At 39.9% G+C, this 72089-nt stretch overlaps 1 long non-coding RNA gene across 1 annotated transcript; it reads left to right on the top strand.

The window, feature by feature from the left end:
- Positions 1-7802: 7802 nt before the first annotated feature.
- Positions 7803-26109, top strand: LOC106830085 (uncharacterized). The gene is made up of 6 exons (XR_006520995.2): positions 7803-8263; positions 12615-12941; positions 16134-16375; positions 18962-19063; positions 20951-21089; positions 25654-26109. It is a non-coding gene; the product is annotated as an uncharacterized lncRNA (long non-coding RNA).
- Positions 26110-72089: the final 45980 nt, after the last annotated feature.

Raw genomic sequence — 72089 nt, forward strand, 5'->3', positions numbered from 1 at the left:
ACAATCAACCTCCTTGATCTAATTGATGTTTATAGAACACTTCACCCAACATCAGGAGAACACATTTCAAGGGCACACAGAATATTTACCAAGATGAATTGTATTCTAGGAAATTTATAGCACTAAACATCTATATTAGAAAAGGAAGAAGGCCTCAAACCAATGTCCTCAGCTGCCATATTAAGAAATTAAAGAAAGAGGGGCTGGCCCAGTGGTGCAGTGGTTAAGTGGGCATGTTCTGCTTCGGCCGCCTGGGATTTGCCGTTTCGGATCCTGGGTGTGGACATGGCACTGCTTGGCAAGCCATGCTGTGGTAGGCATCTCACATATAAAGTAGAGGAAGATGGGCATGGATGTTAGCTCAGGGCCAGTCTTCCTCAGCAAAAAGAGGAGGATTGGCAGCAGATGTTAGCTCAGGGCTAATCTTCCTCAAAAAAAAAAAAAAAAGAAGAAGAAGAAATTAAAGAAAGAAAAGCAAGTTAAACCCAAAGTAAGTAGGAGAAAGAAAATAACAGAGATCAGAGTGGAAATGAATGAAATAGAAAACAGAACAAAAATAGAGAAAATCAGTAAACCTAAAGAAACAACATTTACAATAGCATCAAAAATATGAAATACTTAGGAATAAATCTGACAAAATAGACCCAACACAACCCCAATAAAAATTTCTGTAGGCTTTTTTGTGGGTAGAAATTGACAGACTGTTTCTAAAATTCACGTGGAAATGCATAGGACATAGCATAGCCAAAACCCCTTTGAAAAAGCAGAACTAAGTTATAGGATTAACAATACCTGATTTCAAGACATTTTAAAGCTACAGTGATCAAGACAATGTGGTATTGGTGTGAAGACAGACACACAGATCAATGGAATAGAATAGCGAGGCCAGAAATAGACCCGCACATATACAGACAATTGATATTTGACAAAGATAAAAAAAGTACTTTAGTAAGTAAAGTATGGTATTTTCAACAAATGGTGATTGAACTACTGGATATATACAAACAAAACAGCAAAACTCTACTCCCTACCTCACAAATACAAAAATTAACTCAAAATGAATCATAGACCTAAATATAAAACCTAAACTGGAAAACTTTTGGAAGAAAACATAGAAGAAAATCTTTATGACCTTGAGTTAGGCAAAGATTTCTTAGATACAACATCAAAAGCATCATCAATAAAAGAATGACTTGATAAACTGGATTTCCTCAAAATTAAAAACTTCTCTTTGAAAGATACTGTTAAGAGAATGAAAAGTTGAGTCACAGACTGGTAGAAAATATTTTCAAATTATACATTTGAGAAAGGACTTGTATCCAGAATATATATATACATATATGTTATATTATATTATATATTATATATGTATATATATTATATTATATATTATATTATATATATATATGTAAAGGTCTCTCAAAACTCAATAAGAAGACACATAACCCAATTAAAATAAAAGAAGGGGGGCAAAAGATTTGAACAAACATATTACCAAAGAAGATATACAGATGTCAAATTAGCACACAAAAATATGCTCATCACTAGTTATTAGAAAGATGTAAATTAAAATCACAGTGAAGAGGAAGATGGGCATGGATGCTAGCTCAGGGCCGGTCTTCCTCAGCAAAAAGAGGAGGATTGGCAGTAGTTAGCTCAGGGATAATCTTCCTCAAAAAAAAAAGAAAAATCACAGTGAAATACCACTACACATCTCTTAGAATGGCTAAAATTAAAAAGACTGACCACACCAAGTGTTGGCAAGGATGTAAAACAACTGGAACCTTCATAGACTGCTTGTGGGGTAGTACAACCACTTTGGGAAAAAGCTTGGCAGTTTTTACAACAAGTTAAACATATACCTACCATAAGATCTAGCCATTCCATCCCTAGGTATTGACCTAAGAGAACTGAAAACATATATTCACACAAAGATTTGTACGTGAATATTCATAGCAACTTTCTTTATAATAGACCAAACTGTAAACAACCCAAATGTCCATCAACAGGCAAGTAGATAAACTGTGGCTTAATCATCCATAAAAAGAAATACTAATCAGCGTAAAAAGGAATGAATTATTTTGGGGGGCAGGTAAGAGTTGTGTTTTTTTTAAATTGTGGTAAAATACACATAACATGAAATTGGCCATCTTAAACATTTTAAGTATACAATCTAGTATGGTTAAATACACTTACATTGTTGTGCAATCAGTCTCCAGAACTCTTTTCATCTTGCAAAACTGAGACCCTGCACCAATAAACAATTCCCCATTGTCCCCTCCCCACTGACCCCTTGGCAACCACCATTCTACTTTCTATCTCTAGCAATCTGACTACTCCAGGTATCTTAGAAAAGTGGAATTATACAGTATTTGAGTTTTTGTGTCTGGCTTATTTCACTTAGCATATTGTCTTCAAGGTTATCCATGTTGCAGCATGTGTTACAATTTCCTTCTTTTTAAAGGCTGAATAGTATTCCGTTGTGTTTACTGTCCACAATTTGTTTGTCCATCCATCTATTGATGGACGTTTGGGTAGCTTTCACCTTTTGGCTGCTGTGAATAATGCTGCTATAAACACGGGTATACAAACCTCTCTCCAAGAGCCAGTTTCAATGCTTTTGGGTATATACCCAGCAGTGGAATTGCTGGATCACATGGTAGTTCTATTTTTAAGTTTTTGAGGAACCACCATACTGTTTTCAGTCGCAGCCACACCATTTTACATTTCCACTATCAGTGCACAAAGATTCCAGTTTCTCCACATCCTCACCAACACTTCTAATTTTCTGGGGTTTTTGATAGTAGCTATCTTAATTGTGGTGATGGTTTTGTGGGGCATGTCACAACTTATCAGATTGCACATTTTAAATGTGCAGTTTATTGTATGCCAATTATGCATCAATAAAACTCAAAGATTAAATCATAAAGCAATTAAGATTAAATTAAACTCAAAAAATCCCAACTGATAAGCTTTCAGTATTAACCAAATAAAATCTTATCAACAGATCACTCCTTTATGTAATAAGCTTCTGTTGAGCCAATATTATATTCTAGGTCAGAGGACATGGAAGTGAACGAGACATACCTAACCCTAGCCCTCATAAAAAGATATATCTTCTATGATTGTTAAGCTATAGAAAAGGTACCTATGCCCTAAACATGCTGGGTAAATTATGTGTTTGTTTTTCATTAAAAATTAATTTTAATTGGAAACAATCTTCCTCATTACAAAATAATTAAACTGAAACCAATGATTCTGTAAAAGACAGTTAAACTGAAAAGAAAGAGTCTACCTTGCATTTTACAGGGCACAATAAAGTTTTAATACACTGAGTCACAATTCGACAGAGAAAAGTGAAATATTTTCGATGATGTATTCATGAAAACACCCTGAAATAATTCAGGACTGCAGCCAAAGTGAAAGACCCCTCTAGGGGTCGATGTGACAGAAGCAGAAAGGACTTTAGAGGACAAGTTTTGAGGGAATTCCCTCCTTACCCACCCTACCCTGGAGCGAATGTAAATGGATGGGGTGGTAACCTATCAAATAATAATAATCATAATAATGACTATAATGTACTAATACTACCAGCTGTTTCTTGAGCTCTTACCGTATACTAGCCACTATGCAACCACAAACACTTTCTCATTTAAACCTCACAATAGCACTATAAAATAGATACTATTATTATCTCTATTTTACAGTTGAGAAAACAGAGGGTTGGAGAGATTAATTAGCTTATTCAAGGTCACAGTTAGTACGCAGCAGAGTCGATCTTCAATCCTGACTTGAACTCCCCCACGCCTAGGGTTAAATATTTGTCAAGTGGATGACCGCGTGTCTAACTGGCAGTTTTTGTTTTTTTTTATTTTATTAAAGATTTTTTTTAATTTTTCTTTCCTTTTTCTCCCCAAAGCCCCCCAGTACATAGTTGTATATTCTTCGTTGTGGGTCCTTCTAGTTGTGGCATGTGGGACGCTGCCTCAGCGTGGCTTGATGAGCAGTGCCATGTCCGCGCCCAGGATTCGAACCAACGAAACACTGGGCCGCCTGCAGCGGAGCGCGAACTTAACCACTTGGCCACGGGGCCAGCCCCCTAACTGGCAGTTTTAACTGAAGCGGGATGAAACAATAGAAGTGAAATTCCAAAGTAAGGTACCCGGTGGAAAAGCCAATATAACAAAGGAAATGGTAGACACTCAGTTTAAAACAACAAGCTTTTTTTTTTTCTTTAAATCATGAGTGATCAGAAAAAACATGGTTCTGGGGCCAGCCCGGTGGCGCAGCAGTTAAGTTCGCATGTTCCGCTTCTTGCCGCCCGGTGTTCGCAGGTTCTGATCCTGGGTGCAGGCATGGCACCGCTTGGCGAAAGCCACGTTGTGGCAGGCGTCCTATATATAAAGCAGAGGAGGATGAACATGGATGTTAGCTAGGGGCCAATCTTCCTCAGCAAAAAGAGGAAGATTGGCAGCAGTTAGCTCAGGGCTAATCTTCCTCAAAAAAAAAAGAAAAGAAAAAACATGGTCCTGTTGGCAAAGGAAACATTTCCCTGCTAAATACTTTTTCAAGAAATGTTACTTAGATTATATCCCATCTGCTCAATATGCCAGGTACATGTTCTTCAGGGTTACGGGAGTAGACGTAGTATTCTAGTTTCCTCAAGTCAAGATCACAAATGAGTATGATATTAAATTGCTAATCTACTCCCCCATTTACTTCCTCAGTTACTCTTGAATGTTAACTGTGTTTTAGGAAATTACTTCTGTTTGTGATCAGTTCAGACATTCCACTAGCTTTTAGTGTTTATAAGACTGTTCTCTAAATGAGTACCTTGTTGAGCCAACATCATGTATTAAACAATCCGGGGGACCGGCCCCACGGCCGAGTGGTTAAGTTCGCGCCTTCTGCTTCCGTGGCCCAGGGTTTCGTGGGTTCGGGTCCTGGGCGCGCACATGGCACTACTCATCAGGCCACATTGAGGTGGCGTCCCACATGCCACAACTAGAAGGACCCACAACTAAAATATGCATCTATGTACTGGGGAGATTTGGGGAGGAAAAACAAAAAAAGCAATAAAAAGATTGGTTTGCTCAGGTGCCAATCTTTAGGAAAAAAAACCCAAATAATCCAGCTTTCCACCATTGTTAAGAAATTCTACTTTTACAGTGTACTAAATTCTAATTTGAATTTGGCTCTCTCTCTAGACCCTCTAGGCTGTACCATTGATCTGTCTGTCTAGTCACACACCAGCTCCACGTAGTTTTAATTACTGTTGCTTCCCAATGTTTTATCTTATAGGACTACACACTTTTATGACTCTTCTTCAGAGGTATCCGTGTGTTCCTGTAGCCTTGCACTATCTGTATCCATGTCTATATCTATATAGATATTAGCATTAACTTATCAAATGTAAAAAAAATTAAATTGAGATTTCACTAAATTGCAAAACGTTTTAGAGAGACTTTGTATTTTTAGAATATTCAGTGTTTTTTCCATGAAGACTGGATGTTCTTGTGACCTCTATTCGTGGGCATTTTGCCTTTTTTTGGTGCTACTTTAAATGAGATTCTTTCTTCGATTATATTTCTCCAAAGAGTGTTGTTTGTATAGAGAGAGACTACTGGCTTTTTTCTATTTGGATTAAATCATCTTAAAAAAAACTCACATTATTGTTGCAACAGTTTCTCAATTGATTCCCTTGAGTTTTCCAGGTCAGAAATAAAATCACCTGTGAATTATGATCATTTAAGTAAAAAGGGTCTTCCCAGTTACTGTGCTCCATGCTTTTTTCTCTTGTTTAGTTGCATTGGCCAGCATCACAAGACTAGTTTCAAATAACAGTGGAGGTAATGGATTACCTGTGTTCTTCTTCACTTTGTGATATTTCTAATGTTTCCTCATTAAGCATGATAGTGGCTTTTAGCCATATATTGTTTTATTCTATGTCTGTAACTTTAAAGATTATCCATTTAACCTATTTTATCAAGCTTTTAAAAAATCAAGAATGGATTTTACACAAAAATAAAAGAAAATCATAAAATTAACCATAAAAAATTGATAAATTGGACTTCATTGAACTTCCATTAATCAATTGCACCATGCTTCAGTTTGCTAGGGTATCACAACAAAATACCCACAGACTGTTGGCTTAAACAACAAATTTATTTTCTCACAATTCTGAGGCTGGAGGTCCAAAATCATGGTGTTCGCAAGTTCAGTTTCTTCTGAGGCCTCTCCCCTTGGCTTGCAGACGTCCACCTTATCACAGTGTCCTCACATGGTCATCCCCTGTGTGTCCATGTTCCAATCTTCTTTTCTTACAGGAATACCTGTCTTAAAGGATTAGTATGCACCCCAACGACCCCATTTTTAACTTATTTACGTCTTTAAAGGTCCTGTCTCCAAATACAATCGCATTCTGATGTACTGGGAGTCACAGCTTCAATACATGAATTCAGGGGACACAAACCATTAAGAGTGAAAAGGCAGGGGCTGGCCCCGTGGCCGAGTGGTTAAGTTCGCGCACTCCGCTGTAGGCGGCCCAGTGTTTCGTTGGTTCGAGTCCTGGGCGCGGATATGGCACTGCTCATCAGACCACGCTGAGGCAGCGTCCCACATGCCACAACTAGAAGAACCCACAACGAAGAATATACAACTATGTACTGGGGGGCTTTGGGGAGAAAAAGGAAAAAATAAAATCTTTAAAAAAAAAAAAAAAGAGTGAAAAGGCAAACTACAGAGAAGGAAAAGACACCCAACCCCATCTAAAAACACTTGAAGGCTTGGCCAGAAACATAGACTTCACGAAAGAGATTATATGATGGTTAATAAGCATATGAAAATGTGTTCAACATCCTCACTCACCACAGAAATGCAAATTAGGTTGAATCATATGAAAATGCCATTTCTGTAAGCCAATTATCAGCAGCTTCATATGATTCAACTTAAAAAAAAACCCACAGTGACATACCACTACCCACCCTAGAATGCTAAAATTAAAACAGACAGAATGCCAAGAGTTGGCAAGAATGTGGAACAACTGGAACCCTCACACACTGCTGATGGGCATGTAAAATGGCACAGCCACTTTGCAAACCTGTTTGATAGTACCCTCCAGCACTAAACACGTGTCTGCTGCCCCACCCGCTAACGCTGCTAAGATGCAAAACTGCTCATTAAACTTGTGTCATTCAACAACGTCCTAGGGAAATGCCCACAGAATGGTCTGGGAAAGAGAACATCTGTTTAGCTTTTCTAACCTTCTCGAAGAAGCTGTGTATGTAGAGAGGTACCCAGTCAGTCCTCGCTATTTGTTTTGAGAAAGCAGAGACAGCTGGGGTGCATAATTCTCCCAACCTTGGCTATTTCTCTGAATTATCCTTAGGGGAGCTGGATGGTTTGCTGAATATAGAAAGAACGGAGCTATCTTCAGATTAACTCTTTTCTTGCAGTTACCTTCCCCCTGCTAGACCCATTTCCGGGGTTCAGAGAACCCCCGACATGCCTGCTTTGGGAGAAGCCGGAGGCGCTATCCCCGACCCGGGCCACCGATCCCGCTGCAAGGGGCGCAGCAGCTCCCTGCGCCAGGAGGGCCAGGCCGGCGCCCGCACCCCGCTCCTCGGTGCTTCCCGGGGAAACTCGGGCCCTGGGGGCGGCAGACACCCCGGGGTGCGGTGGAAGTCAGTCTCCTCCGCGCATCCATCTCTGGGCCTCTCTAGGGCTCCTCCCACGGCTTCGGGAGAAGCGCGGCGGGGAGCGGCTGGTGGGTGCTGTCCCGTTGCCATGGTAACCTCCACCCCGCGGCGAGCGGAGCCGGGGTCGCGGACCCAGTGGCCCACCGCTGCCCGGGAACAGTAAAGGGGACGCCCGGGGGACAGCAGCCGAGGGCGGGGGCGCGGGGGAAGCTGGAAGGAAGCTGGTTCCGATCCGAGCCCTCGACCCTCTCGGCGCCGCCTTCTCAACCCACCGCATCCCAGCCTGGCGGCACGGAAATCCCACAGAGGGGGCGCTCGGGGGAGACCCGATCGGCCTGCAGCGCGGGGCCCCGAGGGAGCGCGCTCCCTTCCGCCCGCCGAGCCCGCAGGTCCGCGCGTCCCGCCCGCGGGGACAGCAGCCCCAAGCGGCTCTCAGGGCGCGGCGCGTCCCGGTGTGGCCTGCTCCACGGCCCTGACCCGGCGCCGCCGCCGGCCTGGAGAGACGATGCCCCGGGAGAGTCCCGTAGTGGCCCCGGCCCCGCGGACCCCCGAGGAGCCCGCCCGCGGTGAGTGGGCGCGCGAGGGGACGGGGTTGCGCCCGCGGTGCGGCCTCGTGGGGTTCAGCCCTGCCACGGGGGCTTGTCCTGCTTCCGTGCGACACCGAAAAACTGGCATCGCGAGCTCGCTAGATCCGGCTGCCTACCTGCCCTTCCTTCCATGCCCGGAGGTGCCTTCATTCCCTTTGTGAGACCACCACCCTGGAGGACACCGATCTCCCCAAACCGGACTCATTGATTACTGTGTGCTGTGCTCTGTACTAAGTCCCTTGCAGCCAATATCACCTTTAGCAAAACTAAAGTAGGTGGGATTATGTCTTTTTCTTTTTTTTTTTTGAGGAAGATTAGCCCTGAGCTAACATCCACCGCCAATCCTCCACTTTTTTGCTGAGGAAGACTGGCCTTGAGCTAACATCCGTGCCCATCTTCCTCTATTTTATATGTGGGATGCTGCCACAGCATGGCTTGATAAGTGGTGTTAGGTGGAAGATCAGGATCAACAGGCAAACCCTCCCCTACCAAGGCAAACATAGGAATTTAACTGCTGCGCCATTGGGCTGGCACTAGATTATGTCTATTTTGAGCCCAAATTGCTCAAGGTTACTAAGAGAGCCTTGCCCTGTCACCTTTCCTTGCTGAGCAGACTGAGACCCTCCAGGTGTGGCTTGGTCTCTGCCTTGCAAAAGTGCTGCTTAAAAGCCCAGCATTCATACCTCAGTTCAGCAATTTCCTTCCTTCCTTCTCTCTTTCTTTCCTTTTTTTTTTTTGTGAGGAAGATTTGCCCTAAGCTAACATCCCTTGCCAATCCTCCTCTTTTTTTTTCTTTTTTCCTGAGGAAGATTAGCCCTGAGCTAATATCTGTGCCCATCTTCCTCTACTTTATATGAGGGACGCCTCCACAGCATGGCTGATGAGTAGAGTAGATCCACATCCAGGATCTGAACTCGCAAAATGCGGATGCCCCAGCAGAGCGTGGAACTTTAACCACTTGGCCACGGGGGTGATCCCCCTCTTTTTCTTTTTTGATCACCAGATGTTGTGCCTGACACCAAGGAAACAAAAATGACTAAGACCCTGAGTCTGCCCTCAAGGAACTCAGAGTTAGGGTCAGTTTGGTTCCTTTGAGGAATATCTGCGTTTCAAGCCTTCTGTATTACTGGGAAGTGAAAGGCTCCTTCATGTCCCCACCGACCCTTAGGTTGGGGAATTGACCTTCACAGTCATTTGTGTTACTTTGAGGTGTTCCTTTCCTGCTTGAAGGCCTGTAGGATGTCTGCATCCTGTTTTCCATAGTGGCTGCACCAGTTTGCGTTCCCACCAGCAGTGTATGAGGGGTCCCTTTTCTCCACTTCCTCTCCAACAGTTGCTATTATTTGTCTTGGTGATTATAGCCATTCTAACGGGTATGAGGTGATATCTCATTGTAGTTTTGATTTGTATTTCTCTAATGATTAGTGATGCTATAATAACACTTTATAATTATGAAAGTCTCTCACTGAAGTTATGGCATTTCATTTTATACTCACGAATTACTCCCTGAGGCAAGTTATTATTTTTGTTTTATATAGATGTAAACTCAAGTCCAGAGACAGTCACTGGCTTTGCCCAAGGCCACTGTTATAATTAAGCTGTTATTTTTCCCTTGCGTAGTTTGCAATATGTCAAAATATTTCACAGCTGCACTTTAAAAGTGATGAACATAATTTAGAGGCAATATTGCATCAAAACCCTAACTACGAAGTGTCGCCTTTGAAATCAGTTCCCAGAAACAGCTCATTCTGGATTTATGGAACGATGTCATATGTATTGGCTAAACCGTATGAAAATGGTGATGTTTGACTGATTTTGGCCTACAAAACCGAAATTTCATACAGTTTAACCTAACAGAAATATTAGTTATTTTAGTCGACAGTCGCAGCCAGTCTTTTGCCTGCATCTTTGTTCCTTTTTTGGGAGCGCAGCGGGGTTCCCTCACTCTGGCTGGTGCTAAGATCACTTTTGTGAAAGGCACCCTGGGTAACATAAGAAGCCTTTTCCTTCTGTGCCTCTCCTTTCTGAGAGCTGCACAGGACTGTCCTCAGCGGGAGGTTCATGTTGGTTACCCATGACTACAGGCACATGCTGCCTGCACGGAGAGGATCCTCAGGACTCACCATGTTAATAAAACTGGCTTCCAGATGGCGTCTGGTGATATAGTTTATAATCTGAAACCAAGTGAAACTTTGGCCTTGTGAAATCTCTCCCACTCTCCCCACCCCCTCGCCACACGCAGATCGTAGTTTACCTGATTGCTAATGATATGTGATCAATGCAGTCTCCTTTCAAGTGATCCTTAGACCAGAACTAATAAATAAATTTCCCAGATGAATTTGCCTTGTTGTGCTTTTCTCTCAAAGCAGCAAAGTGCAAGTTAACAAAACTATTTAATTGTTCAGTCCCACAATAGTGTTGATAATGGCTGAGGCGACAAAGCGTAAAAATGTCCTTCTGCTTCCAGGATACAGTTTAGTATTTGAATTGGGTCTTTACCTTCTGGTAGCTTAGGACTTTGAGGAAGTTACCTCACTTTGCTGAATTTCAGTTTCCTTATCTGTAAGATCTGAATCCCTGTGAAACATGTCTCATGACAGTGTGTGTGTGTCATTAATCTGTGTAAATTGCAGGCTCTGGATAAACGTTAGTGTCTTCTTTCCTCTTCCCTTCCATGTCTCTCTGACATGTGTGGCTAATCCCACCTATGTCTTGCTCAGTGTGTTTGTCGTCAGTCTGGAGTAAAAACCTCAATAGTTAGCAAGAAGTACTTTCATTACTCTAATAAGCTAGGACAAGTATTATCTATATTTTTCTGATGAGGAAACTGAGAACAGAGATGGAAATAATTTGCATAAGGATAAAACAGAAAAATAGATAAAATACCAAGCCTATTCAGAAATGCAGTAGCAGTAACAAGTGCACCAAATATTTATTACTAATTCAGTTACATAGTATCTAGTGGGTTCTGTAAATTGAATACGAACAATGTGCCTGTGCTTGCACAGTTAACTATTTCAGATGGCTTGTGGTTAAGAAGTTTCAACCAGGAGCTAAATGACTGACTAAGAAGATATAGAACAACCCTGAAGTTTACTTTATTTTCACTCAAGAGTGGGAAAAGGAGTAGGAGAGAGGGAGAAGGAACCAATATTTAGGTTTGCCACTTCCTGTGTAGCAGAACTTGTGCCAAGTTACACGTTACATCTTGTAAATTTCATAATTCTGTGAGGTCGGCATCTCTGTTTTACAGATGACGAAGCTGAGGCTCTGAGAAGTGAAATAACTTGCCCCTAGTCATTCAATCAATAAGAAGTAGAATTAGATTCAAACTCATATCTTGGCACTCTTATGCATTGTTGGAGAGAGTACCAATTCGTAGACTTTTGGAAGGTAATTTTATCAAGAGGCTTAAATGTTCATTTTCACTGACCCAGCTATTCTACTAATACAAAGTTATCTTAAGAAAATAGTTCTAGGGGCCGACTCCATGGCCGAGTGGTTGAGTTCACGTGCTCTGCTGTGGTGGCCTGGGGTTCGCCGGTTCAGATCCTGGGCACCCACCTACCACCACTCATCGAGCCAGGCTGTGGCAGCATCACAGATAGAAGAACTAAAATGACCTACAACTGGGATATACAACTACGCACTGGGGCTTTGGGGAGAAAAAAAAAAAAGAGGAAGATTGGCAACACATGTTAGCTCAAGGCCAATCTTCCTCACCAAAGAAGCATTAAAAAAAAGAAAAAACTAGTTCTAAATGGGGAAAAACTTATTGCATAATATTCTTCATTAGAGAGTTATTCATAATAGATAGAACTTAGAAAAAGCCTAATAACCAATACTGGAGAAATGGCTAAACAAACAGTAAACTGTGGAACTCTCCTGTGATGGAATATTACACAGCCAGGAAAATACTCCTTCCTCAAAAGTTTGTAATAACATGAGAAAATGCTCATATAATAAGGTTAAATGTAAAGAGCAAGATATTAGGATCTGTTTATCTATGTGGATAAAATTATGTATAATAATAGTCTCAACTATTTTAACAATATGCTCAGAAAAAGAACATAAATGCTAAACACTAAAATGTTAGCAGTGGTTATCTTGGGCAGTGAAATTATGTTTATTACTTTTCTTTTAATTTTTTATTAAAATGAATTTTATTAAAAATGCTAGCATTTTCTGTAAGCAGATACATTTTTAAAAAGAAGCAATTATCTGGTCAATATCAAAACCTGTGTTTCCCCATCGGCTAATCCATGCTGTGTTCACTAATAAGGTCTTGGCTGTTAACTTTATCTTCATTGTCTTCCTCTTGACTGTCCAGGTCCCTGTAATGGTCACAGAGAATCTGAGCTGGTGAATTGAGTGTGAACATAGCCCGCCACAGCAATATTGCTGCCTAATAAGTTGATTGATCGGTATGAAGCAAGAGCATACTGACCTTTGTTGCTTTCTTTTGCTGTAATACTGATAAAATGTCCACCATGATGAATACGAGAGTATATATTTTCTAGTGGTTTTGTCTTTGTGGATGACCTCAGGCCAGCAGACTGGCAGCAGGAGCCATGCAGAGAGCAGAGGAACCATGCTGGGTAGCACGGCCAGCTCATCCTCTAAGCCCAGAGCCCAGCTTGCAGCAGAAGTAGATGAGGTATGAAAATTGTGTTTTCTCTCTCTTTTGCTCAGTTACCTCCATTTCTTATCCTAATTTCCCTCCAGTCAGCACCACTGAGCAGCCAAGAGGCTTTCTCAATATTAACTTTGTTGCCCAGAGACCACTCAAGTGCTCTGAGGTGGAAGGATTGCATGTGCATGGAACACCTGTTGAACGGATATTGTATTTATTGTGATGTGAATGGAAGTATTGTCTCTCAGTCTGTAAACTGGAGCTAAGTGGGGAGACCCTAGGTGGGTGGCAGCATTATAACTGGTTTCTTGGCTACAAGGCCTCTAACAGGTTGGTCCTGTGTGAAGATTTAGCATACTGTTGTCCTTTACATTGCGTGAATGCTAGTGGTTGGATAACTAGGCACCCAGGGACAAGGGAACCACCTATTTTGTTAAAATAAAATTGGAAACTATAAGGTTTGACACTTGGAAGGAGACCTGGAGGGAATGACAGCCAGACCAGATTCCCAACTCTGAGTCCCAAGCTTTCACTTTCCCCGTAGGACGGTCTCCCTCCATTACCATCAACACACAGGCCCCAAGGGTCTGCTGCTTCCTCCTCTCTTGGTGTTCTGGCCCCAAAGAAGACAAAACTCATTTCCTTGGTTCCTGTCTCACCAGTGAAAGCTGTCTAGAAGATCCACAAATACTTTATGAAAAGACTAAAGATGAAGGGGGAAATCAAGTGAATACCAGAAGCCCAAAGATAGTCTTGCTGCCAGAACTCTACCTGTCACGGTGGGTCCCACAAGGTCGGGGACACTGCCTTAGTCATCTTTCATTTCCACCTCCCAGCGCAGTGCTGGAACTTGGTCAACGCGTGCTGAATCAAACTGAACTGATCCTTAGTCCCCAGGAAGAGAAGGCCATGTTCGTGTGCCTTGCCCAGGGTTGCCTGTGTGCGCTTTCCTTCCCGGCTCTCAGACTATTTCCGTATGGCAGGAGCGTCTCATCAACCAGCACACAGGAGCTTCCTCTTACACAACTTTGACGCTGTTATGGTCAAGACTAAGGGAGCTAGACTCTCTCTGCAGCCCCGTACCTGTCCCTCCCCAGGTGTTTGACAGCAGACATGGGCTCACTCTTAAAGGAGGTGCCCTCCTTCCCTCACTCTTTCACATAGACGGAAATGTGTGACCACACTGTGCCACCAAGCAGATTTCCACCACATCGTTGTGACACAAGCACTTTGCCTCCAAGGGAGGGAGTTATACTACGCTGGCCAAAGTATTTGCGCACATGTACTGGTGGAGTGGAGACACCAGCTCGGGCAGGATGGGTTTCCATAGAGACTCTTGCCCTTGGAGCACTCGACACCCACTCAGCAGATTACAACACCAAGAGCTGTGACTCTGACAGATGACAGTTTTGGTGGTGCAGCCTAACTGTGATTAACTGATTGGCATGTGGAGCCCATCAGAAACATTGTTTTAGAGTTGAATAGAGCAAAATTAGCAATTGCTTTCTAACTGCTAAGCATTTTCCAAAAATTTTTGCCCCATTGAAATAAAAATTCATTTCTGATTTCTTATTTTGTTGCTGTGAAAAATGGAAGATTATTCTACATTTTAAAAAAGATACGCACTTTAAAATTAAACCTCTCTTTAAATTGTGATGCCAACATTTTCCTCCAGCTAGAGAACTTTATCCATGAAAAGATGAGATCTGGGGGTTATTTTGCTGTGAAGCAGCTGTTTAAAAACAATGATCCTGAAGGCAAAGGAAGCATTTACACGTCGGTGATTAAAGTAGGGATTTGATTTCCGTCTTATTAAAGAAAATTCTGGCCACCATTTTAATCACACATTAGGATTAAATATTTCTATTGTGCTTGAGAAATTTTCAGTATTCAGTATTGTTTCAAATTCACGTTATGAATATCCTAAGCCTTGATTAAGAAAGGAGGAGGTTTAGTGGAAAGGGGAGTAGCTAAGAACATTAGATGTTAAGTACATGATGAGGAGGAAAGTTCCATATTGTGTCTGGGCCTGACTAGGAGAAATAGCTTCCGACATCGCTCACGGCGCAAAGGGCCCGGACCTAGCTTTCTCATTTCCTGCTAACATTCTGAGGAGGTCCTCAGAGCACTGAAAATTCAGACTAGGTCTTCCTGGCTCTTATGCCAAGAAATATAACGAACTTCCTGGAGTAGGTGGGAGTGGGGAGAGTTGGAAACGAGGTAAGGATTTGTTAACCAAATGATCATTAAAAAACAAACCAACCAACAAAAACAGGAGCCAAAGTCACACTCAAGGAGTCAGTGTAGGTTGCCTTGGTCTCTTTGCAGAATATATTTCTCAGACTCTCAAAGGGCCAGAGCTGCTTGCGGTGGCTGGACATGGCCCGGCTCAGTGAAGGAGGGCGAAGAGAAATCCTTATGCATTTTTCACTCAACCCTGCTTATGTCTGTCCCCTCCTTTCTGTCTACACTACTACTCATCAGTTGTCACCTAGATTATGTCAGTAACTCTCAGCTATTTTCCTGGCCTCTGGCCTGGCCCTTTGCTTGGCCAGTGACTTCGAGGCAGCCCATGCAATCTCTCTGCAATGTCGGCCTGATTTTGCTCCTCCTCTGCTTCCTGTGATTCCGGGGTGCTCCATAGCTTTCAGAGTAAACAGCAGTTCCTAACCTGCTTCCCTTTCTGAAGCTGCTACTCAAGGGCCATTTCAACCTGACCCCGCCCACCTCTCCGGGCCCATTGCTCTCCACACTCCCGTGCATCTTCCACCACTGTGGATTCACCTGCAATTCCCTGCACACATCCTGCTACCTCTCACCTTCGTCTTAGCTGTCTCCTCTACCATATGTGGCTCCTGTGCAACGCCCCACTCCCTGCTCACTCTCAGTCCCTCCAACACTCACACGTTCATCACCCAGTCAACTGCTGTTCACCCTTCAGAATTTGCTCCAAGCATTGCCTTCCCTGGGTTGCTTTCCCTGACACCCCTTCTCCACTCCCTCATCCTTCATCCTGATCTAAGAGGCTGTGTTCAGTGCCCTCTAGCCTTCTGTACTCTGCTCTCACAGCGCTGATCGTGATGCACTTAGCTGTCCCCAACTAGCCCAAACTCCTTGGTAGCAGAGACTGTGTCTCAGTCAACTTTGGGTCCCCAGTATTTGGTAAGTGTTCAGTTTTTAATAAATGTTTATAGAATTTATGAATTAATTAAACAGCATCCAGAAGGAGAAGAAGAAGGGAAGATGAGAAAGGATGAAGATAATACCGTTTATCTGTTGGAAACCAATCCCAGTACCACCGACCGTTGACATTGCCAACCTTTCTTCTTTTCTTATCATTCTGTCTCATTTTTGGTCCTGTGGAGTGTTTAATTCTTATAGAGATGTGCTTCTCATGGTGTTGTCTCGGTTTCTGAGAAGATGTATCAGTCGCGTCAGCATTGACAACTCCTGCACAGGTACGTCACCTGGCACAGGGCCTGATGGCTGGGACGAGTCATTCAGTCCACACAGAGTCAGCGCACTGGAGGGGTGGCCTGAGGGCTGCGTGTTGGGAGAACTCTGCTGGATGGTTCAGCGGGCAGAGCAAGCATCCAAGGAATTGGGAAAGCTTTCTTGCTGTCATTCTTTCTTTCCATCTCCTACAATCTGATTTCTTCCACAATACAACACAAAACCCAAGCCTGCCATAGAGGCAAGCAGGATCACAATCTACTCTTTCTCTCTCTCTGCCCGCTCCTTTCCTCCCTCAGATGCGCGTGTGCGTCCATGCACATGCAGAGTATATATTTATGAAGAAAGTGCTTTTTGACTGATAACCCTGGTTTCAAAGTCTACTGTCTTGATTTTTACCTTTTAATTTAAACTACTAATTCTCTTCCATAGCCACTTGAATTAAATTGTGAAATTCAAAACTCCATCTTAAAAACTAAAACAATCTGAGCTAAAAAGGGTAAGAGTTTTGGGAAGGGCTCTGATCATCATCCTTGCTGGAATTTAACTATGTTCTTATATTTTTATAGCAAATACATCTCAATCTCCCCCTTTTCCTTTGCCTATATTCTTAATATCTTATAGCCTGAGACTCTAAGATAAGATCACGGTAAGCTTTGAAGGGTTCTACACAGCAGTTCAGGACCCATTCCCTCAGGAATTCCTACATCATTTGACCCTTTTAACAGAAGGCGGAGGTTGCTGATGACAGCCCCACAGGTCCGTACAAACCTCAGACGAAACGCCCAAAAAAGCTAGGCACATTCCCTCTGCTTTTGACCTAATGAATGCATGCCTTTACAAAGGGAATTTCAAGCTGACTCATGACACTCAAGAGCCTATGTTGGGATTTATAGGGTTAAAAGTCTACAGGAGCTTTTATCTTGGACGCACATGATTTTATGGGTTATTCCCTCTCTGCTTTCACATTGATAACCCAAATAATAAAATTCAAAGGACCAAGTCAATGGGAGTCTATGTAGAAATATCTGTAGGGGAATATATTTCACATTTTAGCCAATCCATTGTTCCTTTTATTGAAAACAGCTTCCTGGATCTCACACCACAGAAAAATTCAGAAGACGAAAGAACAACTTTCAGGCTGGAATTTAGGGAAATTCTTAACAAACTAGTTTTTTATATAAAAGATGTGGAGTTTGAAAAAGTTTGGCAATAGTACCTCTCATCTTAATGCTTTTTAATTACCCCAGAACAAATACTAATCTGACCATAAACCTCTTGAAACTGCCAAGAAAAATTTTGATGTCGTTGTTCATGAAAACACATCTCAGTACCTTGAATTTGCGGGGCTTTGAATGTGCTGGGCTGGGGAGCAATCTAGATGGCAATAATAGGGAGGGCCCGGGGAAGGGAGCTCTCTGCTTTCACTGCTCTCATAGTTTCTGACTCCAGGGCCCAGCGTGGCACCTGGCATATGGTGGGCACTCAGTAAATGCTTGTTGAACAGATAAGCCCTGGCCCTACTTCCTAATTTTCCCTCAGCTTTTGCCTTTCTCAGCCATGCCCTGGCCCCTGTGTTAGATTTGGCCTTGAGTTCTTCTCAGCTCTGGTCTCGTTCCAACATAGTCATCATGAAGGCCGTTTGTTGAGGGCCTATTAATTGCCACACACTCTAGTAGGCTCTTTATGCAATATATCGTCTACTCCTTAACAACCCTATGAGGTAGGAGTTACACAGACTCAGAGCCTACTTAGTGTCCAATTCCAGAGCCCGTGCTGTTGAACCATCACGTTTGTACGGCTCGTTGGTCCTTCATTTCTTTTTTTTTTTTTTGAGGAAGATTAGCCCTGAGCTAACATCTGCCACCAGTCCTATTCTTTTTGCTGAGGAAGATTGGCCCTGAGCTAACATCCATGCCCATCTTCCTCTACTATTTTTAAAATGTGGGACGCCTGCCACAGCATGGCTTGACAAGCAGTGTGTAGGTCCACACCTGGGATTCGAACTCGTGAACCCGGGGCCACCGAAGTGGAATGTGCAAACTTAACCACTGTGCCACTGGGCCGGCCCTCTTCATTTCTAATGTTGATCTTAAGCCCAAAATGATTCATATATATTGGATAACAGGAAGGATAGAATGAACCAACTAATTAGTCAGAGGTTAGTTGATGTTTGTCTCCATAATTACGTATGTAAGGATATCTATGGTGTGCATACGGTGGTAGTATTTTTTTCAACCTCCAAATCATGATGCATGGTCTGCCAAACAGTTTTTAAAGAATTGTTCATTTTTAAAATAAAAAGAATAGACAAATCTGTTATGTATGTATATATGTGTATATATCTGTATATACACATAAATATATTTCATGCTCTATACCATTGCCAAATGTCTGGTAGAAGTTGAGAAAATTTCAGAGGCCAAATTTGGGTTCAACAGAAAGAATGTCATGATTGATCATGTTGTCTGGTATGGGCCAAGGGTGGGGAATTGGTGGCCACTTGTCACACATTTGCCATCTCAAGATAATGTACTTGTCAGTTTCATAAAACATATATTAAATCATATGCATCATTTCTCCTAATGCAGGTATGATGAGAACAGAACAGGTGTTCTCAAAAAAAGATGTAACTTTTAAAAACTTGGAGATTGAAGATCACAATGGATCATCAAAAAATGCAAAAGAATCAGGTAAAAACTAAGCAGATGAGAGAGCTTTGTATGTTTATTCTTTGTCATTGTAAAGTATGTGCTTATAGTAAAAGTCACCTTTCTTCATAGAACAAACCAGAACTTCCAAGGTGAGCAGTGAAAAGAGAATTCTCGGGGCTGGCTCCGTGGCTGAGTGGTTAAGTTCGCGTGCTCCACTGCGGCGGCCCAGGGTTTGGATCCTGGGCACAGACATGGCACCGCTTGTCAGGCCATGTTAGGCAGCGTCCCACATCCCACAACTAGAAAGACCTGCAACTAAGATATACAACTATGTACGGGGGTTTTGGGAAGATAAAGCAGAAAAAAAAAAAAAAGAAGAAGATTGGCAACAGTTGTTAGCTCAGGTGTCAATCTTTAAAAAAAAAATTAAAAAAAAGAATTCTCTGCTGGAGTCAGAGACAGCTGCACTAGAAGTTTCCCTTCTATTCCCCTGAGATGCATTTTTGCATGGTCGCCACATTAATTCCTGCGGCCACCGCTACACCCACCATAAGCACTGCTCTCCCCAATGGTGGCATAAAGGTCCTGCTATGATTCTCTGAGGCACAGCTGAGACGAAGTGGGACTGTTCAAAAAGGCTTTACCAAAGGCCAATGGATTACAAAAGAGAAGTAGAAAGATCTACCAGAATTTGAATATGCCTTATCATGCAGAGCTTCTCTCAGGGGTGCACAGGCCCCGTCCTTCCCCACACGGAGGGCTGGGGATATGTGAGGCCTCTCCTGGGTCCTTTCTCCTAATTTCTAGCCTGCCTCCACCAAAGGCAGAAATTAGCTTGCTGTACACCACTTGAGAGTGCCCTCTGACACGTGGGACAATTGAGAGCACCTGAGTTCTCCATCCTGTCACAGATCTGGAGTCTCTTTTTTTTTTTTTTTTTTTTTTTTAAAGATTTTATGTTTTTCCTTTTTCTCCCCAAAGCCCCCCGGTACATAGTTGTATATTTTAGTTGTGCATCCTTCTAGTTGTGGTATGTGGGACGCCGCCTCAGCGTGGTTTGATGAGCAGTGCCATGTCCGAGCCCAGGATTCGAACTGACGAAACACCGGGCTGCCTGCAGCGGAGCACACGAACTTAACCACTCGGCCCCGGGGCCAGCCCCAACAGATGTGGATTCTTGAGTGGTAACATACTTTTACCCTTTTGGACTGATCTTGCCAGGGTAATAATATCTCAACATGGTAATGCAAGAGCCACCAATTACACATGACAAAAGGTAAGGGTTCATGGTAACAAGGGAGTCCTTTACAAATTGCTATTAGCCTAGAAACTAAGGAAGAAAGATACTGGTAGCTTTGGTTATATACAAAATAATTCTCAGGACATGGGTTAAATAAGAAGAAATGGCAGTATTCTATGGCTTAAGAAGTAATCTAATTTTTCCTTATACATTCAATTGAGTTTAAATTAAGTCTTTGAATTATTTTTCGTCACCCTCTTTTGGACTGCAGAGGGAGTGACCACCACCCTGGTTTGCCTAGGGCTGAAGGGTTCCTAAGACTCAGAACTCTCCGTGCTAAAAGCAACAATTCTGGCGAACCAGGGTGGTGGTCACCCTAATTCAGACCCAACTGAGAACCTCCTTACACTGTCAACTGTCTTCCCTGGAGGACACACTTACCCTTGTATTTGGCATGCAATTCATGGACTACTTGAAACGCACTTGTGAGCCCCCAGATGTGTATGGACCCCGGGTTAAGAAATCCTGACTTATATAAATGCATTTTGGATTTTTATGTAAGCTTATTTAAGTCTTTACTTCCTGAAGTAAAATGATACTTTACTCAAAGGGTCAAACCTAATTGCCTTTTTGAGATTTTATATAATTTTTAAATCAAGAGTTACTTTGGTGTTTTTCCTTTTCAGTCATATCTGGAACCCATGTTGGAAAATATCAAGAATAGAGGAAGGACAAGGAGATTTATTTGATGTAGCAAGTTCAGAGAGGGATTCAGGAACATTAGAGAAGAATTTGAAAAGTGTGATCCGGAAAAAAGTAGTCAAGGTAAATATATTTTATTTTATTTTATTTTTTTTAAAGATTTTATTTTTTTTCCTTTTTCTCCCCAAAGCCCCCCAGTACATAGTTGTGTATTCTTCGTTGTCGGTTCTTCTAGTTGTGGCATGTGGGACGCTGCCTCAGTGTGGTTTGATGAGCAGTGCCATGTCCGCGCCCAGGATTCGAACCAACGAAACACTGGGCCGCCTACAGCGGAGCGCGGGAACTTAACCACTCGGCCACAGGGCCAGCCCCCAAGGTAAATGTATTTTAAGAATCATACTAGGCCTGCTTTTAGTTTTCACACTTAAGGATAGTTCAGATGAAAAATAATACATATTTGTTGTAGAAGAATTAGAATCTACAGAAAAATATAACCAAGAAAAAGTAAATCATTTAATAACTCCATCATTCAGAGATCATCACTATCATTGTGTTGGTGTATTTCTAATGTAGTCTTTTAAAAATTAAACAACACAAAAATTTGTCATCCTCAATTATTTTTATTCTGTGAACATAGTTGTTATTATATTGTGAACATTTCAACAAACCATTAATGAGAATTTTAATAGGAATTTTAATGTCTTCTTAAGATTTTTTCAGGTAATATAATTTATTTGTTCCTGAAAGGAAAAACTCCATTTTTCCTACTTTACTCTCAACTTTCAGCTCAATACTTCACTTCTTGTCACTAAATGTGTGTGAGTTTTTCCCACCCCAAGCAATTTTCCAGTTCTCTGTGGATATCACCAGCTAGGTGTCCTACAATTTAATTCAATTCTGCTACCTGGAGTTTGTATCACACCCCACAAATGAAGGGCTCGGTCCCACAAGAATGACTTTCCTCCCTCTAGACACCAATCCCAAGTTCAGGTTGTTAGCTGTGCTTCTGACCAACCGGCTGTAAATCAGAGGTTCCCATGATCCCCCCTCCTTGGGCTTAATAATTTGCTAGAATGGCTCACAGACCTCGGGAAAACAGTTTGCTTAGTAGATAACTGGTTTATTACAAAAGGATACAACTCGGGAATAGGCAGATAGAAAAAATGCATATGACAAGGTATGGGGGAGGGGGTTCAAAGCTTCCATGCCCTTGCTGGGCGTGCCACCCTCCCAGCACCTCCACACGTTCACCAGCTCAGAAGCTCTCCAAACCCCATGCTTTAGGGATTTTTATGGAGGCTTCATCACATGAGCATGATGGATTATTAACTCGGTCTTCAGCCCCTGGTACCTCCCCCCTCCCTGGAGGATGGGGGTTGGGGCTGATTACTCCACGTTCTCATTATGGCAGGTCTTTTTGGTGACCAGCCTTCATCCTCATCCTGAAGCTATCCAGGAGCCCACCAAGATTTTCCTCATTAGAACAAAAGACACTTGTATCACCGAGAATATTTCAAGGGATTTAGGAACTCTGTGTCAGGAAGTGGGGTCAAAGACCAAATATTTGAACAAAAGATTCTCCTAGCACCCAGACTGTAGGAGTTCTGCCCAGGAGCCAGGAATGAAGACTAAAATGTATATTTCTTATTATATCAATATATGGTATATGATAACAATATCTCAATTCCCCAATCAGTGTTGGGCAGGTAAGTTGTTACTGGTTGTTCACTATTATATTTAATACTACAATGAATATTCACCATTTTTGTCTATTTCCTTAGGATGAAAAAAAATTTGTGAATATTTTTAGGAATACTGCCAAAATTGCTCTCCAGAAATTTATGCCAATTTATATGCTTACTGACGCTATATATGTATGACCAGCATGTTTCCACCCTGGCCTATGCTGGGCATATTAGTTATCTATGGCTGTATAACAAATTAGCCCCCAAACTTTGTCAGCTGAAAACAATCAGCATTTATTATGTCAGAGTTTCTGTTGGGCAGGAAGCTGGGCTGGTGTCTCTGGCTCAAAGGCTCTCAGGAGACTGCAGTTCAGCTGTCGGCCAGAGTTGCCTAACCGAGGCTCAGCTGGAGGAGGGTCCACCTCCAAGTTCACTCCCTGGCTGTTGGCCAGACACATTCATTCCTTGTCATGTGGCCCAGTCCACAGGGCAGCTCACAACACAGCAGCTGACTCCCTCAGAGCAAGTGAGTGAGAGAGAGAGTGCCCAGGAGGAAGCCTCAGGCTTTTCATGACCTCATTTTGGAAGTAATGTCCCATCATGTTGCCACATTCTGTTTGTCAGAGTGAGTCACTGGGTCCCGCCCCCACTCACAGGGAGGGCATCATCCAAGGGCACGTATACCAAGACCTGCCTGTCCCAGCATTTTCATTTCAAGATAAAATGTTGCCAAAAGTAACAACTCAATTTTATTTTACTTTGCTCGCATTTGATTACCTGTATAGTAGAACACATTGTTTTTTTACTAAGTTAATGTTTTATCTGGTAAACTAATATTTATTGAGCGTTTAGTATGAGCCACGCACTGAGCTAAGCAATTTAAGTACATTTTCTCATGCAGTCTTCCCAACAATCCAGTAATGTACGTACTCTTCTTAACCCCATGTTACAGATGAGGAAACTGAGGCACAGAGAGATTTTTTTTTTAAGCTCTCAGAGGTTATGTAACTGGTAAGCAAGAGAGCGCCACAGCCCACGCTCCCCACTCCTGTCTTATGTTCCATGCCGCTCGTGCCCATGTGTGTATTCATCCTTTATATAAACAATATCTACAACTTGGTTTTTAAATTACACATAAGTGATATCATACTGTAAAAATATTTTCACAGTTTTCTTTTTTCACTTAACATCATTTTTGAGATTTATCCATGTTGATATATGCAGATACATTAGTTGAGTCATTTTAACTGCTGTGATGTATTCTATGGTGTGAACAAACCACAATTTCTTTACCTACTTTCCTACTGAGAGAAGTTAGTTTCAACTTCTTCACAGTTAAGAGGTAATGCGACATGGAACAGCTTTTTATTCTTGGGTGCATTTGCAGGACTTTTTCTAGGGTAGATACTCAAATGGAATCGTTGGCTGCTGAGGCTTGTGACTCTCCAAAATGGTTGTGCCAGTTTATTTACTAGCAATGCATAAAAATTTCTCCTTTGCCCATATCCTTGCTGTATTAGTTTCTAGGTCTGCCATAACAAAATATCACAGGCTGAGTGACTTAAACCACATAAGTTTATTGTCTCACAATTCTAGAGGCTAGAAGTCCAAGATCAAGGTGTTGGCAGGTTTGGTTTCTTCTGAGGCCTCTCTCCTTGGTTTGTAGACGGGTCTGCTCCTTGTGTCTTCACTTGGTCTTCTCTTTGTGTGTCTGTGTCCTAATCTCCTCTTCTCATAAAGCCACCACTCATACTGGATTAGGGCCCACCTTAGTAGTTTCATTTTACCTCAATTACCTCTTTAAAGATCCTATCTCCAAATATAGTGACATTCTGAGGTATTGGGGCTTAGAGCATTGACTATGAATTTGGGGGGGACACAATTCAATCATTATACTTGCCAACAACTGGGCATATCGATATTAATAGTTTTTAAAATCAATTTAATGGTTGTAAATGGTATCGTGTCATTTAACCTGTATTTATGTGTCCATTTTCCCTACTAGACAGTAGTTCTTGAAGCTAAGGCATTTGTCTTACTGATCTTTGTAACCCCACTGGGCAACGTGTAGTTGGTGTTTAGTAACTACTTACCATTTGAATTACATTTTTAAATCAGCTTGAAAACAAAGAGGTCAGTAAGTTCTCTAGGCTTAGCCTGGTTAGAATTCTTATTACCAAAATATTTTCTTTTAAATTGTTTTTATTAACTTCAAGATTCATAAGATACAGAGTCATCATTCCTGTAACTAATTCTCTATCTTGATTATCCAGTTTGCCTTTCATCAAGACTCTCTGCTCTCTTCTTCTTTTACTGTGAGTCTCTGAAAAGCATTTCCCTGATTTTCAGATATCTCAGTATATCTAGGCAAGGTGGGGACACAATAAGCAAAATACAAAATCAGACTAATTTGCTTTGGTTTTTTGTTCTGCCAAAGGTATGAGCCGGTTGAGTTAAATAAAGATTGAGATTAGATTATCTAATTGGAAAGGTTCTTGATCTAAGTGTTAAGCATTTATTTTTATACATTTTTTCATCATTTTGTGAATGATATAACTTTCTAAAAATATAAATGAAGTTAGTCTTAAATATACAGGTTCTAATTAGAAAGAAATAACCTTTCAGTTAAAAATTTCCCTGCTACCTTTCTCTTCCTGGATGTTCTAGCAGGGATGGGCTCTCTCTCTTCTGGACTGTTGTAGCACCTTGTGTGTAATTGTTACCTTGTGCAAATAGCGATAACAGCTATTAACATGGAGTTTTAATTCTCCAATTATAATGTAAGCCCCAAGAAGATGGTCACTATGACTTTATAGCCCTGTTGTATCTTATACATACATGGTAGATACTCTAAAAAAATATGCTGAATAAATTCCCCCCATTCTTCTCCACCATCCTCCCCATGACTCTTAACAAGACGAATAAATGGAAATCCCCAAACCTATGATTTAGGTGGAAACTTTGTAAGGTAGCCGTCTGATCTCTCTTTCTCTCTCTTGGAGGTTGGAAAGGAAGATGTCATTTCAGTCCTGAAAAAGTTTGACTTGCATCTGAAGGACGAATATTTTGACGATTTCCTGAAGAGATGCGACCTTCTAAACAGTCTGACTGGCCGTAGGAATTTGGATACCTGAGAAACATCCAGGATGGCAGCGATGAAGGGACCACGCGCAGTCCTCTCCAAGCCCGTGCGCAGGTTGCACGGACCCTCTATATTGTTACTGCTAGTCTTCTAATCAGCTATCTCCTACCAGACCCGTTGATAAACACAAAGGACGGTCCTCACCTTTGTGGTGCCCTGTCCTCCTGGAGACCTTGCATTAATGGACAAGGGCAGCCTGGTCCAGAGACGGTCCATGAGAAGTTGGCCTTGGGAAACAAAAGTGCTACAGGAATGAACCTACTCTGTATTGTTACTAAAACCGTTAGTGTTATTGTTATTAAAATTACTTTCATTTAAGAACCAGTGTGCTTTCTCTGGCTGAGGAGGTTACCAAAGTGCACAGGAGGAGACAGAAGTGCCAATGTGATATGACTCACTTCCCCCTGAACAACTCCTTAATTTTCCCAGTGCCACTCTTTATTTTTAGCTTTGGCCTTCTGCAACACTTGACCTTTTGCCTGGATGGAGCAATGTACGGTGGAGCTCAAACCCACAGCCATCCCTGTCCTGTGCTATGTAGGGGATGTACGCGTTAGATTATGTCTTCTTTGGAAGATTATGCAATCCAGAATGGTCTTTTAGGACAAAGTAAACTGTTTATAGTTCACACACACACACACATGTCCCTTTGGTAACATTGCCTTGCACGTCTGGATGGTAATCATGTCTTTAACATCTCCTCTGTCATCTGCTGCAAGAGATAAGTATAATTTTTAACATTTGTGAATGTATTTTAAAAATGTGGATGAGGATTTTGTATCAAAATATTCATCCCACTTGGTTTAGAATAACAAAAACTTGGAAACAACCTTCAAAATAACCAAGTAGTTAAATAAATCATGAGTTATCCATACAATGAAATACCATGAAACCATGAAAAATGGTTACAATGATTATTCTTTTAAAACATTTTTTTATTGAGGCCTTAATAGTTTATAACATTGTAAAATTTCAGTTGTACATTATTATTTGTCAGTCACCATATAAATGTGCCCTTTCACCCCTTGTGCCCACCTCTCAACCCCCTTCCCCTCTGGTAACCACTAATCTGTTCTCTTTGTCCATGTGTTTGTTTATATTCCACATATGAGTGAAATCATACGGTTTTTGTCTTTCTCCATCTGGCTTATTTTGCTTAACATAATACCCTCAGGGTCCACCCATGTTGTTGTGAATGGGACAATTTTGCCTTTTCAATGGCTGAGTGGTATTCCATAGTATACATATACCACATCTTCTTTATCCATTCATCCGTCGATGGGCACTTGGGTTGCTTCCACATCTTGGCTATTGTGAATAATGCTGCAATGAACGTAGGGGTGCGTAAGTCTCTTTGACTTGTTGATTTCAAAATCTTTGGATAAATACCCAGTAGTGGGATAGCTGGGTCATATGATATTTCTCTTTTTAATTTTTTGAGAAATCTCCATGCTGTTTTCCATAGTGGCTGCACTAGTTTGCATTCTCACCCGCAGTATATGAGGGTTCCCTTTTCTCCACATCCTCGGCAACATTTGTTATTTTTTGTCTTGGTGATTATAGCCATTCTAATGAGTGTAAAGTGATATTTTAGTGTAGTTTTGATTTGCATTTCCCTGATGATTAGTGATGTTGAATATCTTTTCGTGTGCCTATTGGCCATCTGTATATCTTCTTTGGAAAAATGTCTATTCATATCCTCAGCCCATTTTTTGACAGGGGTTTTTGTTGTTGTTGTTGTTGTTAAGTTGTGTGAGTTCTTTATATATTTTGGAGATTAACACCTTGTCGGATATATGATTTGCAGATATTTTCTCCCAGTTGGTGGGTTGTCTTTTCATTTTGTTCCTGGTTTCCTTTGCCTTGCAGAAGTTCTTTAGTCTGATAAAGTCCCACTTGTTTATCTTTTCTTTTGTTTCCCTTGCCCGAACAGACATGGTATTTGAAAAGATCCTTCTAAGACCATTGTCAAAGAGTGTACTGCCCATATTTTCTTCTAGGAGTTTTATGGTTTCACATCTTACCTTCAAGTCTTTGATCTATTTTGAGTTTATTTTTGTGTATGGCAAAAGATAATGGTCTGCTTTCATTCTTTTGCACATGGCTGTTCGGTTTTCCCAACACCATTTACTGAAGAGGCTTTCTTTTCTCCATTGTATGTTCTTAGCTCCTTTGTTGAAGATTAGCTGTCCATAGATGTGTGGTTTTATTTCCGGGCTTTCAATTCTGTTCCATAGATCCGTGTGTCTATTTTTGTGCCAATACCGTGCTATTTTGATTACTGTAGCTTTGTAGTATATTTTGAAGTCAGGGATTGTGATGACTCCAGCTTTGTTCTTTTTTCTCAGAATTACTTTAGCTATTTGGGGTCTTTTATTGCTCCATATGAATTTTAGGATTCTTTGTTCTGTTTCTGTGAAGAATGTCATTGGGATTCTGATTGGGATTGCACTGAATCTGTAGATTGCTTTAGGTAGTATGGACATTTTAACTATGTTTATTCTTCCACTCCAAGTGCATGGAATATCTTTCCATTTTTTAATGTCATCATCGATTTCTTTCAATAATGTCTTATAGTTTTCATTGTGTAGGTCTTTCACCTCCTTGGTTAAATTTATTCCTAGATATTTTATTCTTTTTGTCATGATTGTACGTGGGATTGTATTCTTGAGTTCTCTTTCTGTTAGTTCATTATTAGAGTATAGAAATGCAACTGATTTTTGTAAGTTGATTTTGTACCCTGCAACTTTGCTGTGGTTGTTGATTATTTCTAATAGTTTTCCGATGGATTCTTTAAGGTTTTCTATATATAAAATCATGTCATCTGCAAAGAGGGAGAGTTTCACTTCTTCATTGCCTATTTGGACTCCTTTTACTTCTTTTTCTTGCCTAATTGCTCTGGCCAAAACCTCCAGTACTATGTTGAATAAGAGTGGTGAGACTGGGCACTCTTGTCTTGTTCCTGTTCTCAGAGGGATGGCTTTCACTTTTTCCCCATTGACTATGATATTGGCGGTGGGTTTGTCATATATGGCCTTTATTATGTTGAGGGACTTTCCTTCTATACACATTTTATTGAGGGTTTTTATCATAGATGGATGTTGGATCTTGTCAAATGCTTTCTCTGCATCTATTGAGATGATCATGTGGTTTTTATTCCTCATTTTGCTAATATGGTGTATCACATTGATTGATTTGTGGATGTTGAACCATCCCTGCATTCCTGGTATAAATCCCACTTGATCATGGTGTATGATCTTTTCATGTATTGCTGTATTCGGTTTGCCAATATTTCATTGAGGATTTTTGCATCTATGTTCATCAGTGATATTGGCCTGTAATTTTCCTTCTGTGTGTTGTTCTTGTCAGGCTTTGGGGTCAGGGTGATGTTGGCATTGTAGAATGTGTTAGGAAGTGTTCCATCTTCCTCAGTTTTTTGGAATATTTTGAAAAGGATAGGTATTAAATCTTCTTTGAATGTCTGGTAGAATTCTCCAGAGAAGCCATCTGGTCCTGGACTTTTATTTTGGGGAGGTTTTTGGTTACTGTTTCAATCTCTTTACTTGTGATTGTTCTGTTCAGATTCTCTATTTCTTTTTGGTTCAGTTTTGGGAGGTTGTAAGAGTCTAAGAATTTATTCATTCTTCTAGATCATCCAATGATTATTCATTCTTTTTTTTTTTTTTTTTGAGGAAGATTAGCCCTGAGCTAACTGCTGCCAATCCTCCTCTTTTTGCTGAGGAAGACTAGCCCTGAGCTAACATCCGTGCCCATCTTCCTCTACTTTATATGTGGGATGCCTACCACAGCATGGCTTTTGCCAAGCAGTGCCATGTCCGCACCTGGGATCCGAACCGGCGAACCCTGGGGTGCCGAGAAGCGGAACATGCAAACTTAACCGCTGTGCCACTGGGTCGGCTCTGTTTATTCATTTTTTAGTGAAATGGGAAAATACTAAATATGGAGTATTAGGTGAAAAAACTTCAGTCCCAAACTATAAATACCACGTGAGCTTGGCTATGCCTCAGCTTGTCTGACCTAGCTCACTGCCCAGCCACCTAAGTGGGCTCCCTCAGCCAGCCGGGACCCCTCCATCCATTCTCTACGCAGAAGCCAGAAGTGTCTTCCTAATTTTGAATCGAATCTTGTCCATTCCACATTGAACACTCTCCAATCACTCCCTATTGCCTTCAGGAAAATGTTTGGGCTCCTTAACACAGGGTCCAGAGGCTTTGTATTCCTGCCCCTGGTGATTGCCAGGGACGTCCTCTCACCCACCTTAAGCACAGCACTCTGCATTGCCTAGACTTCTGCATGTGTTCTTTCTGACTAGAATGAAGGCTGCTGCCTTCTTTTTGCCTTGATATCTTCTCCTCAGCCTTCACATCTCAGATTAGCCACCATTTCCTCTTGAAAGCCTTCCCCCATCCCTACCCTGGTTTGGTTGCTTCTTCTCTGTGCTTCCGTTGCTCTCTGTGTGCCCCCTTGTTGTAGAACTTGTTGCCCTTTAATGTAATTGCTGATTTCGTTACCCACTGAGAGCTGGTTCTTTGTCATGTCCATGATTTTGTTCCCAGTAGATAAGTACCATCGTGCAGGCACTCTAACAGTTGAAAAACAAACAGCGAACATAATGTTGTACTTAGGTTATGTTGTGGTAGACAAGCATTGGTTGGTTAATAGAAATTTTCTCTGGGTAACTGAATTTTGGATGGTTTTAAATTTCCTTTCTTCTCATGATAAAACAAAATTATTTTTTATTGCAGTAAAAACCACATGACATAAAATTTACCATCTTAACCAGTTTTAAGTGTACAGTTCAGTAGTGTTAAGTATATTCACATTGTTGTGCAATGGATCTTTAGAACTTTTTCTTTTTTGGTGAGGAAGATTGGCCCTGAGCTAACATCTGTGCCCATCTTCCTCTATTTTCTATGTGGGACGCTCCCACAGCATAGCTTGATGAGTGGTGTATAGGTCCATGCCTGGGATCCAAACCTGTGAACCCTGGGCCGCCTAAGCAGAGCACACAAAATTAACCACTATGTCACCAAGCTGGCTCCCTTTTTAGAACTTTTTCATCTTGCAAAAATGAAACTTTATACCCTCTAAACACTAATTCCTCCTCCTCTGTCCCACTAGCCCTTGGTAAGCACTTTTCTACATTCTGTTTCTATGATTTTGACTACTTTAGATATTTAATATGAGAGAAATCATACAGTATTTGTCCTTCTGTGACTGGCTTATTTTGCTTAGCATCATGTCCTCAACATTCATCCATGTTAAATCAGATTTTTGATATGAACATTATTATCACTGTAACCAGAAAAGAAGTTTTGTATAGATTCAGAGGAGCTAGAACTGAGTCTAGAATTTATCTGGACCGATTTTCCCCACTCTGAACTTTACTTTTTTCTAGATGAGAAACGTAGAGATAGAAAAGTTACTTGTCCAAGGTTAATGGTTAAATACTGACAAATTTGAGCTCAACAAATATAAAAATAAGTAAGAGAAGTAAATGTTTAACCCTTTCACACAGTTTATAGCACTTTCTTTGCTTTTATTTTTGGCTCAATATTAATTGTTTAAAAATAATTTTGTCTTGTGGTATTCCATTTGGTATTTGAAGTAAACCTCATCTGCCCAGGTTAGTTCTTTGTTCAGAAGGTACACAGCACTTCTTTGTTAGTAATTACCCTTCTTCAATTCTGTTTGTAAAACGCATATCATAGTTGGTCAAGATTTTTCATTCTGGCAGGACAAAAGAACAAAAAGATTCTTTTTTTTTTTTGTAAGGTATGCTTTTTTGGTGAGGAAGATTGGCCCTGCACTAACATCTGCTGCCAATCTTCCTCTTTTTTCTTTTTATCCATAAAGCCCCAGTATGTAGTTGTATATCCTAGTTGTAAGTCATTCTAGTTCTTCTACGTGGATGCTGCCACAGCGTGGCTTGATGAGCGGTGCGTAGGTCCGTGTCCAGGATCTGAACCAAAGAACCCCAGGCTGCCAAAGTAGAGTGCGTAAACTTAACCACTCAGCCACGGGGCCGGCCTCTCAAAAGGATTCTTTAGGCTTATGGGAGAACTTGATTCTTGAGCCACACAGATCCAACAGGGCTGGAGTCACCAGCAGGGTACCAGAGATGTTTTAGTTGATCTGCTTGCTATTACGCAGCCTTCTCTCCTCCTAGTCAGAAAGAGAAAGAGCTCATAAGTTACAGTTTCTCAAATAATTGCAAAGAAGATCCTCTTGTTCATAGTGCCCAAACTAATTAATTAGTTCAACAAATATTTATTATCAGTCTACCATGTGCCCGTTGTCATTTAAAAGAGACATATTTAAGACATATTTTCTGAGTTCGTGAAAGAGAAAAAGAATCAGTGATGTTTTAGAGCTAAGGGGAAGGGCTCTTAACAATCACATAGTCAAATCCCCTTATTTTATAATAAACGAACACCCAGCGAGGGGCCCAGCATCACACAGCCAGTTAGTAACGTGCTAGGACTTGAGATGCCTGCTCTGACTTCCAGCCGGGGCTCTGGGCCGTGCTCCAAACTACAGCACATCCATCAAGGAGGATGTCACAAACTCCCGGATCGTGTGGGCTTGTAGACAGACACAGACAATTTCACTCAGCTTGCTTTGTATTATAATTTTGTTCTTTTCTCTTAATTTACTTGTCAACGTGATTTTCAGTCTTGTCTTAATGTCTGCACAGGTTTTGAATCACGGGGAGAAAACTCTGGAGATTTCCAGCCCAAAGTCATGTAGGAGAGCTTGACAGCGCATTCCCACGCTGAGGGATTACTTTCCTTCTCTCCAATAGGTAAAATCACGAAAGGAGATTCCAAGCCTCAACTGAGATGGGCCTCTTAAGTGATATATAACGTACATCCCTTGGTTTATGTGGAAGAATGACTACAATCTGCTTTGGGAGGGATCTTTTGAGTGATACTTTCCGTTTTGTTTATGACTGGAAGACAGGAGTTGTTTTCTGTCTAAGTGTGAGGTGACAGTACATTCTGGCAGCCTTTCTAACATAAACACGCTTTGTATGTTAGGATCTGAGAGAGAAGAGACTCCCAAATGTTCTTCTGTGACTCACTCACAAGCTGCTCTAAAACACCGTGAAAATAACTTCAGGAATTTTTGTTAAATGGTAGACTGCTTCGCACTCTGCACTACTTTGTGACTTTATAAGTTCATATTACTGATATGAAATTTAGTGGATGCCTGTACAAATAAATGATTGCAATTCTCTGAAGCACAGGAAAAATTATATCCTTGTGATACTTTGTTCTGGAGAGTTCCAAGAGACCAAATAATATTCCATGGACAAAAATTACTCCAAACTATAATGCAGAATATCCATATTAATAAGGAATATGTTTACATTTAGGGAAATTAATTTAAGGAAACGTACACTGTATTCTCTGTTAAATATTGTCCTGTAACTGGTAGTATAGATTTAGATATTTGACAAAGTCATACAAGCCGTTGACAGGCTTAGTTGGGTTGAGTCCTGGTCACCTTCTGCAGTCCCTCAACAGATGCTGTCATTTCAGATTCACCCAAAATGTCCTTCTCCATTGGGTGGAAGTTATTTTCTATGTGTTGCTTTCTGTGACATAGATGGTCAGAGGTTCTGTGTTTCTCAAGTGTTGTGGTCATCGGGTTGATTTCATTCTGTATCAGGTCCACACCAGGTGCCTCTTTTCTGAACTTCCCTCTCTCCAGAGATAAAAGCTGATGTGAATTTTCTCACTTACAACATGTAGAGTGGGAGACCCACCCAGGCCCACTCAGGGAAATATCACCCAACCAAGCTAATGTGGATGAGCAAGAGGTCCAGAGGTGGATGATGGAGGGTCTTTTACAAATGTCCCTGAAAGACAAATGAGTTATCAAATATTTCTGATCGATCACCCTAAAGGTGCCAGGAGACTTTACCAGCGTTTACTTTCTATCTCTCATGTTTAAACTGAAAGTCAATTTACTTCAACATAATTTACTTCTGCAATTACACCAAGCTTCATTTTCTTACGCGCTACAGTTCTAGCTAGACAAAATAATGGTTTAATTGAAGTGACAGCATTCTAGCTTCAAAGAGTTTAAAATAAAGCACCAGTATTTATACCTCTCAGAATAGAGTAAATGCAGAATCACAAAATATTCTGGCTGAATGACGTTTGACGGAGGCCAGCTCTCTCATTTGATAGAAGAGAAAATGGAGGCACAGAAAGGTCAGGTGACTTTCCCCCAAATCTCACAATTAGTTATTGGCAGAACCTGGACCAGAACTCAAGTTTCTTGATTCTCAGTTCATTTCTCTTATTCTCTTCAACCTGTGTTTTCCTCAAACATGGCTTTTTATTTCATCATATAAGGTCCTACATCTCAAATAACTCTCCTGCGAACTTACATTCTCTTCTGGCATCTGTCTACCTTCTACTTTCCTGGCAAACTCTTTTTGAACAGTAGGAGGAGCCCTTCCTACTCCCTCATGCACTACGCCATCCACTGGCTTTGGGGCTCCTACCCCTTGAAGTTCCTCTCACTGAGGTCTCCAGTGACCCCCATGGTGCCGAATCAAATGCACATTCTCCTGTCCTTGCTTTAGTTTACTTCTCTGGAACACTTACCTCTACTGCCCACCCACTCCTTCCTAAACCTCTGCCTATTCTTGGCTTTCTTCTATGGCATCACATTCTTCTGGTTTTCTTCTCCTCTCTCTGGCTCTTCCTTTACAGCTTCCTTGGTGGGTTCTATTTTCCCACTCCTTACGTGCCAATATTTTCCAGGTGCTGTTCTCACTTACGTGTTCCTAGAAGCACTTTCATGCACACCCATGGCTTCAACATCACCTCTGTGGTGTTGACTCTCGTATCTATGTGTCCAGCTCAGACCTCTTTTTCTTGAGCTTCAGATCCACATGTGTACCAGGAGATTCATTTCAAACTTACCGCGTTCAAAATCTGCTTCACCTCCTAGATCTCCTGAATCTTGGTGTCTGTCCAAATCAGATAACTAAAGAGCATTCTAGACAGCCCCTTCTTCCTCGTCTCACATTTAGTGAGTCACCAAACATAGAGTCTACTTCTTGATCGTCTCTCTGATCCTCTACCCCCTCTCTGCCTTTAGTGGGGCACTGTTTCCTCTCGCCTAGTTTGCAGCAGTAGCCTCCTGGTTGGCCTCCCCACCTCCAGTCTGCCCACCTCCACCCTGGACTCCACACACTGCTGGATGGATGGCCCTTCTGAACTTCAAATGTGATCATGTCACTCTCCTGTTTAAACTCTGTCACTCCTCCACTGCCTTAAGAATAAAGGTAATACCTTTTGGTTCAGCATGCCAGGTCTTGCATTATCTAGGGTTGGGCTTCCTCTCTAGCTTGACGTCCTATCACTTCCCACATCCACCCTCCATCTCGGCCACCCCAAAGCACACATAAATTCTAAGATGCATTGTGCGATTTCTCACCTCCACTTCTCTTCATGTGCTTTTCTTGAAACGCTCCCCCACTACCGTTTTTTCTAGTTAGCTCATACTCATGCTTTAAATTCAGTTTAAGTGTCATCTCCTCTAGGAAGCCTTCTTGGATCCTCACATCTGATTTAGATGCCCTCCTCTGTGTCCCCATAACTTTCTCGAAAAAGCCATTGCACACTCTATCATAATTGCATCTGAATTGTAAACTCCTTAAAGGCTGAGTGCATTTTTGGCTTGGTATGTTTATATTGGATGTACAAATTTTACTTGAATTTTTCCAATTAATTTAGCATATTCATCTATGGCACAGGTGATTACACCCCCAATTTCATCTACTTTCACAGCTCCCGGGTATGGGGCCTGGAGGCATGAGCAGGATCCACCTTCCACTTCTCAGAGCCAGGAGTTGCACATCCTGCCCCCTTTCCCCACTGTCCGACCATGTCATCTCCTCCCTTCTCCATTGCCAAGCAGCTGTCTAACCAGGAAATGAGATGTCAGGATTCTAACCAGGAGATGAGGCATCAGGATCCCCTGCTTTTGGTCCTCCACAGCTTTACATACCATTTTCTTGGCCACCCACTCACATAACTACCCCCTCCCTGTGTGGCAGATGAGATGAAGAGCTGGGAAAAGCCTCTCTTCATGAACACTGCACTTTGTCTTTAATCCAAGTCCTCCGTCATATTGACTGGGGCCAGGGTTGGGGGCAGAGGACATTGTTGATACCCATTCTGTTGACTGGCCCCTTTGGGGTGGTGGCTGGCCCCCAGAGGTGGTGGTTCTCTGAGCTTAGAAGGTAGAAGTCTTAGCATCTTTTTCCCCATAAGCCAATTCCAGAAATTACAATAATAGCTGAGTGCTCACTGTGTGCCAAGAACAATTTTGAATGCTTTACGTTTAATCCTTACAGCAACCTGTGATGACTCAGGAGGGTTTGTGGTACTCTCCTTTAACATTTGTTTAGTTCTTCCTACTAGATATGGTTTTCAAGTAATGGCCCACCCTGGCTTTTAAAAAATGCGTTTATTAGAAAGAATTACTAGTTATTGATCAACAACTCTTCTATTTATTTATAGTTTTCATACTATTTACTTTCATTGGTTTTTACTAACCACTCATTTTTTTTTAATAATTATTTTGAGATCATAATGTTTTACAACATTGTGAAATTTCAGGTGTACATTATTATTTGTCAGTTTCTGTATAGACTGCATTGTGCTCACCACCAATTGTCTAATTTTTATCAATCACCATATATGTGTGCCCCTTTAACCTTATGCCCACACACAACCCCCTTCCCCTCTGGTAACCACTAATCTGTTCTTTTTAGCCATTTGTTTGTTTATCTTCTGCATATGAGTGAAATCATGCAATGTTTTTCTCTGTCTGGCTTATTTTGCTTAACATAATACCCTCAAGGTTCAGCCATGTTGTGGCAAATGGGACAATTTTGTCCTTTTTTATTGCTCAGTAGTATTCCATTGTGTATATATACCACATCTTATTTACCCATTCATCAGTCAGTGGGCACTTGGGTTGCTTCCATGTCTTGGCTATTGTGAATAGTGCTGCAATGAACGTAGGAGTGCATAGGTCTCTTTGGATTGTTGATTTCAAGATCTTTGGATAAATACTCAGCAGTGGGATAGCTGGATCATATGGTATTTCTACTTTTAATTTTTTGAGAAATCTCCATACTGTTTTCCATAGTGGCTGCACCAGTTTGCATTGCCATCAGCAGTGGATGAGGGCTCCCTTTTCTCCACACCCTGTCCAACATTTGTTATGTTTTGTCTTGTTAATTAGAGCCATTCCAATGGGTGTGAGGTCATATCTCACTGTAGCTTTGATTTGCGTTTCCCAAATAAATAGTGATGTTGAACATCTTTTCATGTGTTTCTTGGCCATTTGCGTATCTTCTTTGGAAAAATGTTTGTTCATAATCTTTGCCCATTTTTCGATTGAGTTGTTTGTTTTGTTGTTCACACTAACCACTCATATTTTTTAATTGAAAAAGTAGTATATACACACGGTAAGATATTCAGAATGCAAAAGGTTTTCAAAGGAAAGTAAGCCTCCCACCCACTCCCAGTCCCCCAGTTCCCCTCCCCCAAGGCCAGCTGCTGTCACTTTCCTAGGTTTTTTTTATGAAATACTGTGTTTAGCAAGGTCATAAATTTAGCTCACATTACAACTTAAATGTGCTGATAAAATATATGCTCTTTATTTTTGTCTGTAATAAAGCCAGTCTTCCCACTACTCCCATCCTCTCCCCCCCTCTCCACCACCCCTACTCACAGGCTAATGGCAAAAAATCCACCCAGTGTCCAATCTCGTTTAAACCTTAGTCTACCTGGCAGTTTAAGCTGTCCCTTTAGGGGAGGCATTCAGCCTGACTTGGATGAAAAACAGTCTCCCAGAGGGATTGTCCTTTGCTCTGCTCTTTTCAGTGAGAGGAGAGGGAAGGGAAGAGGTGCGGTTTATGTGACCTGGAGCCAATGTTCTCAGGTCCACTTGCTGTTCATCTGCTGTCCTCTGACTCCCCCGGCCTCTGGACAATGCACTTTACCATCTGGTGAGGGATACCCTGCAGACCTCTTAGGCTGAAGTTGAGTGTGGAGAGCCAGGGATCTTCTGTTGGGGCAACGCTGCTGGAGGTTCTCTCCGGCCAAGCTGACCTTAGCCCAGCTTCTGGTGGCCCTGTCGCCCTTCTGGGTTTGGCTGACATGCCCACTCAACACTATCAGATCGTCTTTCTGCAGCCTTCCCCATAGCGCCAGCTGCCTTTGCCATGACAACAGCTCGAGTTAGCTTCCCAGCCATGTTCTCAGTTGCTTCTGGGGCCTGTTCTGCAAGATACTTACTTGGGGCATGTGAGCCCCAAGGGCAGCCCAGGAAAGCTAAACCTTGGGTGAAACCTTCCACTTGACCACAATGCACAACTACGGTTATCCTGACGTGGCTGTGCCAGACTGGAATGGGACACTCCACGGAGTGGCACCCTCCCAGAGTCCAGATGAGCAGTTGTGGAGAAGGTACCACTTTGCCCGCTGCCCTCACTGTTACCTGCGCTTATCTAACTTTCTCCCCCACCAGATGTCTTATATTAAAAGACAAACACAGCATGGTCTGATTGTCACTGACAGATGTGCCATCTTCTTTACTGCGTGAGGGAACCCAACGAGCATGGGGCCCCTGGGCTTGACGCTAATACACTCAAGGGACAGATAAAGGAGTTTGAATGATTCTTTTCTCAGTAAAATTCTATTTTTATGTATCAGTAATTGAATATGACTTCAGTCCTTCTTTAGGCATTCCTTCTGTAATGTAGACGTTAACATGATTTTGGCTACAAGTAACAATATCCAACTAAATGTGCCTTAAACAATGAAGACATTTAAAATAATCTTAAGAGTCAAAAATCCTGGGGGTTCAGGGCTCCAGAGTTGGTTGGCAACTCCACAATACCATCCAGGACCCAGAACCTTGAGCTCCACCATCCTCAGCATTTTGACTTCTCATCTTTGGGCTCGTCGCCTCAAGGTTGCAGGATAGCTGCAGCTGCTCTGGACATCATGTCATCAGCCAGCCTCACTCAAAGGCAAGAGAAAGGGGCATTCAGGGTGGAGAGACATCTCCTTATGTCTCTCTCCTTTTTATCAGGGTGAAAAAGCTTTCTGGGAGCCGGCCCAGCAGATTTCTCTATATTTCATGTTACCCATAACCGTGTCACATGGGCACTCACAGCAGAAAGGAAGATTGGGAAACAGAGTGTCAGGCATTTTCACAGCATCTGTTGTGGAGTGTCTGCCACCACGGAAGAAGGAGGAAGTAAAAGGTTATTGATCAATTAAGCAATAGAGTCCACCACACGGAACAAATCTCAGGCTTTCTCCAAGGCCGACAGATGCCTTAAGTGTTCTAGGTTTCTTCTCAGAAAGACAACAAAGAATGGTCCAGGGGCTGGTCCCGTGGCTCAGTCGTTAAATTCATGCTGTTTCCGTGCCCTGGGGTTCGCCAGTTCAGAGCCTGGGTGCAGACCTACACATTGCTTATCAAGCCATGCTGTGGTGGCATCCCACAGAGAAGAACTAGAAAGACCTACAACTAAGATATGCAATTATGTACTAGGGCTCTGGGGAGGAAAAAAAGAGGAAATTGGCAACAGATGTTGGCTTGGGGCCAATCTTCCTCACCAAAACAAAGCATACTTAAAAAAAAAAAAGAGTCTATTCATAAGTCCATTCCTCTTAGATGGCAACATAAACTGCAACTTCATGTTTTACTGTCTCATAGGGCTAGTCATCCTCACGGCTCTTCTTCCAAACGTGCTCAGTTATTTTTGCAGGTATATGTTAGCTCCACCTAAAGCTGAGCTTTGCCTTCAAAGCCTGTTATATTCATATTTACACACACATATACACACACTTGTTTATCCAGAATTATGTGCTTGACATGCCAACCAAGCTCCTCTTCTTGGTTGTCCCAGGGAGTCACAAATTCAGATGCCTTCATGGGCCAGCCAAGTAATGTAAACAAAGAGGCTATAGTCCAAAGACTAAACATACAGGAAGATTCTTAATTTCCACAAAGAAATAGTCTTTCACCCATTTTTTTGAACTATGTAGCCTTTTTAATCTGATAGAAAAATGGTAACAAAGAAATATTTCTCTACTACTGAGTGGATGGTAAGCGCCATCTGATGGTTGGCCTCAGTTTTAGGGAAAGAATAAAGAGTAGTGGGGATTTTGGCAAACCCGCTTCTAAAGAGAGTGGTGACCATTCGTCCCTGGCCAATTGTTGTCACTGAAGATATAGATATTGATAAGTCTTCTGGTGTTTTTTTTTCTTTGAGGAAGATTAGCCCTGAGCTAACATCCGCTGCCAATCCTCCTCTTTTTGCTGAGGAAGACTGGCCCTGAGCTAACATCTGTGCCCATCTTCTTCTATTTTATATGTGGGATGCTGCCACAGCATGGCTTGATAAGCAATGTGTAGGTCCATGCCTGGGATCCAAACTGGTGAACCCCAGGCCTCTGAAGCAGAACATGTGAACTTAATCGCTTTGCAACCGGGCCAGCCTTACATCTTCTGGTTTTTATAGATGAACCAGAAACCCAAATTTTATATGAAAATTTCTCATTTAAAATGTTAATATTAAGCACGTCTGCAGACCAGATGCCACCCAGAGGCTACCAGTTTGTGGGCTCTGAGTTAGCCTAATATATCAGATTTATTTTTGCAAAACTGTAAACTCTCATTTTCAGTTGACTAAACCAAATACTAAGCAAAATGATAGCTAAAAAACAAGACTACTCAGAAAAAGATATACTGAAAATTTTGTTGGATAATGTGAACATTAACCAAGAGCAACCAAATTGAAATCTAATAACTCCCTCAGCTTGTTTGGGCATAATCTTGTTTATTCATTTTATTTAAGTGATTTACTTATTGAGTGCCTACTAAATTCAGGGTGTGATGACAGGCTTAGTGAGGATAAAAAGAAAAAAAATACATGATACCTTCATTGGGTAGGCTTGCTGTGTTACAGCTGATATTAATATAAAGTGGTTAATATCAACATAAGCCATGCTTTGGATTCAAGTTGTTATGCACACACCCACATGCACCCATATACGCATACATAAATACTTCATTTTATTAATATAAATAAATTGGGCTTTTTCTTTTAAAGATCATCCATAATGCAAGCCCAAAACAAAAACAAACAAACAAAAGAACCCCTCCAACTTCCCAAAGAGAGTTTTTGTTTTCATTAAGAAAACCAAACAATAAGAAAATTAATCAAGGTAAAGCAAGGGACCAAAAGAAAGCAAAGTTTTAAATTAATGGAACAGAGGAAAAAGCTGATGCTGGATTCCTGACTCCACATCCTCTTTTCATCCTGAGACATGAAATCACAATTTTTTTTTTTTTTTTTGAGGAAGATTAGCCCTGAGCTAACATCTGCCGCCAATCCTCCTCTTTTGGCTGAGGAAGACTGGCCCTGAGCTAACATCTGTGCCCATCTTCCTCTACTTTATATGTGGGACGCCTGCCACAGCATGGCTTTTGCCAAGCGGTGCCATGTCGGCACCTGGGATCCAAACTGGCAAACTCAGGGCCGCCGAGGTGGAACGTGTGCACCTAACCGCTGGGCAACCGGGCCAGCCCCAAATCACAATTTTTATGTTGCATTTTTTATAGATTTCGTAACGAGAAGAATCAGTCCCTCCTCCACTTTAACTGGAGTTGAAGTCAAATTGGCAAATTTGTTTCAATCTGATCTTCTCTCACTCTTGACCACTTTCAAGTCAGTATTTAATCGAGGTGGATGGTTCACTTTTGTTTTTATCTTTATTTCTTTATTGGTTACCGTCTCCTCTTAAGGGAATTACAAAACCAGGCATTATTTACAGTATCTATTAAATTTGAGATTTTTTTGGACAAAGACACAATAGAAACTTACTTCAATTGGCACTTCTATTAAAGGGATGGAGAGTTCTGAAATCATCTGTAGTTTGGTTTGTATGTCATCAATAACTCCGAAGATTGTGAAACTGCATCTTAAAAATGTATTTTTTTCTTCTGTCTGTTTCAAGTTCTTTCAAGAATACAGTTGAAGAATGCACATATAAGTTCAAATCACATACCCTAGAAATGAGACCATTTAAAAAATTCTATTACCTTATAATTTTGAGGAGTTGTTGAATGATTTTCCGGAGGTTAGAAATATAGCTACTGGATTTACTATGACAGGGTCCATATTTTTTTAACGGAAATATTGACAAATTAAAAGAAAACATCGTTAGTCAACAGGAATTTCAGACAGCCATTGAAAGCAGGTAATAAGAATTTACACATATGCTCTTTCAATAAAGTGTTATAATTAATGGAATCTTTCGTGTGGTTTCATTTTTCCAAAGTGCTCATAAATGGAGAAAATTTTTTTCTGTTTCTCCACAATAAAATGACAGATAAAAGTTGCTTTTACTTAAGTTCACAAAAGAAAGCTGTATGAATTCTTATTCTGAGAATTTCTGAAATTAGTCTTAGGTGAGAGATTTTAGATATTTTCCTACTCAGTAAAAAATTACCAGTGATAATTTCCCATATTCGCAATGATAATATTCAGAATTAACCATTTTATTTCCTTCTCTCTATCCATCCGTCTTGTAATCAAATAATGCACCTCCCCAATTCTATACATTATGAATCAGTTCATTATCACGCCTGGTTGGAGGCGAGGTTTTTATTCCTGCCTAGTGACCGTGAGAATTTCTAAGCCACCAGGTGGCAGAGTATCCTTGGCTTAGATCGAACATTGCATTTTTCTTTTTTTCCCCCACTGATTGCCACATGTAGTTTATAGCTAATGACAGGCCTTCAAACCTTTTACTTATGCATCCCTAAAATAATTTTGAAAACATATGCACTCTCCACAAACTTTTAAGTTTATGTATAAAATTATTCAACAAAAGTTTAAATGACTCGAGAGCTGTAACTCTGGCATACTGTAAATACTGAAATTTTAAAGTAAAATTGTTATATCACTCTTTTAAATCAATCTAATTGAATACAAAAATACCACAGTGATTTGATAGCCGCCATTATCTATTTTTTAAAAAATTCCAAAACAAGCTTATCTTTTACAGTTGGATACTTCATGTCACTCTTTCTGCTCCTTGGCATCTTATTTTCCATATGATTGCCTTTGCAGAATTCTATACTAATATAACTAATATAGAATGTTTTATGCTTAAAAGCTTTGATCACTCTATTACTCTTCTCTGCCACAAGAGTATGTGTATAAATGAAATGAAATGCTTTGTATTTCCTGTGACCATAAAGTTCTGTGTCACATTTTTATATTTCTAAATTTCTAATATATATTAGTATATATTTCTAGATTTGCCAAGAATACATTTCTTCTTTTGTTAATTTGAAAAATTCTGGAAAACATGAAAAGGCAAAAATGATCCTTAATCATATCATTTAAATAATACGGACTGAGAATAATAAATGGCAACCCCTGTTTTGCTTATCTCTTCCCACTTTGCCTGGATAAGTTCTGTTAATTAGTTGATGCCCATTCTTTCATATTTTTTCTGAGTTTATAAAGATCTATTTATACCTTTGAAACTTGAAGCACAAAATACTAAAGTGCTTCCAAAATTGCCTTTTTAAGAGTCTTTCTTTCCCAGCATTAAAAGCAGTGTCCCTTGGGCCAGCCCAGTGGCATAGTGGTTAAGTTTGCGCACTCTGCTTTGGAGGTCCAGGGTTCACGGGTTCAGGTCCTGGGCAGGGACCTACAGCGCTCATCAACCCATGCTGTGGTGGTGTCCCACATGCAAAATAGAGGAAGATTGGCACAGAGGTTAGCTCAGGGCTGATCTTCCTCACCAAAAAAAAGAAAAAGAAAAAGAAAAAAGCACAGTGTCTCTTTGGGGGACAAACACATATGAACATGTACATACATAGTAGATGAGGGAAAAAAAGCCCCATCTTTAAAAAGTCATTTTTATTGAGATATGATATTGCTAAAGTCTAGAAGTTTAGTGCCAACTCCTGGGGAGTTTAGGAAACTGGAAAGTTAGCAGGAACACAGTTCCCCACCAGACTACCCTCACTTCTGACACCAATTGCACGTTTGGGGGTTCCTAAAACTACCCTTAGTTTTGATAATTTGCTAGCAGGATTCCCAGAGCACAGTGAAAGTTGTTATACTCATGGTCATGGTTTATTACGGGGAAAGGGTACAGGTTAATATCAGCCAAGAGAAGGAGTGCATAGGGCAGAATCCAGGAAAAGTACTAAACACAGAGCTTCCGTTGTTCTCTCCCCATGGAGACTTGGCCATGTTATTTTCCTGGTACCTGTGTGTAACGTAGAATATTGCCAGGTAGGGAAGCTCACCTGAGCCTTGTGGTTCAGAGTTCTTATTGAAGTTCCATTACGCAGGCATGATGGGTTGCCTGTGTGGCTAATCTCAGTCTCCAGTCCCCAGCCCCTCTGGTCAGGCTGATACTGTGTGACCCAAAGCACCCACCTTATGTAACATAGTTGGTCTTTCTGGTGTGGTCAGCCACCAGCCTAAATACTATCTGGTGTGGCCAGCTCCAACTCTATATCAATTGTTAGTCTACCAGCATAATCCAAGGCCCCCAAGTAGACAAAGATACTCCTATTACACTTGACAGTCCAAGGGCTTAGAGGTTACCTCTGGAAGCTAAGGGGAAAGGCCAGACCCCTTTCTGGGCAAAGTTAAATTCTTTACTACACAGATGTGCATACATACAATAAAATGCACCTATTTGAAGTATATCGTTCAAGGAGTTTTGACAAATGTGTACATCTGTGTAACCATCACCACAGTCAAGATAAAGGGCATTTCCATCACTCCAGAAAGTTCCCTCATGCTCCTTTCCAGTCAGTTGCCCTCTGGCTGATTTCTTGTTTTTAGAATTTCATATATATATGAATGTTTTTGAGATTCATCCATAGTATGTCAGTAGCTTGTTGGAGCTGGGCAGTATTCCACTCTATATATACGCCACAATTTGTCTATCCATATACCTGTTGATGAAGATTTGAGTTGTCTCCGGTTTGAGGCTATTATGGACAAGGCTGCTGGGTTTTGTGTATACAGGTCTTTGCATAGATATGTTTTCCTTTCCTTTGGGTAAATACCTGGGCATAGAATTGTTGGATTGGATAAGCATTTGTTTACTTTGTAAGAAACTGCCAAACTGTTTTCCAAAATTGTTGTAATATTTTACATCCCCATCAGTAACATATGAAAATCCAGTTGCTCCATAGCCTCTCCAACACTTGGCATTGTCAGTCTTTCTAGTTTTAGCCATTTTAATAGGTATGTAGAGTAGTTACTCTTTGTAGTTTTAACTTGCATTTTCCCAATGACTTAGGATGGTGAACTTCTTTTCATGAGTTTATTGGCCTTTCTACAGCTCCCTTTTTGAATCCAATCAAATCATTTGCCCAGTTTTAATTGGATTGTTTGTCTTATTATTGAGTTGTAAGAGTTCTTTATATATGTTTAATATAAGTCCTTTTTCAGACATGTATATTTGTGGCTTGCTTTTTCATTTCTTAATGATATCTTTTGAAGAGTAGCAGTCTTAATTTTTTATTTTGAGGAAGATTAGCCCTGAGCTAACATCTGCCACCAATCCTCCTCTTTTTGCTGAGGAAGACTGGCCCTGAGCTAACATCCATGGCCATCTTCTTCTATTTTATGTGAGATACCTGCCACAACATGGCTTGACAAGCCGTGCATGGGTCCTCACCTGGGATCCGAATGGTGAACGCTGGACAGCTGAAGCGGAACATGTGAACTTAACCACTGCGCCAACAGGCCGGCCCCTAGAAGTTTTAATTTTGATGAAACTGAAAATAATACATTTTTAAATAGTGCTATGAACTCCAAATATTTTTATGGCTATTTTTCTGCCATCCAAAAATTCTACAAATGTTATTCAACTCACATCGAATGAATTTTGGGGATATATTCACTCACAAAGCCTTTCTCTAAAATGAAGTAACGTGGCATTAATAGTAATAGTACCCAGTATCCCATATGTCACCATCAACAAAGGCCTTTGGTGGAAAGGGTGGGTGCTTTCTGAGGATTAGGTATTAATTTTACCTTCTATATTTTCTTGACGTAGCAGCCATATAAAGACCATTCAGGAAACTTAACAGTAACAGTACTGGTACATTCTTTTGCTCCTGCATTCCAGCACTGGGCTAAAATAATTAATCGTCATGGCAACTCTGTGAAGTAAATATTTTTGTCCTTATTATTCAGATATTCAGACGAGGAAAGATAGGTTCCGAGATATTAAATATCTTGACCAAGATCATATAGCAAGTAAGTGGCTGAGCTGGGGTTTCAAGGTAGTTTTATCTGACTCCAAAACTCACACTCTTCATTAATGCTCTTACATGTTCTGGACTCATTTGATTTTAGATCTATTGAATATAGATTTTGGCAGGTCTTGGAGAGAGCAGGGGCTGGGGGGAGGGGATGGGAGAAAGAGATTAGGTCTGGGACTTAATTTATGCCTTCATTTCCTAATACCACATATAGACTTGATAACTTTATAGAGGGTCCAGGGTAAGCAAGCCAAATTGGACCAACGTAAATACAAATCCAGAAGCATAACTTCCTCAGATAATCTAACCAGTTAGCAGGCCATTGGACTTACCACATGCCTCTGCCAACATTTTGTAAAATCCTCCTTTCGTTAAAGCATGTGAGAGATTGACTTCTCAAACCTTAATTATGCAAAGGCTTGATCTATAATTTTACAAGCAATCAATACTTTTGTCGGTAATACTTACGTCAGACGTCCTCTTTAAAGCCGTATAGTTATTTGGAACCTCATCCTAGTGATTAACACTACTTAGGCTCAACTTCCTTCTGAAATCTTTAATACACTGTTATTTTCCAACTTGGCAGATGTGAAATTCCTTTAGTTTACTTAAGCTGTACATTTGAGATGGTGGTGGTCTCACATTACTAGTCACACATTCTCTTAAGGCCTTTCCTTCTAGTTGATGGCCTGAGTCTCTGTCAGGTACAGCAAAGATGAAACGCTCAGTGGGATCATTAAATTATAATTGCTTTAATCAGCAATATGATGTCCACTGTTGTATAATTCTACTGAATTCTGAGTCTTTGGGATTTCTTTTATTACAGTTAAGTGTTGCATTTGAAAATCCAAATGATCTTGATTATTCAGACTGAGAAGACTTACAAGATTGTGTATAATCTATTAGAAGCTATGCACTTATTAATTAAAAGACAAATTTTCATTTCCTCCTTTATTTAAGAATCACAGGCCGAAACACTAATTTAGTTTTAGAATGCATTGGTATGGTATTAAAATGCACTGGGGAAGGAAGAGGAAGTGATGGTAATGTGTGCTTAGAAATGAGCTGTTTTCAACTAAGGAAGAAAAGAACCCTTATACGTAGGTCATCTAAGCTCCTAAAATATTTCTTATTTTTAAATCTTAAAACATCTTTCTCCTGAGGAGTTTGGTGTCATGTTCACATTTGTTCTAACCATCCCACTATCTGCTACCTGATTATTAGAAGGCAATTGGCATTTGGCCTCAAAGTTCCACCAATATAAAAGTGGGAAGGTTCAAATACAGAGAGATGAAGACATTGGCCTAGAGTTCATCAAACATTGAGTTGGTTTAGGGATTTGGTTTTCCTGAGCAACTTATCTATGGCTTGGAAGAATTACTCTAATTTTCTCAGTACCTAAACTACTATCAGACAGGAATTTAGTCTCCTTATAAACTTTTTTTGCTTATTTGACATTGCCACTTAGAATTAAGACCTTAATAATTATAAAAACATTCCAGAGAATGTTTTAGAAATTAAAGAAATTTGAGCAACATAAAAAAATTAGGATTTTTATAAATGACAACAGCCATGCCCTTCTCCCTCTTTGAGTCCACCCCACCTCCCTCAGAAAAAAAAAAAAAGTCTGCTGAAAGAAAGTCTCATTAGAGATAAATATGAATATATTGTCTGTGTTCCATAATTAAGAACTAATTCATGGGAAAAATAGGTACAAATGACAGAAAAAAACAGAAATGATTACAGATATAAACAAAGGAAGTCAGTCAAAACATATGTACTAAAAAAGGAGAAGAGATGTGTAGAATAATCAACTCTGTTTCTTTGGAATCTTATTTTCAAAGCATCTTATAAATTTCCATTCTTACAGTGTTCTGTGAGTTAAGAGGGCAGTTAATATTCTCCTTGTATTTGATAACTAAGATCACAAAGAGGTAAAATATACTAACTTTCCCCACAGCATCTGAACCTGCTGCTGAAGCAGTAAGAGAACGTATGTCTTAAGACTCAGCCTTCGACCTTGTCCATGCTCTACTTCTCTGCCGGTGGCCTGGGGATGGAGAGAGCCATCCCACCCTATAGGGTTTAGCTGGGCCAACTGAGAAGGGGCCACAACAAAGGGGAGCTTAGGCATCACTCCTCGTCAGGCACAGAGAAAGAACAACTAATGAGCAATAACAGGCAAGTGATATTGATCTCCGGCTACCCAGCGTTGAATTCAGAACATGTTCTGCTGTCTCCTGGGTGCCAAGATTTGACAGAAAGGGCAAAGGACAACTTGAACAATGTGGGCTGGGTGGGTGGACTCTCCATTCACTGTTGTTCACGTGGGAATGGAGTGCTCAGAATGAGGGAGATCTTGACAAGGCTCCCTGCGAGTAGCAGCCTCTTGTTTCTTATCAGAAGCCTAACACTCAGTGCCTCTTTCTCTTCACTGTGGGGTTGGGAACAGTGTGAGGCGAGCACATGGGTACCAGAGAGGAGAGATTTTGCATAAGAGGAACTTTGTCCTTAATGGGAAAAAAAAGGAGGATGAAAAGAGAAGATTTGAAAGAAAAGGACGTGACTTAAAAGTCAGAAAAACATTTCAGAAAACAGGCTAAACGAAAAAGGAATAAAGCGGCCCTGGGTCACCAGAAAATACCAAATTGAGCGGAGATGCAATGAAAAGGAAAAAAGACACAGCACAGGAAGCTAAATGGTAAGGAGAAATTAGACAGAACCAATATTAGTAAGGTGTTGGTTTTATAAATTACAGTACATCCATATAATGGAACACCATATAGGCTTTTTAAAAGAATTAACTATACAAGTATTAGCACAGACATCTAATATTAATTTAGTGAAAAAAATAAGATGACAGAGTTTTTCAAATACAACTTTATTTTAAAATAATAATATATGTTAGTATATGTATGGAAAAAAATCTGGAGGATGAAGCATCACGTGGTCAAAGGTCATTTCTGGGCGAGGAAGGGAGCAATTATTGTGAAGGGGGTTATGTTTTATACTACATATTTTTGTGTTATTCAAAACATTTTTTATAAAACTCATAATTTCCATTGTGCATTAGGAAAAAAATCAATAGTAAAGTATAGAAATACATTGCAAAGAAGAAACATAATACATATAAAGTAGAAAAAGGAAAATTATCTTATTTGCAGTAAAATGTAACATTGAAGTTATTTATACAGAGGTGTGTTATATCTATACCTATACTTGTAACTATATGTTTATCTATGAAATGGTGATCCCACAGTAAAAGTTTTAATTTCATTTAAAAATGTTTGTTAGTTTAAAGTGACACAAGTGACTTGTTAACAGGTGATGATTATAATTATAAATGTGCTCTAAAATAGAATATTTGCTCTAAAATAGAATATTAAACATAATCCATAACATAACCTATTTATGTAACTACTTTTTTCCAATGATTGAATATTTTCTTCTGATTAACTTGAATTATTCCCTTCAGCTCTTCTGCTATATTTTGTAAATCTCATAAAGCAATTTCAATTCCTTTTTTTTTTTAAAGGTATGCTTGTTGGTGAGGAAGATTGGCCCTGAGCTAACATCTGTTGCCAATCTTCCTCTTTTTTCCTCCCCAAAGCCCCAGTAAGTAATTGTATATCCTAGTTGTAGGTCATTCGAGTTCTTCTATGTGGGGTGCCCCCAAAGCAGGACTTGATGAGCACTGCGTGTGTCCATACCCGGGATCGGAACCTGTGAACCCCAGGTGGCTGAAGCAGAGCACAGAACCTAACCAACTCTGCCACCGGCTGGCCCCCTCTAATTGCTTTTAACTTAAAGACAGTCCTTCCCACAAGAGAATCACAAAGCGAGAAAAAGCGAGGAAGCGAGAGCAAGGAAATTTTACAAGTATATTAGAATACACTTAGTAATATTTTAAATCATATTTTTAGAAAACAGCAGCATTTGGAAGCTAACTGGACTGCAACAGTCAATCCGCACAGATGGATCTAAGTGCCCTAAATTTTGAACTAACTAGATTAGGTTACATGTGAAAAATAGAGTAATGATTATTTCACCTGAGAGTTAGGATATTCTTCTATTTATCATTTAGGAAAACCTCCAATGTGAAATCAGACCGAGAATCTATTTAATGCATTGTCAAATCTCAGCCACAGTCATAACAAAAAGAGACAGCAAGAGCGAGAGAGCCAGAGAGAAGAAAAAGTGTAAATCCTATGCTGTGTTCAAAATGATGCAGAAGCTGTGTTCCAATTTGTTTGCATGTTGCAGTCAGGTCAGATAGAGTTCTATTTAACAGGTTTTCATCAATAATCCATTCACATAGGGCTGGGGCTCTGCCCAAAACTAATGCAAGCATAAAATGAATTTGTCCAAGATGAGAAAACTTACACTGCGATTTAAAGTGTGATTTGGGAGACTTTTGAGGGCCTGTATTAATTCATTTCAGGTTGAAAAATAAAACTTCAGAGACATTTCTCCCTGCAGGATTGTAAAAAAATTAGAGCGCAGGCAGAGAAGACTTCAAGAGCCAGGATGAGAAAGTCAGTACAGGTGGGGATCGGTAACACTCGGGACAGTGGGAAGAGGCCACAAGAAACAGTCCCCTTCGGGCCATCTGGACCAAGCTGAGTACTAGAGGAGCTGGTTGTAAACAATCCAAGTGGTCTTGTCTTGTAAGAACAGCTCTGAAACGGACACCACTAGAGCAATTTCACTTCGGAGGTAACACACGCACTGCTCTTAGGCCCTCACTCTCCTCGAAGGGTGCCAGAGCATCACTTCCCTTCTCTCAGCGTCAGCATGGCGACTTCTGCACCTTCCCGGCATGCCCCGCACCTTCCCGGCATGCCCCGCACCTTCCCGGCATGCCCCACTGCGGCTCCCACAGCAAGATCTCTTTGGTTCGGGAAGTGGGCTTGTGTGCGGTAACAAGACTTTTTCAAGGTAGGGTTTCCACTCGGGCCCTAAATGCTTGGAAAATTTCCCTGACCTCCTCCCACAGGATCTCACGTGACTTTCAAAATCGCGAAAAAACAGTGGTCCCAAGGCTTACCCACGTGGGAACAAGCCGTGTTTCCCAAAGTCCATCAACCTCAGGTTAGGCAATCTAGGGAGAACACCTGCTCAGGATCAAACGTTCTCTCTTTGGTCGTTCGCATAAATCTTTAGCTGTATCCTGCCTGGGCTATTACTCATCGTCTAATTGCTCTGTTTCCAAGTAACTCAAATTAAATCATATTCTGCAGAAACCGAGTTTAACTATGTCCAGAGGAATAGGGAATGGGACGGGAGTTGGAGAAAACTAGCCACCCACATTTTCAGTTATTGTGTTGAATGCAAACTTGACCCAATTGTGTTGTTAATATTATGAATGTCTGACATCAAGAGACTGCTTCAGAATTTATAGAGGAGTTTTCTATGTTTATTAACCAACTTGACCCTAGAAATAACTCGGTAGGTTGGTAGGTTAAGTGTGATTGTCTTGCGCATTTTACAAATGAAGAAACAATCTGTGAGAGATTAATACACTAGCAAAAGTCTCATGTCTCGTAAGTGGCAGAACTGAGGACTCAAATCCATGACTTCCCACTTTATTCCCCGTACTGAGAGATTTCTTTTAAAAAAAGGCATTATTCGAAGGCCTTCACTTGTGTTCATTTTGGTTAACGAAAGTAAAGGACTACCCCATAGTATCAAATATCCTTCTCAATAAAACCCCAGATATACATATATAGAGAGATCTATCTATCTATCTACCTATCTATCTATTTAGGAGAGAGAGAGAGAGAGAAAGAGAGAGAGAGAGATCGATCCCAAGGTGATGTGGCCCCAAAGGCAGCTGGGAAGTCCTCTAGGGGTTTGGAGCGACCCGAGATGGCTTGTGGTTCTTAACACCAGAATCACACTAGTAATTCTCACATCTCAGGCCCATCTCCACCTGGCCCCTCTGGGACCCTTCCAGCCCAAACCCATGGATCTCCTCGGGTACTTTAAGCCTGACTTTGGGGTACAGGATGGAGAAAAGACAAGACGTATTACTCAGAACAGGTTGCAGGTTTGTCGTATGCTAAGAGATCTGGCATACATGATCTGGTTAATGGGTTTTCCATTGCCTGGGTTTGATCAGTGTTTTTTGATATTGTGCTTTTGTTTTAACATCTAATAATGTTAGAAAAGTATATTCCGGGAACATTAATTTAAATAATTCCTCTATTTTGGAAAAAAAAAAAGCTGAAGATACTTTTTCCAGAGCCTGAGAAATTATTTTTTAATAGTACCCAGATGTTTTCTAAGAGAACAAGGTATTAAAGATTTTGACAATAATGAAGGGAAAAGAGGTGATGAAAAACACTGTTTTTCCTGCACTATGTATCCTTGTCTGTCTCTTTTTTTCCCCAAGGAAGATTCCCCCTGAGCTAACATCTGCTGCCAGTCCTCCTCTTTTTCCTGAGGAAGATTGTCCCTGAGCTAACATCTGTGCCCATCTTCCTCTATTTTATATGTGGGAATCCTGCCACAGCATGAGTTGATAAGCGGTGTGTAGGTCAGTGCCTGGGATCTGAACTGGTGAAGCCTGGGCTGCCGAAGCGGAACACGCGAATTCAACCGCTGCACCACTATCCTTGTCTAAGGATAGGTGGACCCCTATTCTTGTCTATATTTTAAAGATAATGTGGTCTAGTTGGGAAAAAGCTTCATGTAAGAAATTAAAGAAAGTTTTAAAAACAAGCTCCAAGTACTTCTTTAAAGAAAAGGGTATCATCCTTAAAGACTTTTTCAGTATTATATATGATTTAATTCCAGAAATAATTTAAATATCCAGTTAAACATAGATTGGTCAGGAAAATATATGGTCCTGTTTTCAGAGATTTGGCTCAAGAATTAATGCTAAAATACAATGAAACAAACCCAAATTTATGATAGCAGACATAGTATTATCTCTATTCCGAAATATATTTAGCTAATATAGATTGTATTTTTTTGTTTCTAAAGACTGTCATTTAGTAAAAATTACAAAATCCTTAGTGAAGAGCTGTAAAATCATTAACATGCTAACACTTCAATTTTAAGCCTTCCCATTGCCGTTACCTGTTGGAGTAAATAAAAGATGTTCATTAAATGTGAGGCCTCATACCACATCTTTTCTGTTCAAGTCTTTTAGGTTTCTTGGAAATTCCATCCACTAAAAGCAAAGTCTGATTGCGAAATCAGTATTAAGATAGTTAGAATCCAACTGTGGTTTGTCTCTTTGCTCAATTTTTATTTTTTATTACTTCTTGCATTCTATACATAGATACTATGCTTTGATATTTTAAAATTGTTAAATAACAGAGAAGGGAATTTCTATAATGAGATTTCTGCTTATTTTATATGTATGAAAGCTACTTTGCTTGTTTTTTTGTTAAATACAGAAAAATGTATGGAGCTAAAAACAAAACAAGATATTGTCTGTCATGGAATTTAATAAGCCTGACAGTAACTTATTTTTTGTCCTTAGGGAGAAATATCAGAGGCTAGTTTCTACGCTGAGGACAGAATAAAGTTATTGTGTGACAGACAATTTTTTTAACAAACTGGATTTGTGCTAAAATGCTATCTTGGGGCTATATGCCTTAAGACTACCTTCTAAGTAAAGGAAGTCTTTTGGGTACTTAAGAATGGAAGCTTTTTTTGGATAAAGTCCAAGCTGAACTGTTCTTATTTCAAAATCCACTTCTAGAGTATAGTGTTAAAGGTTAGCTTTGGACGTACTGACATTGTCATCATCTTATCATACATTAACATTTAAGTTTCTATGGAAGGATTGTGGAAGGACCTTTTTCTGCTACAGAAAGTGTACAATATAGGAAAGACAATTGTAGGGAGAGAAATGACAGCCTTGCTCAAGCAGTGAAAATATCAAAATGGTAAACTTTAGGAGCCAGTGAGTCAGTGAGCAGGGCTCAAGTTCACGCCCTACCAGATATTAGCTATGTAAGGTTTCACTGTCAGTGGAGATCTTAACAGCACATTCCTCAAGGTGGTGTTATGAGGATTATATAAATTAATACATGTAATATGTCTGACACGTAGTAAGCAGTCAGTAGATATTGGCTATTGTTACAGTCTGAGAATTTAAGCTACTTGCCCATTGCCTGTAGAGACAGAATGAGTGATGAGCCAAAAATAGAGGCTAGATAGTTGTGTTTGAAGGTTTCTTCTAGAGTCTAAATCCATGTGGCCTCACCCTTATTTTCCTTGTCATACTACCCATGTTGTAAACCCCTCAACTGTTGAACCTATATATCCTCTCACTGATCTCTTATCATAGTGTTCATCTGGGCTTCTCGTTCCCTCTTCCAAACTCTCACTGCTCTCCTTCTGAAATCGTTCCACTGTGCTTGTCAGAACTCCCGTTCCGTGAGGAAGAAACTGTGCCGCATTCTCAGCGTCTTCTAAGTATTACAGTCTAGTTTGAACCAAAATCTGGCTCTCCACCAAGGACATTGAGTCCCTGGAAGCTCTTTCGCTCTTTCGAGAGGAAGCTGTTCACTCCTCAGTGCCGTTTCCAGACCATTTCTCTTCTGCCCTCTTTAGGCACCTCAGAGATCTCACTGACACTATCAGGACAGTGTTGGGATGATAATAATATTAATTGATAGTTGTAGGGATTATATGGGGACGATGCGTGGAAAACCGTTAACACAGTGCTAAGAACATATAAATTCTCAGTAAATATTAGTTTTTACTCTTATGTCTACCTGCCTCTCCCAACAGAGTGTGTCATCATCCAGAATAACCACAACTTGGAAATCATACTTTCAGCCTGTTCCTGACTTGTATCTCCCATCTGTTCTAGTCCGTTGGCCCCCTGCTTTTCCCTAGTTTATCAGTACACTCATGTTCCCACTTCCCTCTCTAAGCTGGAATGCAGCTTAGCTTCTGTTCTCCCACGTTAGTCATTTTCTTCTCAATATTGTAAACTCTTGCTTTGTTGTCTTTTGTTCACATCTATGTAGCAGATTCCCAAACCTAGGTGAACTCAGTTGTCCATCTTGTCTTCACCTGCACCCAGATTGCTGGGGAAAGTCATACTACTGAGTAAATTTATATCACTATAAATTCATTGTCACCAACCCACCTGGATTCTTAACACTTTCTGCCTATCCCTACTATGTTCTCTTACTTGGCTCTGTATCCCATTCTCTACTTGCTTATTTCAGTCCTTTTCCAATTTCTTCAAAACACATGCCCTTGCTATTTCCTTTCTCTCCTGCCCCATTCTCAGTAAATAACCTTGCATCCTACTTCACAGTAAAATTAGAATAAGGGAAGGTCCTGTTATTTAAAAGCCTATAAACCCATTGTTTCCTCATTTCCTCCTGTTTCAGTGAAAGAGGTATTCTTCCTCCTGTCTACCTGTGTTCTTTCTGTCACAGGATCCATTGATAATTTCCTCTTCTTTTTCTCTGTTTTTACCTCTGCCTGGATACTGTCCCTGTCAGCATTTAACCGTGCTCATATTACTCATCTTTAAAAAAAAAAAAACTCCCTTGACTCCACCTCTCCTTCCTGTTGTCTTCTATTTCCTTTCCCCTTCTTATCTAAACTTCTTGAAAGAGATGTCCATTCTCTGTCTCTATTCTCTCAAGTTCCACTCACTCCTCAACCCACTACAATATGGTTTTGGACCCCATCACTCGACTAGAACTGTTCTCACCAGGGTCATAGGCTCCATATGTCCAAATTCAATAAAATGCATGCTTTGCTTGACCTCTTGACTGCTTTTGAAATGACTGACTGCTGTCTCCTTCTTAAAGCCTTCTGTGTCCTTGGCTTCCAATACCGTTTCTCTTGGCTTCCTTTATGCAGTTCTTTGTACTCTTTCTTTGGTTCATTCCTTAAAAAAGGTCTCTGTTCTATGTCGTCTTCTCAACTCACTTTACATATTTTTTTTTTTGCAATCTTATCTAATCCTGTAGCCTCAGATCACCTTAATACAGCAGTGACTCCCAAATTTATGTTTACAGCCAAGGACTCTACTGAGCTTTGGACTCAGCAGTTATCTCTAACTGCTTATTGGACATCTCCTCTTGGATGTAGCACAGTCCACGCTCAACATGTCTAAAACTGAACTCAGAATCTTCACTTCACCGTCACAACCTGTTCCTCTTCCAGTGTTCCTTTAGCTCAGTTAATGGCACCCGCAGCTACCCAGTCATCCAAGCCAGAAACCTGGGAATTATCCTTGACTTCTTCTCTCTCACTTCCTTTATCCAACCAAAAAATCAAGTCTTGTATCTTTTATTTCCAGCATATCCCAAATGCATGTTTCACTTATCCAACTTTTACTATCTTGATCAAGCCACTGTCCTCTCTAACCTGGATTGTTTCAATAGCCAGCCTCTTTCTAAAGTGTCTTTTTGACTCAAGTATTGTTTAAATCCCTCCCACTTCAGTCAGAGTGCCTTTAAAAACACAAATTTGATTGTCACTACATGCTTTAAATCCTTTAATGGCATATTAGTCAGGGTTCAACTAGAGAAGGAGAACCAGTAGGAGATATCCTAGGAGATTTATTGCATGATACTGGTTTATACTGGTTGAGGCTGGCTTGGCAAGTCCAATCTCCATAGGGCAAGCTGTCAGCAAGGGCAGGCTGGAATTCCCAGGCACCAGCTGAAGCTGTTGTCCATAGGCAGAACTTCTTCTTCAGAGAAGACTTGGTTCTGTTTTTAAGGCCTTTCAACTGATTGAATCCAGCCCACCCAGATTATCTAGGATAATCTCCCTTAATTAAAGTGAACTGAATATGAACTTTAATCACATTTGCAAAATACTTTCACAGCAACACCTAGATTAGTGTTTGATTGAATAATTGGAGATTGTTAGCCTAGCCAAGTTGACACATGAAAAACACCATCACCAATGGCTTTCTATGCCTTTCACAAAAAGCCTTTATTTCATAAAGTGTCTGCTTGTACTGCCTGGCATTCATCTTTCTGTCAAACCTGGTCTCTCTCCCTTCTCCCACTTGAATTATAAGCGTTAGTGAGATTGAGGTCCTTTCATTTCCAGAATGTGCCTTGTTTTCTACCTAGAATGCTTTCTCTCTTTCTCTGCTTTACCTAGCTATCTCTCAGCTCATCCCTTCCTTAGGGATCCTTTCCTCACTGTTAGTCTGTATTAGCTCATGTTGTTAATAGCCCCTTAATATCCTGTATCTCTTCTATCATAACATTCATTAGACTTTATTGCAATTTCTTGTTTACTGTCTTGCTTGCTACTCAGTAACATATGTTTTTATTACTGTATTCCAAGCATTTAATATAATGCTTACACATAGTAGATGGTCCCTAAATATTTGTGGAATAACTAAAAGAATGAATAATTGTAATTCTATTATTTTATTAGAAGTTTGGTTAAATTTGCGAATATAAGATATCCATACTTAATTAGAAGTGTAAAATGTATTCCAAACTAAACATATCTGACTTTAGTTTTTTGCTGTTATGAATCATCCAGATACCTTCTATTAGAATGGGTAATAGAATGGTAGCTTGCAGAGGTTTTTCTTTTTTATAAGTACATATATCCTTCCAGGAGGCCTGAGTTATTCATTTGTCTACTTATTACATATTTATTTACACCTTTTAGTCATTGTTTCAAGTTCTAGGGATACAGTGGTGAACAAGACAGACAGGCACCTATTTTCATGTAGCTTACATGAGAAGTGGAGACAAAAGACAGACATTAACCAAGTAATCAATAAATCAATAAGGTAATTTCAGACAGTGATAAAGAAAATAATAATAAAAACAGTGTGATATGGTAGTGACTAGGACACTGAGGTGGATTTGAAGGTAAATGGTTAGGGAAAGCCTCATTTTATCCATCAATAAAATGAGGATAGTTTTAACTGTTAAGAAAATACGTTTCCCATTGAAGAAAGTGTGCATATTATATATATTAACTTATTCAATTTTCAAAGTATCCTTTCTGTTTATGGATACAGAAACAGAGGCTCAGGGGATTAAGTAAGTTGCCTGAGGCCACATAGAGCTACTAAGTGGCAGAGCTGGAATTCAAATGTTGGTCCGGTTAATCTGAAGCCCATGCTTTCTCCACTGTATCATACCGCCACTCAGAAAGAAGGCCTTTTGAGAAAAAGGGCTAGCTGTGTCACTATTAGGTTTAAGCAATCTATTCTAGTATTTTTTGAGGATTTTTTTAACCTGTATTCTGTGTCAATAATAATACACAACACAATATTTTTATGATACTTCCTGTTTTTCAAGTCACTTTTTTCATTATCTCATTGTCCTGTGACCAGTAAGATAGAGAACCTATAGATTTTTTGAGAGTTGAGAAAACTGAAATATGAAAGTTAAGTATTTTGCCCTGATTATATAGCTGAATAATAGTGGCTACAGAACAGACTCAGTTTTCTTGACTTTTAGTCTGGCATTTTTTCCCATATGCTTATGAAAAACCTTTTGATTTTCTTTTTTAAGTACAGAGTTTAAGATTTTCAGTCCAAATATAACCTGAGCATTAACTTTAATTTCTCAGGCAAAATGCCAAAGATATATTCATTAGTACTGGTAACTTCATTGCTAAAAAATGAAAAAGAAAAGAGAATAACAGGGAATAAGATAAAAAGTGTTATGTGTCTCATTAAATAATTGATTCTACTCTTTTTTTTTTTTTTTTGTAATTTTATACAAGTGAAAAAAGGACATCCAACTGCAAAGTCCTGGAGATGCTATTCAACTTCCGGTACTTTCTGAAATACAAATACGTGATAACTTAATTCTTTGTAGCCTATGAAAAAGCCATTTTTGTTTGTTGCATTGTTCTTGATGGTGTGTATGTTTTGTTTTATAATTATCAAGGAAATAATATTGAAATTGGGGGGAAAAAGTTTTCTTGTTATTCTATCATTGCATTGTGGAAAGAAAATATATTCCCCTCTTTTCCAAAAGTCAGCTGGGTCTTATCAGCTTTGCAAAATGATGAATGAATGCCTTGTTCATTATTATTGCTTAGGTCATTCTTATTTATGCCAGTAATTCAAGGATTATGTTTTGATTGTTCTTGAGAGATGAAAACACTTTCTTGCTGATGAATAAACACTGCCACTTTTTAAATATTTGTATGCAAAATGTCTTTAAAGCCATTATGAAATGCTTTGCAAGAGCATTAGGAAGCTGTTTTTCGAAAAGCACTTTTTTTCTCTACCTTTTCTTTCATGCTAAGCAGTCCAATTGAAAGGCCTTTCAGAGTTAACTTGTTTAAGCAATACCAGTGTTTTAGTGTAATGAATAACTTTTATAGAAGACAATCACACACAATTCAACATGCCGGTATTTCTATTTCTGTGCACCACCAGTGCAGGGATTCTGTGGTAGACTCTCTTTCTCTGAGAAAGCTGAAGCGATCAAAACCCTGATTAACCTCTGATATTCACGTGGTGCTCTTGATCTTGAGGACTGCAGCAGTAACAAAGCGTTAATGGCAGCCATATGCTTAGGGTATTGTTGGTATGGGTGACCCAAATGTGAACTTGGGGGGTGACTGATGCTAACTGCTGTTTGTTTCAGGTTTGGTGTTGAGATTACTGATGAAGAGTTTGAGTTGCTACTTGACAGAATCCCCCTTGATGAAGATGGAAATGTCAGATATCCCCATTTCATGGCTATGTTTGACTCTTGGTGCTCCTTTTTCACATTTTCTCATTCCTTAGTAGTTTTCTGTTCCTGTCGTTTTTAGTACAGAGAATGGACCCCTGAAAATATTAGGAGTAATTAAAATTTCTCTTTATTGCTTTGTTATCTCACTTATTAGTATTTTATAAGTGACAAAGATTTTTGAAGTAATACTAACAAAAAAGTAGAATCTTTAACATTGATCTGTGGTAATTTATTTAAAAATATTTAATATCTCAACATCTGAAAAATGGACATGAGAAGGGATAGTGTGCCTGAGATGACAAAGTGAGAGGAGTGTAAACTGTGTTTGCAGAGTTGGGAAGAGGATTTCTGTAAGTCGCAAAAGTCAGGTCCTGGAGATGAGCTTTGCCAGATTGCACTAAACACGCTTCCACACACATCGATTTACGAGACTTCTTACCACTCCCTGCCAGTGGCGTCCAGCTTGGACAGTAGAGTCATGGCTGTTGCCAAAAGTTGTGTTAAAGGCAGAGGAAGAATGCTTACTAAAATATTCCCAATCTCTGTTTCTCTATCACGGAACCCAAATTTTTACTCTTTTCTAAAGTCTTGTCATTGATTTTACATAGTAGTTCAAGGCTTAAGTATTTCAAATTCTGATCAGTATTGACCATTTTATTCCTTGAATACCTTAAGGGATATTGCAGTCCCAGGCATCTGATGTTGTTGGCTGAGACCACTGAAAGGTGGGCTCCTTCTCTGTAAAGATACTTCTTTTCTCTGGAGCAGTTTCAGGAAATACCTGTCTTCATCCCATACGTCTCCTGCACTGTCTGCCAAATCTCATGATGATACTCTTTAACCATGAAACCCACCCATCATTTCCTATTAGCTCATGATAGCAGAGAAAACAGTTAGCAACCTGATTTGATTTGAAGGGCATGACAAGACACACCCCCCAACATTATTTTCCATCACACTTATCCATAGAACCTGAAATTCTCACCTTAAGGGATCCAGTTCTTTGAGTCAGAAGCAGCTGTTAAGATATTAGTATCTCTGGGGGGGGTAATACTTTAAGGTGTCAGTCTGATGCTTAGTTCAGCATTTCCCACATGTATCAGAGGAACACTAGCTTCATAGAATGGTCAAAGCTCTCACCCTTAAAAACATTCCCATGGCTAAATAAGTGTGAGAAACTGATTAAAGTTTCTGATTACAGAAAGTTAAGTGAATTCCTTTTCTGAAAGACTTCCCATGGCCTTTAATATTACTAGTGTGTGTGTGTTATGACTCTCTGAGAAAGAAGAAACAGATCCTAAGACAAGTAGTTTATTTCAAAGATGATCCCAGGATACACTGGTAAGATGGCAGGGCAGTGGGACAGGCAAGGGAAGAAAGCCAATCCAGGATGCATTATTGAGCAGGTTATTGGTTTGGGCATCTAGGGCACCTTCCTGCTGAGGACCTCTGGGAAACTGTATAGAGCCAGCTGAGGACAAGGAAGCTGGAGTAGATATATCTCATATCTGTCCACCCCCACCTACCACTGGTTGAGGGCTATTCTTGGCAGCATAAATACCCTCGCTCTGCACAGAGGCTGGCAGAGCACGCTTCCAGTCAGAAAATAGCCTTAGACCCAGTCACAGGTGCTTGCAGTAGAAAACCCTAGTGTAAAAGGGAATCAGGTGTGCTGAGTAGACAACTGGTAGGCCTTGTCTAAAGGTGGGCATCTGCTTCGGTGGGATTTAGTCTGTAACATTTCCCAAGCTTATTTGGCCTTCTTTCATGGAGCATCTTAGAGGCTACTGTTCCACAGAACATAAGTTGGGAATGCTACCTTAGTTAGATAAATTAATCCACTAAGTAGTCTTTATCTTAGAAAGCCAAGATCAGGTGCCTGAGAGAATGAGATGGAGGAAGTTTTTAAAATGGAGCCTAAAGAGAAAGAGAGACCCCAGCAGGATGCCGCAGGGGGAGCTTCCTGAACACCCAGACAGCAGCAGCATCATGGCGCTCGGGCTGAAGTGTCAATGCCGAAGGAACGGTGCCGGGGGCAAAAGACTGAGGTGGGGGTTACTAAAGATAGAGTTGATGTGAGCCTGGCCTCTTTCCTTCAGTTGTAGGTGGCTGTGTTAATGACCGGAGAGAGCTCTTTTAATTCTTTGTGTTCTTGGTTTAAGATACCAGATAACAGACTATAACTTCATGGTTAATATTAACAAATGCCTCTCCTTATCTGATACTTGACATACCTTATCTCATTATTATTCTCATTTGCATGTAAGAAAATGGTTGTATAGAAAGATTAAGTGATTTGCCCAGATTGCATAAGCCAGTGAGTGGACACAGCTAATTGAACGCAGGTCCATCTAATTTGAAAGTCCACAGGCTTTGCACTATTGCACATTCTGTCTCTGAATTATACAACAACAAGAGCAGTTCTGTTTAACAAGTGTTTATCACATGCCCCACATCATGCTAAGAGCTGTACATGCATTATTTCATTTAATGGTAAGACCATTTTTCTAAATTCTGCTTAAATTCACTAATTGATTGTTAATTGTTCACCTCATCTGCCAGACAGGATGACCGTGATCACTGCTTGGTAGTGTGGGGTAGAGGCCCTGAACTGGGTCTCAGGAGACTTAGGTGACAGGAGGTCTAGTTGGACTTTCATTTAATAACCCTGTGACCTTGGTCAAGTCTTTGACATTCCCTTGCTCTAGTGTTCTCATCTGTAAAATGAAAAGTTTAGATCAAAAGGTCTCTTAAGACCTTTCTAGGTCTAAAGCTTTACTTGAAGCAGTTGACATTCTTATAAATATTGAGATTTGAAGGGGTCTTTTAATATACTTGAGTGATGCTGTAGTAGAAACGTTTTTCTGGCAAATATGAAGAATTAGCAAAACATAAGATTGAAATAAGAGTGTTTTAGAATCATCATATTAAATCAATACAATAAACATTTATTGAGTATTTACTTGTTTTCAGTCAGCCAAGTATTCCTGAATTGGGAAAACAAATTTTTTTTAGAGAGAAATTATTTCTTTGCTGTTTTTGTCACAAAATCTGCATGTGTGATAGAGAATTTCTTTCTATCTTTGTTCCTTCCTTCCTTCCTTTCTCTTTCTTTCTTTCCCTCCTTCCCTCCTTCCCGCCTTCCCTCCTTCCCTCCTTCTCTCCTTCTCTCCTTCCTTCCTCCTTCCCTCCCTCCCTCCCTCCCTCCCTCCCTCCCTCCCTTCCTTCCAGATTCGCCCATAGCTAACATCTGTTGCAATCCTCCTCTTTTTGCTTGAGGAAGATTCTCCATGAGCTAACATCTGTGCCAGTCTTCCTCTGTTTTGTATGTGGGTCACTGCCACAGCATGGCCACTGACCGAGTGGTGTAGGTCCACACCCAAGAACCAAACCCAGGCCACCAAAGTGGAGCACACCAAACTTAACCACTAGGCCATGGGGCCAGCCCCTGGGAACTTCATTCTTTAATGTGTATATATATATATATATATATATATGGAGAAAAGGAACATAGCTATCAATAATTTAGGAGAATAAAGAACTGTAGAAAACAGAATATAGAACAGTTAACAGTGCCAGGAATATTAAAAATGTAAAAAGCCATATCACTTAGATTATCTTTTTCTAGTTTTATTGAAAAATGTTTGACATACAACACTGTATAAGTTTAAGGTGTACAGCATGATGGTTTTCTTTACATGTATTGTTAAAGATTACCACAGTAGGTTTAGGTAACATCCATCATCTCATGTAGATACAATAAGAAGAAAGGAAAAAAAAATTTCTCCTTTTGATGAGAGCTCTTAGGATCAACTCTCTTAACTACTGTCCTATATGTCACACAGCAGTCTTAACTGTAGTCATCATGTTGCACATTACATCCCTAGGACTTATTTATCTCATAACCAGAAGTTTGTACCTTTTGACCACCTTCTTCCAATTCTCCCCTCCCCCAGCCCCCCAAATTATTTTTATTTTACTTCTTTGTATACTCTACCTTTAGTGCCCCAGTTTTTAAGGATATACAGAAATACTCAAACTTCTTAATCCAATGAAAGTTAATATCATTAAAATTGTATCATAAAGGATTTTTGGGGAAAATGTCCCCAAAAAATGACCAAGTCCATTAAAAACAAATGGTAGACTTTGTGACATGCTCACACCAGTTTAATTCCAAAGAAATCAATGGAATTGTTTCTCTAGGTTTGTGACTTAGTTCATTCATTTTACAGGCAGCTGTCCCACTAAGATACCACTTCCAAGGGCAGGATTCTCCTTCCAAAGCATACGTGTAGAGTTAAGGACCAGCCTAAGAGCCCTTTGGAAGATGGGAATGTCCAGACTTTAGAAAAGCCTCCCTTGATTCCAGGAGACCTTGCAATCGCAAAATTGTCAGTCATCCAGAACCTTGGCTGTTTCTAAGACAGAGTGCTTCCTTTTGGGTGAAGACCCCTGTGTTAGTTTCCTGGGACCGCCACAACAAAGTACCATAAACTGGGTGGCTAAAACAACAGAAATTAGTCCCTCACAGTTCTGAAGGCTGGAAGTCTGAAATCAAGGTGTCAGCAGGGCCGTGCTCTCTCTGGGACTCTGGGTAGAATCCTACCTTGTCTTTTCCTAGCTTCTGGTGGTGACTGGCATCCTAGGTGGTCCTTGGCTTGTAGCCACATCACTCCAATCTCTGCCTCTGTTGTCGTATGATGCTCTCCCTGTGTGTCTCTGTCTCTGTGTCCAAATTTCTCTCTTCTTATCAAGACACCAGTCATATTGGCCAATCCTACTCGGGTAGGACCTCACCTTAACTAATTATATCTCCAACTACCCTATTTCAAATAAAGTCCCATTCTGAGGTGCTGAGGGGTAAGAACTTCATAATCTTTTTGAAGGACACAATTCAACACATAACAAAGCCTGTTACAGACCTAATGTGTCTGGTTTCTTTCAAATTTAATTGGGGGGAGGGTACAAGTAAGAGTGAGTTCCCGTATGTTCTCTGACAATAGCAATAATAATAGCTAACATTTACCTACTACTTGTCAGGCACTAAATATTAACTCATTTCATTCTTACAACAGTCCTATTAAATATTTTGCATATAAAAAACCTGAGCCCCGAAAGTAAGTTGCCCGTTGTCACCCAGTTAGCCATGGTAGAGCCAAGATTCAGAGACAGACTGGCTGACTACGGACCCATATACCTAACACTACCCTGCCTCTCTGGTCGGTAAGTAGGAGCAGTTATATTGGTGCTAACCAGTAAGGTTACATGTGGCTGCTGAGCACATGAAATAAAAAAATCCTTAGATTGCAAGGAAATCATACTTTCTGGCCACTTACTATTTTTTAGGTCTGAATTGAAATGTTATGTAAGTGTAAAATACTAGATTTCTAAGACTTAGTATTAAAAAAATAATGTTAAAATATCTCATTAATGATTTTTACATTGATTACATGATTTTTTATATTGATTACATGAGGTTTGGATATATTGGATTACATAAAATGAATTATTAAAATTAATTTTACCTTTTAAAAAAATTTTTAAAATGTACTATTAGAAAATCTTAAATTACTCTGTGGCTTGCAGTGTGTTCCTGTTGGACGGTGCTGAGTTAGGTAGCAAATATTTTTATTTAGAGTAGGCAGCATAATGGAAGGAAGGGATTGAGTCATTGTCTGATCCCAAGTAAATCAGTTCTTAAAGTCTCTGTGCCTTAGTTTCTCTATCTGTTAAATGTGATAGAAAGCTTAAATTTTCCTCACAAGTTTAATTGAATTAACAAACTGAGCAAAAGTAATTATAAATCATTTTACCCAATGTTTATGGAAGACGAGACAATTATCTGGTAAAACAGGAATAATATAAATAAATAGCTAATCTTGATTAAATATAAACTTGAAGTATTTACTTATTTGTTTTTTAGCAAATTGATGTGCAACTTTGAACTCCAGGCACTGAACACAGAACAAAATATTTCTGTGGTGTGGCAGTTCATTGTCATTTCTGGCTTTACAATTTTATTTTAAAATGATAATTTAGTATAGGTCTATGAGGTGGCAGGGGCAGGTATTGTTGTCTCCATTTTACAGATTTCAAAACAGACTCAGAGAGGTTCTTGGCAGCCAGCTGGTTAGATGCAGGGCTGGCGCTTGCAGCTCTAAGGCCAATACGTTTCTCAGTATGTTTCCAAGGTAGTGAAAATTATACTTGATAGTTTTTAGGTGTGGTGGTGTTCAGCTATGGTTTCCTTTAGGAATGGAGGAGGGAAATGAGATGAGGTTAAATCTTCTATGCTTTTGTTTGTCAATGGTATATTAATTTGTATGGACAATTTTGACATAAACCAGAATCCCAAAACTTTTACTCTGTAGTTTGCTGTGACTGTGAAGTTGCCACAGTGGCACCTTTGTAACAATAAGTACACAAAATATAACCACTTCAAGAGGATAAGAGTTCAGACATTCCAAGCAATCCAAGTTTTCTGGCCACTTGTTATTTTTTTAATTAAGAAAAGCGATAGGTTCTTATTGTAAATATCCAGATAGTATAGAAGTGTATATAAAGTCAAATGAAGAGATGGAGGTGCTCTTACCATCTTCCACCTTCAAAACCAACAGTTGACAACTCATGCCACAGAAAAACGAAAAAACAGTTGGTTGTTAATTTTAATGTGGAAGAAGTCAGCACATTAGTTTCATGGTTCTAAAATTTTTCATATGTTGTCACATGTTCACTATGAACCTTTATATTATTTACGGCTTTATATTGAATAGAAAATATCCTTTAAAATATCGTATGTATACAATTTGTTGTTTCTCCTTCATATCCATATATTGGCTAAATGTATATATCTCATATACAGTAAATATAGCAGTTCTAAAATTACATATAATTTCCAAAAGAACTTTTTATTCAAAGGCTAAAGAAAAATTGATTTAGAACAATGATCTTTTCCAGAGATATTTGTTGGAAAAATCAGGTCTTTTTCATATCAAAACTTCATTGTGTGCTGAGCATGGCTTATTATATGGTTTCGAAAGATTATCTATGTGGTCTCATGAATTTGGGAGAATGTCCATAAAATTAGAGTAGCTATTGGTTTTGTTTAGATTTGTTTTGGATGGCAGAGGAATGGCATTACTTTAAACTATTAATAATCCATGGAAAAGGAATAATTAGGTCAGGATGGTGGTTAGAGTATAGGTTCTTCATCATCGTTAGTACATTCACTACAAGTCATTTGATGTGTTAGGGTAAACATGTTTATCTCACACATATAATTACATAAAAATCACAAATATATTTTTTATTCATGAAAGTCACTTTCCTTATATTTAGGGGAATTGTCTCTGAGTAAATTAGTTTTGACCCTAGGGAGTCCCTCAGTATAGTGAGCCGTAACATTTTCTCTGCCGGAGAGTATTTGAGTTGTGTCAAATGAGGTAATCACTGGTATCTCAGTATCATAATTAAGGAGATTTTGGAAATTTATTGACAAATTCTCTAATTCTGAACATGTTATCTGAGAGCAAGAGGACAGTATTTGCAAGTCAAATGACAGAAGAATCTATTGTCAAACAATTAAAACATCTTCACTGAGACCTATCGAACTAACCTTTGTGTGGTCTTGTTCTCAGATAGAAATGGTTCCTAGAGACTGTTGACAGCATGAGTTTTGAGACGACACTAAATGTGTGTGGGAACTTGCAAAAACAAATCTAAAAAAAGATTTAGGATCAGGGTTTTCTTTGCGACTTTTTTTACCATGATAGGGTGGGAGTGGGAGCTGGGGCCAGGGGTTGGGGGGAGGCTCCAGAGGGAAAGGTGACGTTAGAGATGCTGGTAAAAGTTAGTCCTGGTCAAGCCTGGGGTGAACAATGACACAGTGTTGTTGTGGGCTGCCTCCACGACTTAGATATTCTTCCCATGTCAGTATAATCACTACTGGGAGGTAGCTCGATTAAGGATTACCATATCATTAATAGTATCCATGACTTTTGTTCAAAGGCGACTTGTGCAATGTTGCCTTGTGGATGAAGCGCCGTAATCCTCTGAGCCGCAGCTGTAGAGAGGGAGGCTCCTTAGAGCCGCCCACACTGACTTCCCTGTCCTCTCGGATCAGCTCTAAAACAGACAGAAACAACAGTCAACTCAAAGCCAGAAAAAAGAAACATCCATTCTACATTTCCACATTCATCCCCAAGCTTCAATCCCTGCCAATGTCTCCCATTCATCTCTTCTCTAACATCCAGATCACACTCGGATGGTGGCCAGATTAAAGGGGAACAATGCAGTTTTAAATGTAAAGTTTGCATCTAATTTTTTTCTTTGCATGAGAAAAAGCACATTGATTCTATCTATGTGTCTGTCTAATGCTTAGCCTGTAGTTTGTCAGGTCTTTCTTATTTTCTTTGGCAACGTGAGGCATGCTTGTGTCAACTGTCTAGGCTTTCTCGGTTTATTTGGTGAAGACACAACTTTGAAATTTGTATTTGAGTAGAAAATTATATACATAGTTAATAAACGATGGAGTTTTACTTAACTAATATTGCTGCTAAGAAACGTCTGCTTCCAATGGGTCTAACTGAGAGAAATCTAAAAACTTAGCAGTAGCTTGAAACTTAGGCAAACATACTAAGACATTGGGGATTGGGCAGAAGAAAATGATTGAGTGAATCACATTTGGTGAGACTCCAGGTGGTAGAAGACAGGAAAGAATGGACGTAACCTTTAGAACACATTTCATTTAATAAAAATCACCACCTCAAAAAAAGGGAAAGGAAGAAAAGACCCTTTATTTATTTGGCATAGAAAAATGTAAAAAGTCAAACAGAGCCTAGAATTAAATTTCTTCTTTTGTATCTTAATAATTAATAATAATTAGGAACTTTTATTCCAAATTGAAATGAGGTTATGCCTTGATTTACTCATAAGCCGTTATTTTAAAAAGAGTTTTAATCTTACATTTTCATCTTATTGCTTCATTTAAAAATCACTATAACATTATTTTTATAAAACAACTCTTTTAGCTATCTATCCTAAGTTGTTTTTCAGAAGAATCTAAAAAGATTTGAACTGTTGCCTTTGGATCAAAATGTCTTAAATTCTTTCCAGTTGCCAAAAGAGTTGTTTCTCTAAAGTACATGGAAGAATTTACTCTTTTATACCTTGCTAATGGTAACACCCTCTTTTCCCATCTCTCTCTTTTTCTCTGGCATTGACATTCAAACTATGCTGTAATTCTAATGTCATCAACATCTCTTCCCTTTAAGAGACATTCATTGGTAATTCTATTTTTAATTCTTTGAGAAATCTCCATATTGTTTTCCATAGTGGCTGCAAACTTTTACATTCCCACGAGCAGTGTACAAGGGTTTCTTTTTCTCTGCGTCATCTCCAACATTTGTTATTTCCTGTCTTTTTAATAATAGCCATTCTGATGGGTGTGACACTATTCCACATCTGGGTATTTAACCAATGAACATGAAAACACTAATTCAAAAAAAATGTGTACCCCTATGTTCATTGCAGCAATAGTCACAATAGCCAAGACTTGGAAGCAACCAAAGTGCCCCTCAACAGATGAATGGATAAAGAAGATGTAGTATATGTATACAATGGAATACTGCTCAGCCATGAAAAGGACAAAATCTTGCCATTTGCAACAACATGGATGGACCTTGAGGGTATTATGCTAAGCGAAATAAGTCAAATGGAGAAAGACAATTACTGTATGACTTCACTCGTATGTGGAAGATAAATACGTGGATACAGAGAATAGATTGGTGGTTATCAGAGGGCAGGCAGGTGTGGGGAGGGTGAGAGGGGTAAAGGGGCACACGTGTACAGTGACAGATGGCAACTAGACTTTTGGTGGTGAACACAATGCAGTCTGTGCAGAAATCGAAATATAATGATGTACACCTGAAATTTATATAATGTTATAAACCAATGTGACCTCAATTTTTTTAAAAAGGCATTTATTGGAATGGAAATTACATAAGCCTTGCTACCTGAAACAGTAAGTGTAGGAACTTTACCTCTTGGACAGATGGAAAAATGAAAGAATAGTTCAGGCACTTCTCTATGTCAAGAGTATCCATTTAACAAAATTATTTATATTTGTCAAGAAAGGCTTGACAGTCCTCATCAGAGACTTTAATTTAGATCTTTATGTTATGAATTTATATTCTCAAGGTATATTGTTTATGTATAGTGCTGCTTAATCTTGTCTGTAGTGTTTGAGGAATAGAAAACCTGGGAGAATGTACTCCTAACTAAGGAAGACAATCTAGTTCTGGTCTTTGGTCAAGGTACTACCCAATTCTAGTAGATAAACAGTTTTCTAAGGCATGGGCCACCATTTCCATCCCCATTCTGGAATTTGTTGAACATCAGGAGTATAAATAGACGTTCCTCAACTTAGAGTTATTTTTAAAAGGCACATTATTCCTAACATAGAGTAGAAGTATCTGAGATTTTAAAAAAATAATTTAAAGTGTTAGGGAAGCACTTGCAGGTGAAGGTAAGAATTAACCAGGAGAAGAAAAGGTGAACAGTGTTCCAAGCAGAGATAGTAACAGACGCAAATGTTACTGTGTTAAAATGTGGTACCTATTTCTGTGAATATAAATCACACCTCAATGTTTCTTTCATTAAATATTGTAATAAAGTTCACAGATTAGGCAGAATTTTTTTAGAAATAGGGAAACTTTGTAAATTTGGCACTCTGCTAAAATATGACATTTTTTACAATATGACAGAGTAGATGCTCAGTAGTATGTTGTAATATTTATTCCCCATTCCTGATGTTTCTTTCCTTGTTGGGCGAGCTCCACTAACATAATATTGTGGGCCTCTCTCTGCCTTGTTTTCTCCTCCCCAGAAATAGCAAAAGGAGGAAGATTGGTAACAGATGTTAGCTCAGGGTGAATCTCTTCAGCAAAAAAAATAATAAAAATAAATGAGGTCTTGAAGGACAGGTAAGAATTAGCTAGGAGAAGAAAAGGAGAATGGTGTTCCATGCAGAGACATTAACATACGCAAAGGCCTAAAGCGAAGTTTTTCAAGTGGTGGGTTGGGACCCATTAGTAGATTATGAAATCAATTTAATGTGTCATGACCAGCATTTAAAAAATAACAGAATAGAAGCCTGCACCTCACATAGTATGAGTAAGTATTCTCTCATGAAACTTTTTTCCCCATTGTGTGTGTGTGTATGTGTGTGCACATGAGAAAGAGAGAGGGAGGGGGAGGTGAAGGGAGGGACGCAGGGGGAGGGAAGAGGAGAGGGCTGTGGAAGAGGGAGAATGGGAGCGGAGAGGGAGGTAGGGAGAGAGGGCCACTGTACTGGGTTACAGTGTGAAATGTATTTCTTATTGTTGGTTGAAATGAAAAATTTTTGAAAACTTATGTCTAGAGGCGTAAGAGGAAGCATGTGTTCAAAGAATTATAAGCCATAATTCAATATGGATGTAATATAGGGTGCATGTAGGTAGTGCTGCTGAAGAGATAAGCAGGAATCAGATCATAGAGAGCCTTAATGACTTGCTAAATAGTTTAGATTTTATCCTGAAGGCAAGTAAGAACCATTAAAAGATTTTAGGAAGAGGAGTGACATAATCAGGATGTATTGATTGAATAAAAATCATTCTAGCAACTATAAGAAAGATGGATTGTGTGGTGTTAGTAAAATCTGATGGAAGGAGACCTCTTACCAAGTTATTGTAAAACTTCAAGGGCCTGAACTAAAGTAGTAGGAATGGAGATGGCTATAATAGTTTTTAATTAGAACTCTTTCTTTGTTATATGTTTATTCTTCATATAGCATTCTGTTCTAGTCTCATAGACACATTATAACTAGAATGTAAGCTCCATGAAGGCAGGAATTTTTGTCTTAAACCTCAGCATCCTTTAGAAATGAGAACAATACTTGTGTATATCAGATGCTCAGTAAGTCTTTGTTGAATGAATGAGATCAGGGAGGGGGGAATTCCTCTTGTTACCCCTCTTAAATTCTTACCAGTGGACTTGTAATAAAACTGGCACAAGACCAGATTAACAGGAGAAAAAAAACAATTTAATACATGTGCATGGGACATCATATTAATGCTGCTTTCCGAGTGAACAAAGCAGAGAGTTTGTACATCTTTTTATGCAAATAAACAATAAATTTGTGAGGAAATGACAGGGCAAAGAAACTTAGGTTTGGGGTGTGTAATGAGTGAGAAATTTCAGCAGA

This window comes from Equus asinus, chromosome 27 (assembly GCF_041296235.1).
Source record: "Equus asinus isolate D_3611 breed Donkey chromosome 27, EquAss-T2T_v2, whole genome shotgun sequence".
Taxonomy (NCBI): Eukaryota; Metazoa; Chordata; class Mammalia; order Perissodactyla; family Equidae; genus Equus; species Equus asinus.